The 71,611-nt window shown below is 47.9% G+C and overlaps 1 protein-coding gene across 1 annotated transcript; it reads left to right on the forward strand.

The window, feature by feature from the left end:
- The first annotated feature begins 2,509 nt into the window (after positions 1-2,509).
- Positions 2,510-15,215, forward strand: LOC100086332 (C-type lectin domain family 4 member F-like). The gene is made up of 6 exons (XM_029062295.2): positions 2,510-2,723; positions 7,223-7,339; positions 9,268-9,423; positions 12,296-12,447; positions 12,673-12,791; positions 14,915-15,215. Exons 1-6 carry the CDS (start codon positions 2,663-2,665, stop codon positions 15,078-15,080), a joined length of 771 nt encoding a protein of 256 aa, XP_028918128.1. The 5' UTR covers positions 2,510-2,662; the 3' UTR covers positions 15,081-15,215.
- Positions 15,216-71,611: the final 56,396 nt, after the last annotated feature.

The following is a 71,611-nucleotide window of genomic DNA, read 5'->3' on the forward strand; positions in this document are numbered from 1 at the left end:
CTTGTATCGTCCCCAGTGCTTAATTTGTTAAGTGCTTACTATGTGCAAAACACTGTTCTAAGCGCTGGGGGGATACAAGGTGATCAGGTTGTCCCACATGGGGCTCACAGTTTTCATTCCCATTTTACAGATGAGGTAACTGGGGCTCAGAGAAGTTAAGTGACTTGCCCAAAGTCACACAGCTGACAAGCGGCAGAGTCGGGATTCAAACCCATGACCTCCGACTCCCAAGCCCGCACTCTTTCCACTGAGCCACACTGAAAGTGTCTGGCACATAGTAAGTGCTTAATAGATACTAATAAAAATAAAAAATAAAAATAAGAGCAGAGTTTAATAATAGTAATAATAATAATGTTGGTATTTGTTAAGCGCTTACTTTGTGCAGAGCACTGTTCTAAGCGCTGGGGTAGATACACAGGAATGAGGTTGTCCCACATAAGGCTCACAGTCTTCTTCCCCAGTTTACAGATGAGGGAACTGAGGCACAGGGAAGTGAAGTGACTTGCCCACAGTCACACAGCTGACAAGGGGCAGAGTGGGATTCGAACCCATGACATCTGACTCCCAAGCCCGGGCTCTTTCCACTGAACCACGCTGCTTCTCTAGTACAGTGCCTGGCACATAGTAAATGCTTAACAAATTCCATCAAAAAATATTACTGATTTATTGATTGATTGAGAGCTGTTGGTGAAATACAAAATTTAAAGATATGCACCCCTGCCTCCCCTAGGTGGAAACTCATAGGAACAAAGTGCTTTTCCAAATAATAACTGAGACCCTCATTAAGCACTTACTCTGTGCCAAGCACTGTACTGAGAACTAGGATAGATGCAAGGTCATCAGGTTGGACACTCTCCCTGTCCTGTGGGGCAGGGCTAACAGTCTAAGCAGGAGGGAGAACAGGGATTGAATCCCCACTTTACAGATGAGGAAAACTGAGGCTCAGACAAAGTTAAATGAGTTGCCCAAGGTCACACAACAGACAAGCAACATCTCATATGTATGAGGAACATCTCATAGCAGCCCCCAGGAGCACATCAGATCTGCGCTACTCCTGCTGTCATGCCATGGAGCGCTAATGGGGGCAATCTGGGTACCAGGACCCCTCGACCCTTTCAACAGATTCCCAGTGCTTTTCCCGGCCTTGAGGACCATCCCTCTGCCACTGGGACCACTGAGATGGAGCCGCGGACTCAACTGCTACAAAGGGAAGATGTTGACTTTGTGCGTGTTATTGCCATTGTTCTTGTCTGTCCGTCTCCCCCGACTAGACTGTAAGCCTGTCAAACGGCAGGGACTGTCTCTATCTGTTGCTGACTTGTTCATCCCAAGCGCTTAGTACAGTGCTCTGCACATAGTAAGCGCTCAATAAATACTATTGAATGAATGAATGAATGAACAAGCGGCGGAGCCACCCTTTCCCCTATGGAGTTGAAATCTATGAGCCCTCGAGCTGGGCTGGAAGGGTATTGTACTCTCCCAAGGGCTTAGTAAAGTGCTCTACATACAGTAAGTGCTCAATCAACACCTTTGATTGATTGATTGATTGATTGATTGATTGGGGTATGGACAGTTCCTGTGACCTTCTGCTCTCCTGCGCTCCTTATATGTTGTTATACTCTCCCCAGTGCTTAGTACAGTGCTCTGCACATGATAAGCACTCAATAAATATGATTATAGTGATATTTGTTAAGCTCTTACTATGTGCCAAGCACTGTTCTAATCTCTGGGATAGACACAAGGTAATGAGGTTGTTCCACATGCGTTGTCCCACAGTCTTAATCCCCATTTTACAGATGAGGTAACGGAGGCACAGAGAAGTAAAGTGACTTGCCAAAAGTCACACAGCTGACAAGTGGCAGAGCCAATATTAGAACCCGCGACCTCTGAATCCCAAGCCCGTGCTCTTGCCAAAAAGCCATGCTGCTTCTCTCCTTCTCCATCCTATCAACAGGGAAGAAGCTTTAGCTTATTATGGGCAGGAAACATGTCTGCTAATTCTGCTGTATTGGATTCTCTTGAGCACTTAATATAGTGCTCAAGTCACTTCACTTCTCTGGGCCTCAGTTACCTCATCTGTAAAATGGGGATGAAGACTGTGAGCCTCTCGTGGGACAACCTGATGACCTTGTATCTACCTCAGCGCTTAGAACAGTGCTCTGCACATAGTAAGCGCTTAACAAATACCAACATTATTACTCATGGTAAGCATTCAATAAACACCATCTATTGATTGCTAAGAGAGGCACGTGCAGAGATGTACGATCCGGCAGGGAATGTGTCTGTTTATTGTTGTATCGTATTCTCTCAGGCAGTCAGTACAGTGCTCTGCATATGTTAAGTGCTCAATAAATACGAATGAATGAAAGAACGAACGAATGTGCGGCCAGACCACCTAGAGGTTGAAGCAGACAGTCGAGCCCCAGCTCCTCTGTGTGAACGCGGGTCTGTGTTTTGGGCAATCGGCTCCCACGGTCTACTGCTTTCTTGTTTATTTCTCGGGGTGACTCCAACGAAGCCACCCATCCTTTGCGGTGTGGCCTTTCTGTCAAAACCAAAGTCTCCACTTCTCCTTTCTACACCTGGGGCACAAGGCAAAAGGACAAGCCCAAAACCCCGTGAGTGAAGATTTGCAGTGCAGTGTGGCTTGGAAAGAGAGGAAATGGAAGCAGAAGGAATCTATGAGAATATCTACCAGGGAAAAATACCTCCTCAGATGCTGGGTAAGGATGCAGGCATCAAATCCTGTGCTTTATTTGCTTGGGCAAATCCTCTTTTTATTTTAACCATCTTCGTGAAATTCCCTGTTCTAAGTTGTGCACTTTTAAATGACCTAGTTTCTTTGGGGTGGTAAAGGTATTGTTATTATTATTAGTAGTAATAATAATAATAGTATTTTTAAGCGCTTACTATGTGCCAGGCATTGTACTGAGTGCTCGGGAGGGTTATTGATGAATCAGTGGCACCAGGAGGAGAACTAGGCATTATATAGGAATTGGTCCTGAATCCTGCAGTGGTTTTCATTATTAATGACTGAGATGAGAATATCATTTAAAAAATGCAACTTGAAAATTTTTTTTCAAATTATTCACCTAATCACTGGGATTTTTTTGAAGATCTACTTTATACAGAGCTATGTAATAATAATGTTGGTATTTGTTAAGCGCTTACTATGTGCCGAGCACTGTTCTAAGCGCTGGGGTAGACATAGGGGAATCAGGTTGTCCCACGTGGGGCTCACAGTCTTAATCCCCATTTTACAGATGAGGGAACTGAGGCACAGAGAAGTTAAGTGACTTACCCACAGTCACACAGCCGACAAGTGGCAGAGCTGGGATTCGAACTCATGAGCCCTGACTCATTCATTCAATAGTATTTATTGAGCGCTTAGTATGTGCAGAGCACTGTACTAAGCGCTTGGGATGAACAAGTCAGCAACAGATAGAGACAGTCCCTGCCGTTTGACAGGCTTACAGTCTAATCGGGGGAGACGGACAGACAAGAACAATGGCACTAAATGACTCCAAAGCCCGTGCTCTTTCCACTGAGCCACATAGGGGGAAGAGGGGAAAAGGGGTAGAGGAAAATAGAGGAAAGGGAGAGAGAAATTCCTTTGCACAGGAGCTCAGTCCTGGAGCCCTTGTTACCGGCCCAAAACACATCCCCCATTCACCAAAGGAGAGTCCATCATCAACAACAAGGTTAATTTTTAAGGTGGTTTGCCTACAAATTCAGTGCAGAATAAAGTCCTCAGTCTCCCAGAATTGAGTGTGTGTTTTTTGTTGGTTTGGACCCAAGTTAACCACCCGTTTGCATGAGGCTGGTTCTTCCATGTTCCCTCTGCATCCTGCTTTATAGGCAACGGTCAGCTTGGGACAAATATCGGCAGAATCGTACGGCCCATCTCTTTCTCAGGAAATAAGCTTCCACCCACCCTCAGAGATACCAAAACTCAATGGAAAGAGGAGTACACTGAAGAAGAAAGTACTATGGGCGAGCCTAATATAAGTAAAAGTCACAGTCTTGGACTTAAAGAGCAGGTAGTCTAATGGGGGAGACAGGAAGATGGAATCATTTACAAGGGAGAAAAGAGGAATCAATCTAGCCATCAGTGGTATTTATTGAGCACTTACTGTGTGCAGAGCACTGTACTAGGCATTTGGACAGCTCTAATGCAACAGAGTTGGTTGACACCTCCCCTGCCAACAACCAGTTTACAACCTAGGTTTGAGCAGGAGGATGTTAAAAGGATATGTGAATAAATGATGATAAACAGAGTAGGTAAAAATATGTATATATAATTAAGTTCTGTGGGTGGCTATTAATATTAATTACCCCCTTCTAGACTGTGAACCTATTGTTGGATAGGGATTGTCTCTATCTGTTGCCGAATTGTACTTTCCAAGCGCTTAGTACAGTGCTCTGCACACAGTTATCACTCAAAAAATACGACTGAATGAATAAATGAATATTATGTGTGGACAAAGGTGGCTGCTGAGATAATGTGATTTGGAGAGAAGAAAATTAATTGGGGAAATTACTTAAGGAAGGATCATTAATGTCTCATCTCCCCCCACTAATTTCCCCCACTACTGCCCCCCTTTTTAGTGTTATTTGTTAGGTGCTTACTGTGTGCCAGACATTGTGCTAAGTGCTGGGGCAGATACAAGCTAATCAAGTTGGACATCAGCTGATGTCTCAAAAGCGATTCACAGTCTTAATCCCCATTTTACTGATGAGGAAACTGAGCCCCAGAGAAGTGAAGTGACCGGCCCAAGATCACACAGCAGATGAGTGGCAGAACCGGGATTAGAACCCAAGTCCTTCTGACTCCCATGCCCAGGCTCTACCCATTAGGCCTCACTACTTCTGCACCTCCACACCACCTAAGCACTGGGGCACACTCACACTGTGATTCTTATGGTAAGTATTTTTACACTCTAGGGCTTCCTCCTACCTGTAATTTATTTTTGTGCCTGTCTCCCCTGCTAGATGAGAAGCAACGGGGCTCAATGGAAAGAGCACGGTCTTGGGATTCAGGGGTCATAGGTTCTAATCCCAGCTCCGCCACCCATCAGCTGTGTGACTTTGGGCAAGTCACTTAACCTCTCAATGCCTCAATTCCTTCATCTGTAAAATGGGGATTAAGACTGTGAGCCCTATGTGGGTCATCCTGATTACCTTGTATCTACCCCGGCGCTTAGAACAGTGCTTGGCAAATAGTAAGCGCTTAACAAATACCATCATTATTATTATCCTACTGAGAGCTCACCTCCTCCAAGAGGCTTTCCCAGACTGAGCTTCCCCATTTCCCTCTGCTCCCTCTCTGCCCCCGCTTCACCTCCCCTCAGCTAAGCCACCTTTCCCCCCTTTCCCTCTGCTCCTCCCCCTCTCCCTTCCCCTCCCCTCAGCACTGTGCTCATTTGTATAGATTTTCATTACCCTATTTATTTTGTTAATGAGGTGTACATCCCCTTGCTTCTATTTATTGCGATTAAGTTGTCTTGTTTTTGGCCGTCTGTCTTCCCCGATTAGTCTGTAAGCCCATCAGTGGGCAGGGATTGTCTTGCCGAATTGTACATTCCAAGTGCTTAGTACAGTGCTCTGCACATAGTAAGCGCTCAGTAAATACTTTTGAATGAATCAGTGAATAGATTGAAAGCTCTTTGCAGGCAGGGATCAGGTCTACTAACGTTTTTACATGTTCTGAATCAGTCCCTCCGACGTAGACTGTGACAACTTGTGGGTCACGGACTGTGTCCGAGACAATTATCTTGTATCAGTCCCGGCACTTAGAATGGTATTGAAAACACGGGCTTTTGACACATAGTAAGCGCCAGAGAAATACCATAAAAACAATTAATAAATGCCATCGATTGATTTTCTTATAGTTTTTTTAAGCACTTACTAGTCAGTCATATTTATTGAGTGCTTACCGTGTGCAGAGCACTGTACTAAGTGCTTGAGAGAGGACAATATAACAATAAACTGACAGATTCCCTGCCCACAATGAGCTTATGGTCTAGAGGACAAGCTGACAATCTAGAGAAGGAATGAGAAGGAGGTTTTCCTGGATGGGCTGGAGAACATAAACTGTGGACAGGGAACATATCTACCAACTCTGTTGTATTGTACTTTCCCAAGCATTTAGTACAATGCTCTGCATACAGGAAGCGCTCCATAAATGCAATTGATTTGTAACATGTCTACCAATTCTGATCTTTTGTCCTCTCCCAAATGCTTAGGATAGTGTTCAGCAAACAGTAAGCATTCTATAAATACGGTTGATTGATTGATTATTAAACTGGGAGGGGGTGACCCAAGAGCCAGATCTAGTTTTTGAAGGGGGAGTTCAGGGATTGCCTGGCCAAGGAGGCTTTTATCCTTTAGATCCGTTTATCATCATCAGTGCTATTTACTGCTGTTTACCATGTGCAGAGCACTGTACTAAAAACTTAGGATAGTACAAGAAGGTCATGGATTATATTGCAGCTCTGCCACTTGTCTGCTTTGTGATCTTGGGCAAGTCACTTCATTTCTATGTGCCTCAGTTACCTACTCTGTAAAATGGGGACCGAGACAGTGAGCACCACATGGGACAGGGACTGTGTCCAACCTGATTTGCTTGTTTCCACCCCAGTGCTTAGTACAGTGCCCGGCACAAAGTAAATGCTTAACAAATACCATCGTTATTATTGTTAGAATTATTATTACAACAGAGTTGGTAGACATGTTCCCTGCCCACAAGAAGCTGCCAGTCTACAGGGGGAAAACAGACATTAATATGAATCAATAATTTATAATATATAAATATAGAAAGAGCTGACAGTCTAGAGGGGGAGAAGGACATTAATATAAATCAATAATTTCTAATATATAAATATAGAGATGAGCAGTGTTGTCTGATGGTTAGAGCACAGGACTGGGAGTCAGAAGGACCTGGGTTATAATCCTGACTCTGCCACTTTTCTGCGGTGTGACCTTGGACAAGTCCCCTAACTTCTCTTGGCCTCAGTTCCCTCATCTGAAAATGGGGATTAAGATTGTGAGCCCCACCTGAGACATGGACTGTGTCCAACCTGATTAGCTTGTATTCACCCTAGCACCTGGCACAGAGTAAGCATTTAGCCAATACCATTATTATAGATAATAGTTGTAGAAAATTATTGTAGAAGAAAGTAGATATATAATTTATGGGTGCTTCCTTTTCTCCCCCCTCCAGGAGTACCCCCTAAGGACAAGGTCCCTCTGGCCCAGAGGACCCCCCGTATCGCCCAAGTTATCCTGACCCTCTTGGTGTTGGCCCTGACCTCCTCCCTCATCACCATGCTCATCCTGTGTAAGTTTCTTGGGAGCTCCGGACTCCCAATTCTTGGAATTATCTCTCTCTGCTGAGACGGCTGATTGAAACAGGGTGGGTGCCAGAATCAGCGTGGTCTGGTGGATAGACCCCAGTCCTAGGAGTCAGAGGACCTGGGTTATAATCCCGGCCCCGCCGCTCGTCTGCCGGGTGACCTCGGGCGAGTCGCTTTACTTGTCTGGGCCTCAGTTTCCTCATCTGTAAAACGGGGATTAAGACTGTGAGCCTAGGGCTAGACTGTGAGCCCGCTGTTGGGTAGGGATTGTCTCTACCTGTTGCCGAATTGTAATTTCCAAGCGCTCAGTACAGTGCTCTGCACACAGTAAGCGCTCAATAAATATGATTGAATGAATGAAAGAATACACTGCCTGGAACATAGTAAGTGCTTAACAAAAAAGAAAGAAAAGAAAATGGCTGTGAACCCCCTATGAGACAGGGACAATGTCCGACCTGAGTATGTTGTGTCTATAGAGAAGCCGCGTGGCTCAGTGAAAAGAGCCCAGGCTTGGGAGTCAGAGGTCATGGGTTCGACTCCCGCCTCCGCCACTTGTTAGCTGTGTGACTTTGGGCAAGTCACTTAACTTCTCTGTGCCTCAGTTCCCTCATCTGTAAAATGGGGATCAAGACTGTGAGCCTCATGTGGGACAACCTGATTACCCTGTATCTACCCCAGCGCTTAGAACAGTGCTCTGCACATAGTAAGCGCTTAACAAATATCAACATTATTATTATTATTATTATCACCTCAGCACTGGAGAGTTTCCAGTACTCTACCAGTCTAGGCTTTGGGAGGAGAGTCAAGCAGAGGCAGACCCATTCCATTCCTAGCCTGGACAGTGGCTAGCGAGTGGAAGGCAATCGGCTACAAGGCAAAACTCCCCTGTGCTGGGCAGCAGCGGCCTGGGAGAGAGTCGTGGGCGGACACTCGAGTTGACTGCGTGGAAGAAGGCAATGGAAAAACCACTTCCGGATTTTTCCTAAGAAAACTCTATGGATCTGCTACCAGAACGATTGCAGGTGGAGGAAGGTGTTCTGGGAGAGATGTGTCCAAGGAGTCGCTGTGGGTTGGAGATGAGTCGACAGCATAAGACAAGACAAGACCTCAGCACTTAGCGGAGTGCTTGGTGTAAATATTTAACACCATTCTTATTATTCTTTGATGTGACATAGCATAATGAAAACAGAATGAATACCATTCATTCATCCATTCAACCGTATTTATTGAGTGCTTACTGTGTGCAAAGCACTGAACTAAGTGCTTGGGAGAGTACAATACAACATTTAATGGACACATTCCCTGCCCATAACGAGCTATTCTTCTCATTATTCCCGTATGTTACAGAACTCAGTATGGAAACTGAGTTCCAGTTAATCTCCCTGATCTGACCCATAATCATACTTTCAAGTCTTTTTTTTTAAGGTATTTGCTAAGTGCTTACTAGGTTCCAGGCTCTGTACTAAGCACTGGAGTAGATACAAGCTAATTTGGTTGGACCCAGTCCCTGTCCCACGTGGGGCTCACAATCTTAATCCCCATTTTACAGATGAGGGAACCGAGGCATAGAAAAGTGAAGTGTGACTTCCCCAAGGCCACATAGACAAGCAGCAAAACTGGGATTAGAACCCAGGCCCTTCTGACTTCCAGGCCCGAGCTCTATTCATTAGGCCACCCTGCTTCTTAACATGGCGGATTCAACATAGCACTCGTGTATCTATTTACCATTAAATTTTCTACGTTTGTTTTTATCACTTGCATCTGTGCTCTGACTCACAGCTCCTGTATATTTGCTAGGCTATGCTGCTTCTCTAAATAAGTCTTCTTAGAGTTGGTTTCCCTATAATTCCTTATAGTTTGCTCTCCTGATATTTCCAATCTGTTTTCGCTTGGGTTTGGTTTTTTTTTTTAGATTTTCATGAAGGGAGATACCTACCACTAAACCAAGTGGGGGAGATTGGGAGAAAAGGCTGTTTGGAGAACAGTTCATCAGTTTGGGACATCGAGATGTTACAGAATCGTGTGGAGAATTTCAGCATCCTGTATGCAGCCGTCAGAGAGGAATACGGTAATTCCGCCAAACTCCACCACTCCTTTGGCCGAAGGGGATCATTAGCGTGGCTCAATAGAAAGAGCCCTGGCTTGGGAGTCAGAGGTCATGGCTTCTAATCCCGGCTCCGCTGCTTGTCAGCTGTGTGACTTTGGGCAAGTCACTTAACTTCTCTGTGCCTCAGTTACCTCATCTGTAAAACGGGGATTAAAACTGTGAACCCCAGGTGGGACAACTTGATCACCTTGTATCCCCCAGCACTTAGAACAGTGCTTTGCACATAGTTAACGCTTAACGATATACCATCATTAGTATTATTATTATTATTCTTGCCTCGCAATCAGTCAATAGTATTTATTGAACACTTACAGTGTGTGGAAGCTCTAGACTGTAAGCTCGTTGCAGTCAGGGAATGTGTCTGTTATCATTGTTATATTTTGTACTCTCCCAAGTGCTTAGTACAGTGCTCTGTACACAGTAAAAGCCTATAAATCCATTCATTAGTATTTATTGAGCGCTTACTATGTGCAAAGCACTGTACTAAGCGCCTGGAATGTACAATTTGGCAACAGATAGAGACAATCCCTGCCCATTGACGGGCTTACAGTCTAATCAGGGAGACAGACAGACAAAAACAACATAGACTGAATGATGGCGGAGTGCTGTTGTAAGCACTTTGGAGAGTTGTCATTCATGCAGTCATTTATTGAGAGCTTACTGTGTGCAAAGCACTGTACTTTGCACTAGGGAGAGTTCATTCATTCAATCATTGTCATTTATTGAGCGCTTACTGTGTGCAAAGCATTGCACTGAGCACTTGGGAGGGTACAGAAGAACAATAAACAGACACATTCCCTGCCCATAATGAGCTTACAGTCTAGAGTGCAATATAACAGAGTTGGTAGACATATTCCCTGTCCATGACGAGCTTACACACATCCACACATTTTACATCCATCTCTCTCTTGTGGGCTTTCTGATGTTTTTTCTCATAGGAGAAAAATGTCTCTTTCACTTCACAGCCAAGTCCCCACCCCCTCAACCCTTCAACTGGCAAGCTTCCTTTCACTAGACCTGAGTACGTGGGCAAGCAGCATGGTGGAGTGGATAGAGCCCGAGTCTGGGAGTCAGAAAGTCATGGGTTCAAATCCTGGCTCTGCCACTTGTCTGTTGTGTGACTTCACTTCATTTCTCTATGCTTCAGTTACCTCATCTATAAAATGGGGATTGAGAATATGAGCCCCATGTGGGACAGGGACTATGCCCAATTTGATTAGCTTGTATCCACCCCAGTGCCTAACATGTAGTAAGTGCTTAATAAATGCCATTATTATTATTATTATTATTCACTAAACTTGGGCAACTAGAGCTGATAGAGCCTTTTGGAGGAAACTTTTGCTGCCAAGGATGGGGTGAGGTGGCAATCATCACCAAACCTGCTGCCAGTTTACCTACCAAGACACACAATCTCTCTCTCACTCTCTCTCTCTCTCTATGCCGGTGAAGCCAGTGGAAGTGGTGGGGAAAAAATTCTTTGGACAAAACATCACTTTGTCTGTGATAGAGAAGCAACATGGCTCAGTGGAAAGATCACGGGCTTGGGAGTCAGAGGTCATGGATTCTAATCCCTGCTCCGCCACTTGTCAGCTAAGTGACCTTGGGCAAGTCACTTAACTTCTCTGTGCCTCAGTTCCCTTATCTGTAAAATGGGGATGAAGACTGTGAGTCCCACGTGGGACAACCTGATCACCTTGTTTCCCCCCACCGCTTAAAACAGTGCTTTGCACATAGTAAGACTTAACAAATGCCATCATTATTATTATTATCATTATTATTATTATTATTATTAAAGTGAGAGCCCTGGGGGATGGGAGAAAAGGGGCACCAGTTGTTTTGGCTTTTTTTTTTTGTATTTGTTGAGCCCTTACTATGTTCCAGGCACAGTAGTAAGCACTGGGTAGATACAACCTAATCAGGTTGGGTTTCATTCTTTCATTCAGTCGTATTTATTGGGCACTTACTGTGTGCAGAGCACGATACTAAGTGCTTGGGAGAGTACAGTACAATAAACAGACCCGTTCCCTGCCCGCAACGAGTTTATGGTCTAGAGGATTCAGCCCATGTCCTACATGGGGCTCAGTCTTAATCCGCTTTTTACAGATGAGGGAACTGAGGCCCATGAAAGTGAAGTGACTTACCCAAGGTCACACAGCAGATAAGTGGCAGAGCGGGATTAAACCCCAGGTCCTTGTCACTTCCGGGACTATGTTCTATCCACTAGGCCACGTTGCCGTGATCATGTACATCCCATTGGCCAGGGTTATGGTAGGAGAAAACTGCATCTACAGGGAGCGAGGAATGCAGAAAAAAGCAAGTCACCCCCTCCCCCCATCTTCTTCCCCATCTCCAACCCTTCAGCACCCAAGAGCAGATTGTATTTGAGAGTGCACTTGGGTGTCTGTAAAAGGCTACATAACCCTGTTACACCTCAAAATCTCAGAAAATCATAATTGCTTCTCCTCCTCTAAAAGTGAGTCAGATTTCTTTGAATTTTTCTACTTGTATTGAAGTGCTTACTATGTGTCAAGCACTGTACTAAGTGCTGGAGTAGATACAAGATAATCAGGTTGGACACAGACCCTGTCCCACGCGGGACTCCCTGTCTAAAATAGAGGGAGGAAGATTTAATCCCCATTTTACAGGTGAGGGAACGGAGGCCCAGAGAAGGTAAGCGACTGGTCCAAGGTCACTCAGCAGGCAAGTGGTGGGGCTGGGATTAGAACCCACATCCTCTGACTCCCAATCCCGTGTTCTATCCGCTAGGCCACACCGCTTCTTGTGGGAAGGGGGTCTGTTGTTCTGACTCGTCTCGTCTCTCCCCCCTTCCAAGGTACCTTTGTGAAGATGCTCTCCAAAGGCTGGGAATACTACGGAGGGCATCTCTACTACTTTTCCAAAGGGAAGAAGTCCTGGGATAATGCTGAGAAGTTCTGTGCCGCTCAGAATTCTCACCTGGCCTCCGTGACTTCAGTGGAAGAGCAGGTGGGTGCCAGCCACATTTTTTTTATGGTGGGATTTGTTAAGCGCTTCGATGTGCCAATCAATCAATAGTATTTTTTGAGCACTTACTGTGTTCAGGGCACTGTACTAAGCGCTTGGGCGTGTACAACACAATAAGAGATCAGTCACATTCCCTGCCTAGTAGACCATACAGTGTCTCAAGAAAGATAGGCTTTTTAAGTCTGTGACATCAACTGTATCCTGTAGGAGTTCCTCTTTAAGTACACATCCGGCATCTATCAGTGGATCGGTCTGACCGACAAGGGGAAAGAAGGCACCTGGCACTGGATCGACGGGACACGGTATAACGAGGCAGAGAACCGGCGGTGAGTTCAGGGAGTCGGCCGTCCCCCGTCCCTCCCAAGCCCCTCACCTTTGGGGTCCGGGAAGTCCTCTAGACTGTCAGCTAGTTGTGGGCAGGGATCGTTTCTGTTCCTTGTTATATTGTACTCTCCCCAGCACTTAGGACAGTGCTCTGCACCCAGTAAGTACTCAACAAATCAACAGCATGGTGTAGTAGATAAGAGCATAGGCCTGGGAGGCAGAAGGACAAGGGTTCTAATCCTGGCTCCGCCACTCGTCTGCCACTTCTCTGCCTCCGTTACCTCATCTGGAAAATGGAGATTGAGACTCTGAGCCCCATGTGGGACAGGGACTGTGTCCAACCCGGTTTGCTTGTGTTCACTCCAGCGCTTACTACAATGCCTGGCACATAGTAAGTGCGTAACATATACCGCAGTTATTATTATTATTGTTGTTAATAATAATATATGTGATTAAATGAATGAATGAATGGGGAAGGGCAGGCCTAGCTTTGGCTCCAAGGCCTGCGAGCTCCTTGGATATGGAGGAGCCAGGAAGATGACCATGCCTGAAGGGGTCATCCCTGTTCTTGGGGCTTTGGGGAGGGTGTCCCTGGGCATGCATTCCCAGAGGAGAGGAGAATGAGGGACTCCTCACCCACAGGAGGCAGAAACAACAGGGAGACACTGGGGCAAAAAGGGATTAAACAACACCCCAAAAAGGGTAGACAGAGCTCCGGGTTAAGGATAAGCAAGCTATATTTTCAGGTCCAAATAAAGTTACACAACTGTTTTCATTTTGGTTGAGCATCCTCTTGGAGTCTTATATACCCCAAAAGCTGAGCCATAGCATCTGCTAAAATAAATCTTCAGTGATGTCTCTTAGGGAATAATATTATTATTATGGTATTAAACATTTACTACGTGCCAGGCACTGTACTAAGCAGTGGGGCCGATACAAAATAATCAGGTCAGACACAGTGTGCCTCAGGAGATGTCTCAACCTATCAGGGTGGGGTGTCTGCCTGAAGAGGATGACAGGGCAGGGAGACCCTGGTTTTTATAGAACACTTCCTCCATGTCCCTGCTGAGAATGCTAGGAGAGGAGGAAAGGTTGACCCTGAAGTCACATTGTAGAACATTTGTCCCCTGGGTTTTCAGGAGGGAGGAGTTTTTTAGACTAAACTGTATAATCCTTGTGAGCAGGGAATAATAGTAATAATAATAATTTTGATATTAGTTAAGCGCTTACTATGTGTCGGGCACTGTTCAAGTGCTGGGGTGGCTACAAGCAAATTGGGCTGGACACATTTCCTGGCCCATATGGGGTTCAGAGTTTCAATCCTCATGTTACAGATGAGGGAACTGAGGCCCAGAGAAGTGAAGTGACTTGCCCGAGATCACACGGCAAACAAGCTGAAATTAGAAGCCAGTTCATTCTGATTCGTTCATTCATTCTTTCCCATTCAGTCGTACTTATTGAGCACTTACTGTGTGCAGAACACCGTATTAAGTGCTTGGAAAGTACAGTTCAGCAACAAGTAGAGACAATCCCTGGCCACAACAGGCTCACAGTCTAGAAGGAGGGAGACAGGCATCAAAACAAGTAAATAGGCATCAATAGCATCAATATAAATAAATAGAATTATAGAAATATGCACATCATCAATACAAATAAATAGAATTATAAATATGTACATAGATACACAAGCTCGTGCTCTGTCCACTAGGCCACACTGCTTCTCTCGGCTTCCCTCGGTGTCTTCTTTGTTCCACTGTCTCTGGAGCTAGATGGACAGAGCCTCTGGGCATCCAAGGGCCTTCCCCATTGCTCTACCCCTCTGGGTTGTAAGCTCATCATGGGCAGTGAATGTGTCTGTTATACAGCTCTACTGTACTATCCCAAGCTCTTAATACAGAGCTCGGCACACAGTAAGTGCTCAGTAAATACCTCTGATGGATTCCGGATCACTAAAAACGATTTTACCTCTTGGTATCACTCAATCATATTTACTGAGCTTACTCCGTGCAGAACCCTGAACTAAGCGCAAGGGAGAGTACGATACAACAATAAGCAGACACATTCCCTGCCCACAACGCGCTGGCAGTCTGGAGGGTCTGGAATTAAAGTCCTTGACATTTTCCAGGTTCTGGGTTGATGGACAGCCAGACAACTGGAATCAGGGACTGGACCTACAGGAAGATTGTGTCCATTTCCAGAGCGAACATACGAAGTCATGGAACGACGGGAACTGTAACCACAAGTATAACTGGATTTGTAAGAAGGTCCTTCGCCATCTTCTGGTTCAGTGACCAAGCCAGTATGCAGACCCTAGTTTACCTTGTGGAGCATCACTGACTTTAAGACTGTTTTGGGGCTTGGGCCGGGAGGGGTGGGCAGCTGATGGTATTTCTTAAGCATTTACTTTGTGCTAGGCACTGTACTAAACACTGGGGTAGGTACAAAATAATTAAGTTGGACACAGAATATGTCCAATGTAGGGCTCACAGTCTAATCCCCACTTTACAGATGAAGAAACTGAGGACCTGAGAAGTAAAGTGGCTCAGTGGAAAAAGCACGGGCTTTGGAGTCAGAGGTCATGGGTTCGAATCCCGGCTTGGCCACTTGCCAGTTGTGTGACTGTGGGAAAGTCACTTCACTTCTCGGTGCCTCAGTTACCTCATCTGTAAAATGGGGACGAAGAGTGTGAGCTCCATGTGGGACAACCTGATTCCCCTGTGTCTACCCCAGCACTTAGAACAGTGCTCGGCACATAGTAAGCGCTTAACAAATACCAACATTATTAAAGTGATTTGTTCAAGGTTACCCAGCTGAGCCAGAATTAGAGTCTAGGATTTTCTGACTCCCAGAGCTGAGTGTTCTCCACTAGGCCACGCTGCTTCTCACCTAGTACAGTGCCCATAGTCAGTGCTCAATAAATGCCACTGATTGATTGATTAATTGAATGAACGGGTTCTTTTGGGGTGTCTGTCTTCCTTTTGCTCTGGCTTTATTGGTGATTTTTATAGGGCTTGGGCAGACCTCCCCTTCTCCTCCTGCTCACCCCGGTCATCCTGGCAAGTACCCCATCTTCCCACCCTTAATTGCATAAATGAGCGGTAAAATGGAGAGAGAGTCCCGGGTATCACAACGCCCCTTGCTCCCTTGCCTCGGCCTTCAACGTCTAAGTGTAAACTCTAAGTTCATTACGAGCAGGGGATGTGTCTACTTTCTGTTGCATTGTACTCTCCCAAGAGCTTAGTACAGCAGTCTGCACATAGTAAGCACTCAATAAATATGATTGATGGATTGAGCAAATATTTGGTAGAAAGCTGGTGAAGCCCAATGGGTTGGGAGACGGGGAGTAATCTCCAGTCATAATTATAATAATAATTATGGTATTTGTTAAACCCCTGCTGTATGCCAAGCACTGTTCTGAGCGCTGGGGTAGGTAGAAGGTACTCAGGTTGGACACCATCTCTGTCCCACGGGAGGCTCACTTTTACATTTTACAGATGAGGGAACTGAGGCACAGAGAAGTAAGGCAATGTGGGGCAAAGGACTGTATCCGACCCGATTTGCTTGTAGCCGCCCCAGTGCCTATTACAGTGCCTGGCATATAGTAAGCGCTTAATAAATACCATACTTTTTATTATTTCCTCTTCTCCCAATCCCTTCTGTGACTCCTTTGCATGCTTCATTCACCCCTTAGCCCCACAGCACTTATGCCCATATCTGTAATGTATCAATATTAATGCCTCCCCCTCTAGACTGTAAGTGGTGGTGGTGGGCAACCCTTTCATTCATTCATCCATTTATTTATTTAGTCAATCACATTGAGAATTTATTGTGTGCAAACCCTGTACTCTAGGGGCTTAATATAAACCCAAAACTCACCTGTGCCGGGCAGCAGTGGCATCGGAGAGAGTGAAGGGCAGAGACTCATTTACTGCGTGGAAGGAGGCAGTGGTAAACCACTTGTGGGTTTTTACCAAGCAAACTGTAGGGATCCACTACCGGAACGATTGCAGATGGAGGTGGGGCGTTCTGGAAGAGATGTGTCCTTGGCATCACGATGGGTCGGACACGACCCGAAAGCATACGACGACAACAACTTTATATTGTTCTTTCCCCGGTTCTTAATACAGTGCTCTGCACACAGTAAGTACTCCATGGAAATGGTCAATGGATTTCTCCTGCAGAAAGTCATTGGCTCACTAACTCTAAGAGAACACCCTGTGGCTGCCAACACCTCTGGTTCGCCAGGGTTTGTGCTTCTGTTGCCTCAGCAGAGATGTGAGCCCTGGGGATGGGGGGGTGGGGGAGGAGGAGGAAGAGGAAGAGGAAAAGCAGCAGCAGTGGTCTGATGGTTCACATGGTGCCGTGCCGCTCCCCTGCCTCAGTCTCCCCTCTCATCCCGGTGGTGCCCCTTGCTGTCAGTCAGTCTCCTCCGAGGTTCTCACACTCTCAGCCACAGTTGAAAACCTGGTTTTTGCTAACGATCCTATCGGCTGCCTCAGACGTTTTTGATTAGATTGTTGGTTTCTGATATGGCTGGAAATTTTCACTGTCTGCTCCTTGTGGGCAGGGAACATGCCCATCAACTCAGTATCTACTCCCCCAGCACGTCCTACAGTGCTCTGCCCATGATAAATGTTCGGTAATCACCAATGTGTCTTCACCTCATTCCTCCCATCTACCCCCTCCGTGCTCAAACCCATCCACCGCATTTCTGTACACATAGGGTGTACTTTACAGATATGCCTATGAATGCTGCAGGGGAAGGTAGTTGTTGTCCAAAGGTCACCAATCCAGAGGTGTAGACGATGCAGAAGGGAAAAGGAGCCTGGGGGGAAGAGGACTTAATCTAAGAAGGCCTCTTGGCAGTTTTGCGACCTTAATAATGCTTTGAAGAAGGGTGGAGTGGTGGTTTGGCCTAAGTGGAGAGGGAGGGAGATCCAGGCCACTGGAGAGGCGGTGGGAAAGGAGTCGGAGGCGACCTAGAGGAGCTGGAGGCCCAGGGAGGAAGCCGGCGCAGTAAGAGCAAAGTGCCACCGGGTGGCGGTAGAGAGGCGCGGCCTCCATGTGGAAGAGAAGCAGCGCCGCCTGGTGGCGACAGCCCGGACCTGCGCGTCAGAAAAACCTGCCTCCTAATCCAATCCCCTCTGCTTCTCTGTTGGGTGACCTTGGATAAGTCACTTCACTTCCCTCAGCCTCAGTTACCTCATCTCTAAAATGGGGATGAAGACTGCGAGCCCCAGGTGGGATGTGGACTGCTGTCCAACCTGAGGAGTTTCTCTCGATCCCAGGGCTTAGCACAGTGCCCGGCACATAGTACGTTACTTCACAAACACCATGGAAGAGAAAAAGATTATTCATTCATTCAGCAGTATTTATTGAGCGCTTACTATGTGCAGAACACTGTATTAAGCGCTTGGAATGGACAAATCGGTAACAGATAGAGACAGTCCCCGCCCTTTGACGGGCTTACAGTCTAATGGGAGGAGACGGACAGACAAGAACAATGTCAATAAGTAGAATCATAGTGCCACCGAAGGATGTCAGAGAGGTGCAGCCTCACAGAACAATTCCTAATACCTCCATTCACTCAATAGCATTTATTAAGTACCTACTCTGTGTAGAGCACTGTACTAAGCGCTAAGGCAACCTCCCAGACCAACGACTGATGCCACCAAGGGGCAATAGAAAGGCACAGCTACCTAGACCGCTGCCTACTGCCACGGGGAGTGCTGGCCTAGTGGATAGAACACGAGCCTGGGAGTCAGAAGGTCATGGCTTCTAATTCCACCTCTATATGGTCCTGTCTGCAGGGTCCCTGCACAGCCTCAATCCCCAGAGAAGGGATCCTTATGGGCTCGACGCAGAAGCCTGTGGGGTCTCATGTCAGGAGGAGGTCTGGGTGTCTATCAGTGTCTCTATCCTATTTCTCTCTGAGAAGCAGAGTTGTGCAGACTCCTGAGATCTGAGACTTGACTGAGATCAAGTCAACAGGGGTGTGGGCCGGGAGCATAGAAGGCAGGTTTGTGCAGTTCTGCACCTTCGATCAATCGATCGGATCGATGGAGTGCCTCCTGTGTGTAGAACACTATACTAGGTGCTTGGGAGAGTACAATAGGACAGACATACTTCCTGCTCACAGTAAGCGTATAGTCTAAAGGGGACTGGAGTTTCTGGAGTAAAAGAATTGGGGGCCTGGAGGCAAGGAGGAGGGGGGCAAGTCTTAGTAATAATAATAATTATTATTACGGTATTTATGGAGCTTACTGTGTGCCAAGCACTGTTCTAAGTGCCGGGCAGTTTTCTAAGTGCTGCTGTCTGTACACATCCTTTCTTGGAATTAGGGTCAGTGTTTTAGGGGATGGGGAGACTAGTATTTGCCCCAAACTAGGCTGTCTCCAACCCCCTACCCAGACTGAAATGTCTGGTAACAAACACGGTTCTCAGCTTTTTCCAGAAGGTAGGATGGGAGAGTCTGAACTCCCATATCAGTAATCCACTCATCTCTCAAGATGGGGTTCCACAGTTCTAGATGAGGATTACAGAAGAATTTTGTCGGGTACAAAGTCAACTCTTCTAGTATCCATCTGGACAGTCCCAAGCTTGCAGGCCAGCTGCTGTAAGGGTTTGGGAGAGGGGAGAGGCAGTTCTGGCGGCCTACAGATCAAATTCTCCCAGCTGAAAGAAAACTACTTTCTGTGGAATTAGTTAAGCCACTTCAAAGAGATAGCAATCTAACCACAGATTACAAACATTCATACATACAATGAGGGGTGAGATAAATGGGGTGGCCTCTAATATATGAAGATCTTAGAAGACAATCACCTCAGACAGAGTTTCTGTCCCACTTGGGACCCAGAAACTGTTCCCCACCTTTGAGGTGTTTGTTGGCAGCATGAGAAAGCATCATGGGACATTGTCCAGGCTCCAGACTTTCAATCTAAGAGCCAATCAATCCATTAGTGGTATTTATCTAGTGCCTAATGTGTGCAGAGCACTGTACTAACTGCTTGGGAAGCAGCGTGGCTCAGTGGGAAGAGCCTGAGCTTCGGAGTCAGGGGTCATGGGTTCGACGCCCCGCTCTGCCACTTTTCATTCATTCATTCATTCATTCAATAGTATTTATTGAGCGCTTACTATGTGCAGAGCACTGTACTAAGCGCTTGGAATGAAGAAGTCAGCAACAGATAGAGACAGTCCCTGCCGTTTGACGGGCTTACAGTCTAATCGGGGGAGACGGACAGACGAGAACAATGGCAATAAATAGAGTCGAGGGGAAGAACATCTCGTAAAAACAATGGCAACTAAATAGAATCAAGGCGATGTACATTTCATTAACAAAATAAATAGGGTAATGAAAATATATACAGTTGAGTGGACGAGTATGGTGCTGAGGGGATGGGAAAGGAGAGGGGGAGGAGAAGAGGGAAATGGGAGAAAAATAGGGTTAAGCTGTGGAGAGGTGAAGGGGGGGTGGTAGAGGGAGTAGAGGGAGAAGAGGAGCTCAGTCTGGGAAGGCCTCTTGGAGGAGGTGAGTTTTAAGTAGGGTTTTGAAGAGGGGAAGAGAATCAGTTTGGTGGAGGTGAGGAGGGAGGGCGTTCCGGGACCGCGGGAGGACGTGGCCCGGGGGGTCGACGGCGGGATAGGCGAGACCGAGGGACGGTGAGGAGGTGGGCGGCAGAGGAGCGGAGCGTGCAAGGGTGGGCGGTAGAAAGAGAGAAGGGAGGAGAGGTAGGAAGGGGCAAGGTGATGTAGAGCCTTGAAGCCTAGAATGAGGAGTTTTTGTTTGGAGCAGAGGTTGATAAGCAACCGCTGGAGTTGTTTAAGAAGGGGAGTGACCCGCCCAGATCATTTCTGCAGGAAGATGAGCCGGGCAGCGGAGTGAAGAATAGACCGGAGCGGGGTGAGAGAGGAGGAAGGGAGATCAGAGAGAAGGCTGACACAGTAGTCTAGCCGGGATATAACGAGAGCCCGTAGCAGTAAGGTAGCCGTCTGGGTGGAGAGGAAAGGGCGGATCTTAGCGATATCGTAAAGGTGAAAACGGCAGGTCTTGGTAACAGATCGGATGCGTGGGGTGAATGAGAGAGACGAGTCAAGGATGACACCGAGATTGCGGGCCTGAGAGACGGGAAGGATGGTTGTGCCATCCACGGTGATAGGGAAGTCTGGGAGAGGACCGGGTTTGGGAGGGAAGATGAGGAGCCCAGTCTTGCTCATGTTGAGTTTTAGGTGGCGGACCGACATCCAGGTGGAGACATCCCGGAGGCAGGAGGAGATGCGAGCCTGAAGGGAGGGGGAGAGGACAGGGGCGGAGATGTAGATCTGCGTGTCATCTGCATAGAGATGTAGTCAAAACCGTGAGAGCGAATGAGTTCACCAACGGAGTGAGTGTAAATGGAGAACAGAAGAGGGCCAAGAACTGACCCTTGAGGAACTCCAACAGTTAAAGGATGGGAGGGGGAGGAGGCGCCAGCGAAGGAGACCGAGAATCACCGGCCAGAGAGGTAAGAGGAGAACCGGGAGAGGACAGAGTCCATGAAGCCAAGGTGAGATAAGGTATGGAGGAGGAGGGGATGGCCGACAGTGTGAAAGGCAGCAGAGAGGTCAAGGAGGATTAGAATGGAGTAGGAGCCATTGGATTTGGCAAGAAGGAGGTCACGGTTGACCTTAGAGAGAGCAGTCTCGGTAGAGTGGAGGGGACGGAAGCCAGATCGGAGGGGGTCTAGGAGAGAATGAGAGTTAAGGAATTCTAAGCATCGATTGTAGACGACTCGTTCTGGGATTTTGGAAAGGAAGGGTAGTAGGGAGATAGGGCGATAACTGGAGGGGGAAGTGGGGTCAAGAGTGGGTTTGTTTAGGATGGGGGAGACGTGGGCATGTTTGAAGGCAGAGGGGAAAGAGCCATTGGAGATTGAGTGGTTAAAAATAGAAGTTAAGGAAGGGAGGAGGGCAGGGGCGACGGTTTTAATAAGGTGAGAGGGAATGGGGTCCGAGGCGCAGGTGGAGGGGGTGGCACTTGCGAGGAGGGAGGAGATCTCCTCTGAGGATACTGCAGGGAAGGATGGAAAAGTAGGGGAGAGGGTTGGTGGAGGGGAGGGGAGAGGCGGAGGGGTGACTTTGGGGAGCTCAGACCTGATTGTGTTGATTTTTGTGATGAAATAGGTGGCCAGATCATTGGGGGTGAGAGATGGGGGAGGGAGAGGAACAGGGGGCCTAAGGAGAGAGTTAAAGGTTCGGAACAATCGGCGACACGTTGACACCCTGGGCAACAGGGCATAATGCAGTGCTTGCTACAAAGGAAGCTATTAACAGATACCATTATTATTAGCTGTCGGTCCAAGATCTGCAAGGGCCATCAGCGGCCACCCAAGTGGCCTGACCCATCCTTCTTTCCTGTCTTCTTCACCTTCCCTGCCTTGTCCCTCCACTTTCTCCATGTTCTTGGATGCAGAGGCCCCCAAACGTGGCCTCCTCTAATTACTTCTTTTACCAACAGTCTTTTCTCTGAGACTAAAAGGAACAGAAGCAGGGAGGAGAGAAGCAGCGTGGCCTAGCAGAAAGGGCCCCGGGCCTGGGAGTCAGAGGACCTGGGTTCCAACCTCTGCTCCACAATCCATCTGCTGTGTGACCCTGGGCAAGTAGCTTCACTTCTCTGGGCCTCGGTCACCTCTTCTGTAAAATAGGGGATCAAGAGGGTAAGCCCCACTTGGGACAATGATCGTGTCCAACCTCTCTTGTATCCACCGTGGTGCCCAGCACAGTGCCTGGTACACAGAAAGCGCTTAACAAATACCATTAAAAAGAAAACAAAAAGGAGAGCAGGAGTGAAGGGGACAGTGGGGCCTGGGGACTGGGGAGACCTCAGGGAAGAGCTTGAGTTTATTGACTGATTGATTCATTTATTCATTTGGTAATTCATTCCTATTTATTGAATATCCTCCTGGGTGCAAAGCACTGTACTAGGCGCTGGGATAGCCCTGGATGAGAATTAAACCCTATCCTCGAGGAGTATGTGATGGGGTTGCAGGTGTCTATAATTAAGGATGTTTTTCCAGATCCTTTTAACAATGAGCAGCTGCAAATCCCCTTCTCTTTAATAGCCTTCTGCCTCTTTTTCTTCCTTGCTCCTAGACCCCCCTCCCCAACACCCCCCACTCCCGTCCCCCCCCACCGACACCCCCCACTCCTGACACCCCCACAACACCCCCCACCCCCGCTCCCCCGCCCCCCGAGGCACCCCACTCCTGACACCCTGCAACACCCCCCCCCCTGGACTCCCGTCCTCCCTCCCCCGGGCAACCCAGTCTCTCCATTAGGTGCCCTACAATAGGGCATGGCACTGGCCCTTTAAAGCCCCAGAGGGCAGGTGAATCTTTTTCTACTTTAGATAAGGCTTGGGGGGCTTGACTTGCTGAAGGTTGTGGAGAGAAGACAGAGTGTGTTTTTCTAGGGTTTTGGTGAGCTAGGCTTGTGTTGTCTCCTTGGTTAGCAGGTCTTTTGTTTAACTGTGATTGTTTTTGGCTTGGTAGTTCAGCTGTGGTAGTTGATGTATTGGATTAAAAGCCCCCCCAAAGTTGGCTTTCTGTACCTGTTTCTTATGCCAGTGGTGCTGAGGTGGGTAGGGCAAATCGTTTGGTTTTGAGGGTTCAGCAGTGAGTTGGGGTGGATGCTTTGGGGGGGCAACTTAAGGCTGGGCTAAGTGATGTTGACTCCAGTGGTGATAGAGTGACTTATGAGGGAAGTTGGTTTTATATGGATGATTCAGCAGCGACTGGGATGTTTAGGCTTGAGATAGTAGTGATTTTATTGATTATGGTGATTGAGGGGACTGAAGAATAGGCTAGGCTGAAGGTATGAATTAAAGGGGGAGGGTAGGGAGACTTAGGTTTGGGATAATTGGCATAATCGAGGTGGCCTTTGGGGGAAAGGGCTGCAGTTAGAAGTTATCTGGTACTCACCCAAGTGCTTAAGTTAGTGTTCTGCCCTCAATAAGTATGCCACAAGTATGATTGACTTTGTATTACTGATAAAAATAATGGTACTTGCTAGATGCTTACTATATTCCAAGCAGTGTACTGAGTGCTGGACTGGATACAAGGTAAGTAGTTTATAGCAATGACTGGAGTGGATAATCCAGTTGGGGGCTGCAACTAAGGGGTGCATGGCGGTGCATGCTCACTGGCTCTGTATGTCTCTGTGTGTCTTGTGTATCTCTGTCATGGAGCTCTCTTCCTGGGCTTGAGTCACTCCCCAGTTAGCTAGTATTGCCCACTCAACCATAAAATCATCCAAGCCAGTAACCTTCCACAACCTCAACCCAGGACTTAGAGCCTGGAATGTGCTAGAAGGGGAGGGGCTGTTTTTGCAAGGCTTGTACACCTCCCCCTGACCCCAACCCCAACCCCATTATCCAAAAGGGGGTGCACCTCCGGCCCCCGTCCATTGGAAACCTTCCTCTCACCCACCCTCCACCCTCTTCAGTGAATTCAGCGCCGTGGGTCGGTCCTGGAAGCGACAGTATCGGAGTATCAGAATGTGAGCCCTTCTGGGGCAGGAAGTGAGATCCGCCAATGGGGAAGGGGTGGCCATACCGTCATGCGCTCCTTGAGTGTAGTATTGACCTCAGCTGGCTGGCTGGGGACTCTTTTTGTGATTCCCAATTCCTGTACCCTGAGGTATAATCTTTCATTCCGTCGCTGTGGGACTCCATAACAGCCCCACAAAAGCCCAGCAGTGAGTTGGGGTTCAGTAGCTTCACCCGTATGGAATAGACTGTAAACTCGTTGTGGGCGGGGAATGTCTGTTACATTATGCTCTCCAAAGTGCTTAATACAGTACTCTGCGCTCAATAAATACGCCGACCTTACCCAGATCGCCACCAACACAAGCCTGGTTGTAACAGCAGAAGCTGAGTTTCCGACAGTATTTGTTGAGTACTTGCTAGATGCGTGCCTGGGAGACTGAGTTACCAAGTGCAAATGTCTCAGTTGGAATCTAGTCTACAGAATATTTCCAGATGACTCTTCCCCCACTTGTCATGGCTCTGACTCAAATGGATGTAATTAAATCGTCCCTCTAGATGATAAGCGCACAGTGGGCAGAGAATCTGTTGATGGTTTTTTATAATCTGCGATAAGTGCTGGACAAATATTATTGAATGACTGAGGCCTCTCACCCCCATTGTGCTCTTAATAGGGTGCTCTTCTAGTGGCGTTCGATAAACACTATTTGGTGTCTTAATGCAACACTGCCACCCTTCACTGTACGTATTGATTTACTTTGTTTTTTATGCTGATTCAAGCTTATCGCGGGTTCAGGGTGTACAACTTCATCTACTGAACTTGTATGTGCCGTTCCACCTGTGTGTAACTCAGTTTTAATGTCTGTCATGTAGACGGGAGGCTTCTTGAGAACAGGGGCCGTGTGTACTATGTAACGCTCAAGTCCTTGAAATATTCTCACCATATTGTTCCAAAGTCAATGCTTCCCTTTCTAGGCTGTGAGCTTGTTGGGGCATGGCAGTTGCATGGTGCCAAAGGGGTGAGTACCGTGTTCTGCACATGGAAAGAGCTCCAGTGCAATGTACTGGCAGATTGACTTAAATTGTAAGCTCCCAGTGGGCAGGGCCCGTGTCTCCTACACCAAGTTTGCCAAAGAGGGTGCTTAAGAGGGTATGGTCTCGCTCCAGGCCAAACTTGGGGTCAGTTGCCCCAACCGGGTCTACTGTTGGTAGACAGGAAGAGGAGCAGGGGTGAAGGACCAGATTGGCATCAGGTAAGTGTTCAAGGCCTTGGCTGTGTGAGAGAAAGGGCAGCAGCCCAGCTTCTTTCTGTGCCCTGGAGAAGTGTCCTGGACAATCCTGCTCACAGGTAAGACACTGGGGAATTGAGGGGGTGGTGGGGAGAGGGTCTGCAGTAGTTGAATCTGTTGGGGAATCCCAGAGTGCCTGGGGTGTCCTGCCTTGGCGTGACAAAGCCAGTCAGGGCCTCCCCTGCAGGCTGTGCAAATGGCAGCTGCTCTCATGTCTCAGAGGGGTCGCCCCTCATCTCTAGTTCTCTCATTTCTCTGGTTCTCTCACTTTTCTTGCTCTCACTCTCTCACTCTTGCTTGCTCTCTCTCTCACTAGCTCTTTTTCTTTCGCTCTCTCACTCTCTCTCTCTTTCTCTGTGTCACTCTCTCATTTGCTCTTTTTCTCTGGTGCTCACTCTCAATTGCGGTGTGAGTGAGCCTGCAGGGGACAGTCCATCTACAGCATGGGGCACTGATGGGGCTGGGCCCTGTCTGTAGCACCCCCTGACCAGAGCAGGAGCGCCGAGCAAGATCACCCTGAGACCTGACCAGGTTTATCCTTAGGGCCAAGGAAGGAGCTTGAGCTCCAGTTGCATCATGGGAGACCCGGCCCCCTGTTCCAATCCTGCTTCCTCAAGGACATGATGGTGCAGACAAGACTGGAGAGGATGGTGAGTTCTTTATGCTTTAAGCTTGGGGCTCTCTGGGTTCTGTTGCAGGCAAGTGGAAGGAATCAATGGCCTTTATTGAGAACTAGGTGAAGCACCTGAGAGAGTATAGTGAAGGGAACCTTATCCCTCGCTACAGATAAATATACACACACAGTCCACTGCATCCATATAGTCCACAAACCAGAGCAGTGACTGAATCCCCCCACGCTCAGTAGTGACCCCTGACCAGGCTTCTACTTGACATCCAACTTCCTGCTCCCTGGGATCCCCATTGGAGACTGATCCAAGTCTTCCCCACCCGCAACTCTGGTAGGCTGGCACTCTGCCCATGGGGGGCCTGAGGTACACTTCATCAGTCAACCAACAGTCACTTCCATTCCCCAGGAAGCCATAGCACAGCCCCCAACCGGACCAGCGACCCCATGGCAGCGGAGGACTGACCAGCTACCCACTGGAAGCTATGGACATTGATGGATTGATTGCGCCGGCACCCCTGTCGGGCAATTGGTTGACACTGGGCTGCTGCCCCCTGGCCACCACCGCTGCCCCCAGGACACCCCCTCCCTCCCACCTCCAAGCCCACAGTTGTATCCCCTCCTTCCAGACCATGCCCTTTCCTTTGGGGGTCAAGGGTCAAGCACCGCATCAGGGGTGCCAAACCAGTCCCTTGCAACTCCAGGAGAGGATGGAGGTGTGTGCGTGTGTGTGTGCCTCATGCACGAAAGGGAGGGCGGGGACCAGAGCAGGGAGAGAGGGCCCGCCCCGCTTTGGGCTGGTAGAGGGTTATGGAAACAGGGGTCTAGAGCTTGGGGCAGGTGCTCAGTGGAAGGACCTGAGAGTGGGTGTGAAGTCGCCCCGGGGCCCTTAATTCTATAGTCGGTGCGACTTCCTCCTGCCCAGGCCCATCCCGCTGGGAGTTATCTGCCCAACTCTGGCTTCAAGAGTACAGACTCCCTCTATCGTCCGAGGGGGGTGCCCCTGGGGGAGGGGGATACAGGGACAGAAGTAATCAGGGGTGAGCCTGTCTTTGCATATGAGTGTGTGACTACCCTATATCCTCCATCTCTTCTGGATGAGCAGAATGAGGAGGGGAGAGGACTAGCAGCACCTGCTAGAGTGGGAAGATGCATAGTGATTTTCCCCCAACCTACCAACAGAAATGGCATGGTCTGGCCCCCTCCTCTTCTCCTCCCCTCTCTGTCTCCTTGGCGGCCTGGGCTCTGTAAACCCGAATGCATCTGTATGAAATTTAAATGGATACTATTTTCCTCTTTACCGAGTCCCTTGATCCAGTGGCAGCTGCCTCTACTCCCCAAAAGGATTATCATTGGGGGGGCATCCACTGTTACTTAAAGCAGGAGGATGTCACCAGCTTCTACTATGTAGATTGACAACCTAGCCTCCTCCCTCCCTCTACATTTCATTCCTTTAGTTTCAGCCAGTCAGGGTAAGGGGTCTGGGGACTTGGGAGTGCAAAAAGAGAGGGTGATGTCACCCTCTTTTTCTCCTTTCCTCTTCCCCGGACCCAGCCTTAGAGTCTACGGAAAAATAGAGCTCCCATGGGTGGGGGAATCTTAGATTATTTCTCCTTGCCCCTATCAGCTTCACCAGGCTGGGCTAGGCCTAAAGGCATGACCCTCTTAGGCCCAAGAGACAGAGAGTGGGCACCAGGAGTTAGGGGGGCAGTGTTTCAACCTGGAGGTTGTCCCAGGCTCCACTACGTGGTCAATCAGTGAATCAGTCATGTTGAAGAGATTTAAGTGACTTGCAGTGTGACTCTAGTGGTGTCCCTTGATCTGTCTGGGTCTCTGCTTTCCCCTCCCCCTTTTCTAATAATAAACACAATACTTGTGGTATTAAGCGCTTAAATGTTACAATATTTATATGCATGTATTCTCCTTGTCTAGTCTGTGAACTCCATGGGGGCAGGGAATGTGTCTACTCACTCTGCTGTAATAGTAGTAGTAATAATGATAATTGCGGTATTTAAGTATTTAACCTGTGTTAGGCACCACAGTGAGAGGTCGGGTAGACACAAGGCAATTAGACCGGACATAGTCCCGGTCCCAGTCAGGCACACAGTCTCCCTCCCCATTTTACACATGAGGCAAGTGAAGCCTGAAGAAGTCAAGTGACCTGCCCAAGGTCACACAGCAGACAAGGGGCAGAGCTGGAAGTTAACAACTGCGGTATTTATACTTGGAGCCTGGGAGAAGCGGTGTGGCTCAGTGAGAAGCAGCGTGGCTCAGTGAGAAGCGGCGTGGCTCAGTGGAAAGAGCCCGGGCTTTGGAGTCAGAGGTCATGAGTTCGAATCCCGGCTCCGCCACTTGTCAGCTGTGTGACTGTGGGCAAGTCACTTCACTTCTCTGGGCCTCAGTTACCTCATCTGTAAAATGGGGATGAAGACTGTGAGCCCCACGTGGGACAACCTGATTCCCCTGTGTCTACCCCAGCGCTTAGAACAGTGCTTGGCACATAGTAAGCGCTTAATAAATGCCAACATTATTGTATTTAAGCACCCAAAACTTGCTAGGTATGGTACCAAAAGCTGGGGTGGAACCAAGCAAATCAGGTTTGTCATGCTCCCTCTCCCACAGTGGGATGACTGTCTTAATCTCCATTTTACAGATGAGGTAAGTAAGGGACAGAGAAGGGAAGTGATTTGACCAAGGTCCCACAGAAGCCAAGGGTAGAGCTGGGATTAGAACCCATGACTGATTCTGAAGCCAATGACAGGGGATTGTAAATAAAGACACACAGAATGAAGACATCGAAGGTGGGGAAATGCATGAACCCCCAACCAGACAACTCCAATACGTTCACACACATGTATAGGTAGCCCACCTGCGCAGTGCAGATATGTGCATACCCACCCCCACAAATACACTTGTGCTCCAAATAGCCCACCTACCTGTAACTTTATTTTACTGTCTGCCTCCCCAGGTAGACTGTAAGATGCTTGAAGGCAGGAAGTGTGTCTACCAGCTCTGTTGAAAACTCCCAAGCACTTAGTAAAGTGGTCTGCATGAAATAAACCCTACTAATAATCTTCCTTGTTCCCTCTTCAACAACATCCAGGCTGCCGAGCCAAACCTTGATTCTGTAGTTAATATGGCAGGGGAAGGGAGAGAGATAGAGGATAGAAATCTGAAAAGAAGCCTGCTGGCCCCCACCTCTTCCTGCATAATAAGTACGGTGGCATTAAGTGCTCACTATGTGCCAAACACTGTTCCAAGCACTGGGTAGATTCAAGATGATCAGGTCAGACTCTGTCCGCATCCCTCAGGGAACTCATAGTATAAGAGGGAGGGGGAAGGGCTATTGAACCCCCATTTTATTATTGTTGTCATTACTAATAATGGTATTTGTTAAGCATTTACTATGTGCCAGCCCCTGTACCAGGAGCTGAGGAGGCCACAAGTAAATCAAGTTGGACACATTCCCTGGCCCTCCTGGAGCTAATACCGTCATTTCTGATTATTTCTGTTTTTCCAATTTCGAAGGGCAAAATCTCTCTCTTATAATCACTTTTTGGGTTGCTGGTATTTCTGGATGCTGCCGTGAGTCTATCTAAATATTTGTGGAAGTGGTATAATTGTTATATAATTGCGATGAGCTCATTAATGGCATCAAGCGCTTACTGTTTGCAGAGCATTGTACAGAGCACTTGGAGGAGTCCACTACATAGTTGGAAGGCACGTCCCCTGCCCACAATGAGCTTACAGTCTAGAGGGGGAGATGGGCATTGATATAAATTGCAGAGAGGGGAAATAGTTGAGTGGAAGCATAATTGATGACTTGATGACACTGTCCTGAAGAAACAGCTTTTCCCAACCTCACACGGCAGATGGGTGGAGAGATGGCTTTGGGAATCATTCATACTGATGTGACAGCTGAAGCCCTGTCATTAGTATTATTATAACATTTAAGCTCTAAACAGTGTGTCCTAGTGGAGAGAGCCTGGGCCTGGAAGTCAGAAAGACCTGAATTCTAATCCCTGCTCTGCCGCTTGTCTGATATGTGACCTGGACAAGTCACTTCACTTCCCTCTACTTCAGTTACCTCATCTGTAAAATGGGGATGAAGACTGGGACTTGGGACATGGACCGTGTCCAGCGTGAATAGCTTGTATCTTCCCCAGTGTTTAGAACAGTGCCTGGCACATAGTAAAGGGTTTAACAAAATACCATTAAAAAACAGGGGCATCCAGAAAGGTGGAATGAGAGGCTTACTCCTCACTGAAGAGAACTTCCAAGTAACGTCTCATCCTCTTCTCCGCTACAAATGTCCGCATAAGCTCGTTGTGGACGGGGAATGTGTCTACCAACTCTTTTGTCTAGTCCTTTCCCAAGCACTCAGTACAGTGCTCAGCACCCAGTAATGTTACATGTAAAATCATGCCTGTTTGTTGCTCTGCATGGTCGATGAGACCATTCATGGTTTCTATGGTCACCAAATTTTATTCTGCAGAATGATCAAACACCACGCCTCGGGAGTCACGCTTTTTCGGTTACCTTTATATCCCCACAATAGCCCCCCCACACTTAGATGTGCATTTCAGCCACTCCCATAGACATGTTGATTCCCAGATAAGGTCATCTTAGGCGGCGGAGCTTGTTGCCATAGTCTCAAATGTTCGGTAGTAAAATTTGGCAAGTTACAAAGGATTTTCTAAACCAGAAGATCATTTTCATACTGGCATTTTCAAAGTTCTCTTCCCTGTTGCACAAAATGGGGTCACCAGGGGTAAGGCTTTGTTTCCACCAAAGGTGGTGCCTCAATTATTGCAATTTCATTACCACGCTTTCCACAGTAAGGGTTCAATCAATACCTCTGATTAATTGACTCTAGACAGTCCTTCAATTCTGTAAGCTTGTTCTGGGCGGAGAACACTTTCATCCATTCATTCATTCCATCACATTTATTGAGTGCTCACTGTGTGCAGAGCACTGTACTAAGCACTTGGAAAATGCAATTCAGCCAGAGAGACAATCCCTGTCTACACTGGGCTTACAGTTTAGAAGAGGGGAGACAGACTTCAAAACAAGTAAGCAGGTATCAATATAAATCTACAGAATTGTAGATAAATATATCAAAATGACTAAACAGGCATCGATGTACATAAAGAGAATTATAGATATGTACATATATACCCAAGTGCTTTGGGGCAAGGAGAGAGGGGTGAAGCAAAGGGAGTGAGTCGGAGGCATGTGGAGGGAAGGGGGAGCTGAGAGAAGAGGGAGCTTAGTCCAGAAAGGCCTCTTGGAAGAGGTGAGGCTTCACGAGGGCTTTGAGGGGGGGAGGTGTGATTGTCTACCACGTATGACTGCGTATGTCTACGTGCCTACCAACTCTGTTCTCTTGGCCTCTCCCAAGCACAGTCCACTGCTCTACACACTGAAAGAGCTCATTAAATTCCATCGATTAATTTATCAAGTGGTTAAAGCCTGGGGGAACCGTGAGACCTTTGGTTTCCCTGAGTGGAGCTCATCCCTGATTAATTCACGGGAAGAGTCTCCGCGTCATCACCTGGTCACCTGCTCCGCGATCCTGATGCCAAAGGGCTTTCCTGATGCTCATGGCTGGTTCTCTGCAGAGTCAGGACCTGTCAGACTTTAGAAAATTGATGTTTCCCTACCGTCAGCGGGAGCGTCCACAGCAGCAGAATCGAATTACCCAGTGACCAGCTAAGTGCAGGGGGAAATGAAGTGGCATAACACATGAGCTGGGAGGATGGCTCCAGGGTCGCCTCTCTCCCATGAGACCAAAGATCCTCTTCTCCATCTCCAGAGGAGGCATTTATGGTACGTTCCAAGACCCCTAATTCTGGGTCCATTGGTTCTAAGCCCTGAGAGGAGGAAAGCCCCACAGGTCTTCTCCTCCAGAACTCTGCAGATGGGGGCTGGATGACCAAGGAGAGAATCCTACTGGCTACTGCTCTCTCTACAGTTGTGGCTCATCACAACTCCCCACCCTTGAAGTTTATCCCCCTGCACTTGGGCAGTCAGGTCAATTCCCAAATGCACCCCACCACTGAAAGATGGAGCTCTGTAGTGCAGTCCCACTCAAAGCAAAGGTGGGGTCTGTGTGCTTGCGTGCATGAAAGATGGGGTTAGCTCTGGGGAGACTAATGAGGAGGGGGCTGCCGCTGTTCACGCGAAGCCTAGTTCCAGATTCAGGAACTGGGGCTCGGGGAAGGGAGCTGACTTGGGCTTGACCAAATGAGCAGACCCAGAGCCCCACACACCCCTCTCTGCAAGTGGGGACCCTCACCATGTCTGCTAGTGGTAGCTCCTATGGAAGTGGGGACCCCCTCCATGTCCACAGCAGTGCATTTCCCAAGAGAAGCGGCCCAGTGTAGTGGACAGAGCACAGGCCTGGAATTCAGAAGGTCATGAGTTCTAATCCCTGCTCCACCGCTTGTCTGCTGAGTGGCTTGGGGTAAATCACTTTACTTCTCTGGGCCTTAGTTCCTTCATCTGGAAAATGGGGATTTAGACTGTGAGACCCAAGGGTCAGGGACTTTGTCAGAAGCAGCGTGGCTTAGTGGAAAGGACACGGATTTGGGAGTCAGAGGATGTGAGTTTTAATCCCATCTCTTCCACTGGCCTGCTGTGTGATCTTGGGCAAGGTGCTTAACTTCTCTGTGCTTCATTTACCTCATCTGTAAAATGGGGGTTAAGACTGTAAGCCCCACGTGGGACATCCTGATGACCTTGTATTTACTCCAGCAGTTACAACAGTGCTTGGCACATAGTAAGTGCTTAACTAATAAGAATTGAGAAGCAGCGTGGCTCAGTGGAAAGAGCACGGGCTTTGGAGTCAGGGCTCATGAGTTCGAATCCCAGCTCTGCCACTTGTCGGCTGTGTGACTGTGGGCAAGTCACTTAACTTCTCAGTGCCTCAGTTACCTCATCTGTAAAATGGGGATGAAGACTGTGAGCCCCACGTGGGACAACCTGATTCCCCTATGTCTACCCCAGCGCTTAGAACAGTGCTCGGCACATAGTAAGCGCTTAACAAATACCAACATTATTATTATTATTATTAACTAATACCACCATAATAATCCTTGGGGAGAGATGAAGTCAGGAGCTGTGCCACCACCTCTGAGGGAAAGTGGTGTTTGTGGTTGGTGAATATGTTTGTACTTGGATTTCCATTCTTCAGAGTTCATCTCTGGATGAGAAGAAAAGAGAGGAGGGGGCTGCCACCCCCAGCACAGAGGCTGGTGCTGGAAACGGAGATTGGGGCTCTGTGCAGGGAACCGGTTCGGCCTGATCCGGCTGTGGAACGGACAAGACCCGAGGCCCTTAATTCTCTAGATGGATCGAACCTCCCTTTGTCCCCAGTCCTGTCTGCAGGCTCATTTTGCACAGCTTCAGTCCTTGGAGAAGGGACGCCTGTGGCCTCAACAGTGGTGGCTTCTGGGGGGTAGAGGGAGGGTCTAGTATCAGGAGTAGGACGGGTTAGCATTAGCACGCCTATGCTGTTCCTCTTTGAGGAGCAGAGCCGTGCGGACTTCAGTTCTGGCGTAATTCAGCAGGAATGCGGGTCCTGAATTCGGCCCGGTCTGTAGTTGTTCTGGGCATCCAGTCCCTGGAGAACAACTAATGGACTGGGGAATATGAAGATGGGATTAGTTAAGGGTTTAGAGCTGCAAGATGTAGCAGTCTGCTTAGCTGTGACTGTCATATCTCATCTCTGCTGGGCAATCTGCGTTTTGGGCGAGGCGCACGTTTGCGAGGCGCACGTTTGTGAAACTGGATTATTTACGCTCCCACCCCAACCCCACCTCTCCCTTTCTATTAGACAAATGGTTCCCCTGGGGCCAGAAGTGTCCAACGCATGTCTTTTTTAGGTGGGGACGGAGGGCAGGGTGGAGAGACTTGTGCCTCGATAGTCGCTCATCCAGGCGTGTCTTCCGGGGCCAGATCTCCTGATGCCCGATCTCCCAACGCCAAACATGATGGAGCACTTCTGCATGCAGAGCATGGTATGAAGCACTTGGGAGAATACAATGGGACACATGCAAGCGTGGCTCAGTGGAAACAGCCTGGGCTTGGGAGCCAGGGGTCATGGGTTCGAATCCCGGCTCCGCCACCTGTCAGCTGTGTGACTGTGGGCAAGTCACTTAACTTCTTTACGCCTCAGATACCTCGTCTGTAAAACTGGGATTGAGACTGGGAGCCCCATGTGGGATAACCCGATTACCTCGTGTCTACCCTTGCGCTTAGAGCAGTGTTTGGCACATAGTAAGTACTTAACAAATGCCATAATAACTCAGTATCCTACTCCCCCTAGGACACCCTACAGTTCTTTGCGCAAAGTAAGTGCTCAATAATCACCAGTGTGTTTTCACTTCATTCTCTCCTTAGTGGCTAGAGAATGGGCCTGGGCATCAAAAGGTAATGGGTTCTAATCCTGGTTCCGCCCTTGTGCTGTGTGGCCTTGGGCAAGTCACTTCACTCCTCTAGGCCTCAGTTACCTAATCTATATAATGGGGATTGCGACTGTGAGCTCCACGTGGGACAATGACTGTGTCCAAACCGATTTTCTTGTATCTACCTCAACACTTAGTACATGGTCTGGCATATTTTAAGTGCTGAAGAAAAGCCACATTACTAATAATTATTAATATTGTTATTATTAACTACCCCCTCTGTGCTCACAGTCACTACATTTCTGTACACAAATGCATAGTTTACAGATATGCACATAAGAGCTGCAGGGAAAATAGGGAATGTCCACAGGTCACAGATCCAAGGCTATAGCGGATACAGAAGGGCGAAGAAGGTGGGGGGCGGGGGCGGGCAGGTAAAAGAGGGCTTAATCGAAAAAGCGTCTTGGCGGAGATGCGACCTTAATAATCTTAATAATGCTCTGAAGAGGTGGAGACTGGTGATCTGGCATATGGGGAAAGGGAGGCAGTTCCAGGCCAGGGGAGGGCCGGGGAAAGCAGTCAGAGGCGACCTAGAGGAGCTGGAGGCCCAGGGAGGAAGCCAGCGCAGTAGGAGCAAAGTGCCACCAGATGGCGATAGAGAAGCGCGGCCGCCCAGAATCACCGTCTGGAAGAGAAGCAGCGCCGTCTGGTGGCGACGGTTCGGAAGGACCTGGCTCCAAATCCAGCTCCGGCCACTTGTCTGCGAGATGACCTTGGTCGAGTCACTTCCCTTCTCCGAGCCTCAGTTATATCATCTCTCAAATGGGGATTAAGACTTGTGAGTCCCATTAGGGACGTGGACTGTGTCCAGACTGATGAGCCTCTCTCTATCCCAGCGCTTAGTACAGTGCCCGGCACACAGTGAGCGCTTCCCAAACCCCATAAAAAATGGTCAGTGTCACCCGGGGATGATACAGTAGGCGAAACCGCACAGAACAATAGGTAGTACCGCCTCGGGGCTATTGAAAAGGGCAGCCTCCCAGGCCAATGTCTGTTGCCACCAGGCGGCGATAGAGAGGCGCAGCCGCCCCGAATCCCTATTAGTGCCACCAGGGGGCAGGCTGCTGCTCTCAGACCCGAGGATGGTTCTGGTTCCAGAGCCCTGGGGCATCTCTCCAGAGCAGCTGCAGCTAAGTGCTTCGACCATCATCTCTTATGCTGTGGGCAGAGTCAACTCCCAGATTTTCCCCCTGACTGAGTGGGCTCCATTACTACCCCAAAGAGAAGGGGTGGTTGTGTGTGTGTGTGTCTGTGAGAATAATAGGGAGGAAGAAGATTCATGAGGTGGCTGCCACTCAGGGGAGGTCAGGCACTTGAGCTCTGTACAGGAAGCCAGTTCTGTCTGACTTGCCTGGCACTGAGAAGACCCAGGGCCTTTAATTCTATAGATTAAATAGTCAGGCCTCCCTAGGACTATTCTCATTCATTCCTTCAATCATATTTATTGGGTGCTTCCTGTGTGCAGAGCACTGTATTAAGCACTTGGAAAGTGCGATGCAGTTCTGTCTGCAGGTGCCCCCCTCTGCCTCGGTCCCCAGAGAAGGGACCCTTTTGGGCTTAATGTGGAAGCTTGTGGGATCTAATGTCAGGAGGAAGATGGGGTGTCTATCAGTGTGTCAGCCCTATTTCTCTCTGAGAAGTAGAGTTGTGCAGATTCCTGCCTGAGACCAAGTCAATGGGGCTGTGGGCCGGGAGGGCAGAAGGCAGGTATTGTACCAGAAACTGAATTCTATCTAGCTTGTACGCAGTTCTGCCCCTTCAATCAATCAATCGGATGGAAGGCGTGCCTCCTGCATGCCAAGCACTATACTAAGCGCTTGGGAAGGTATCCTTAGGACAGACACATGCCCTGCCCACAACAAGCATTCAGTCTAGAGGGCACTGGCGTTAGTGGAGTAATACAATGGGGATCTGGGGGCAAGGGGGATCTTGGGCAAGTCTTAATAGGACAATGCAGCAGTCAGCTTCTTGTCTCTGTGTATATCCTCTCTTGGCATTAGGGTCAGGGTTTTTAGGGGATAGGGAGACTAGTGTTTGCTCCAAACTAGGCTGTCTAAAACCCCCATACGAATCTCTTTCCTGCTCCGATACTGATGGTTTCCTCCTCCCAAACGCAAAATTTATATGTCTGGTAATAAACATGGTTCTCACCTTTTTTCCAGAGCGCAGGTTGGGAGGCCCAAGATCTCGAGATCGGTAATCCTGTCATCTCTCCAGATCAGTGCCACGGCTCTAGATGAGGATTCCTGCAGAAGCTGGGGGTGAGTCATGAGTCCTTCTCTTTCTCCCCTCTCATCCCCCAGCAGTGCCCGGGATGACCGAGCTTAGACCGTCCAACTATTACTCTCTCTAAAGACCCTGGTCAGTGTATCTCCCCGGCCTGGAGGACTGTCCCACTGAAGTGTGGGTTCCTGGAGGTCAATTCACACAATGTACAATGAGTTTTCTAGGCCTAGTGGACAATTTGAAGAAGTCTAAGAAAATTGTGCCCAATTCCCAATCACGATAAAAAAATGCCAACTCGATAGTCTGACTGGTAAAAACTTCACTTGTATAGAGGAAATGTTGGCACCTCTATTTTATTTAATACTCCTTTCTTTCTGCTCTGGATTTCTTGAAAATATGTGTGTCTGTGGGACCAGTGGCCTCCTCTTGGGGAGAGAAGAGGGAAGGGGAGAGGTGCAGTATCAGATGGACTGTGATTGTGCCCACCCCAACCCCTTTTCAGAGAGGCAGAACCATGGGGGTTTTAGAAGGAGGCAGGCAGCCGGCGGGGGAGGGGGGGTTGGGGAATCCAGGGAGCAGAGAAGGCAGGCGTTATATGGGAAACAGATTTCTGTCCAGTCTGCAGCCTTGCTGGGTATCTCAGGTCCCAGGAGTACTGATGGTCTCTCTGGGGGTCTTTTCTTTTCTCTCCTTCTTTCCTGCTTCTCAGCTCTGAGATCACTGGGGTGCCATGGATAACTAAAGGGAGAAGCTCACTGGCTGCTCAAGGCACCTCCATGATCTCAAGTCCTGTTGTCACGCCGAGAGGGCACATGTCACATTTTCAGTCAGCAGGGTTCGGGGGGTGTTGGGAGGAGCAGAGTAGTCAGGCTTGGTACTAGAAGTTGACTTGTGCGGTTGTGCTGGACCTTCAGGCTTTGGAGAATGAGTTCCTCCTGGAATAACAGAGCTGGGGTTTTGAGGAATGGGTCTCTCAGCATCAATAGGGCATTCATTCATTCATTTATTCAATCGTACTTATTGAGCACTTACTGTTTGCAAAACACTGTAGTAAGCGCTTGGGAGAGTACAATCTAACAACAAACAGACACATTCTCTCCCCAAAATGAGCTCACAGTGTAGAGGGGGAGGCAGACATGAATATACATATACTAATAATAAATAAATAAGGGTGGAGTGTTGCAGTCAGCTTAGCTGAAGTGGTCGGTCTATACATCTCACCTCTCCTGATGAGAGGTTCAGTGTTTGGTGGGGGAGAGGGAAAATGGTGTCTGCAAAAGAAACGTATGTTGTCTGCAGTCTCCTACCCCTCCTTCTCCAGCTATGAGACAACAGAGCCTGCTGGAGACTGAAGGGTTTGGTCTCAGAGGCAGATCTCAAAGGGCAGGATGAGGGAACCTGGTCCCTCAGGCTCACTGATCCACATGTGTCTCTTAAGGTCGGATTCCACAACTCCCGATGGGTTTCTGTCAGGACCGGTGGAGAAGGCCCAGCGACACCTTGCTTCCGTTAGACCCAGATGCTATGGCCTCCTACCCAGAGGGGGCTCTGCAGTGAGGCCTGTGTCTTGGAGGGGGTGGGCGGTGGGTGTGAGGGACAAGGGGAGAATGAGTCTGTCCCGTTGGCAAACAAGGGGAGAATGAGTCTGTGCCATTGGCTCAGAAATAGAAACAGTGTTTGCCCCCCACTCCTCCCTCAAAAAAACTAGGTAGTCTGCAGTCTTCTATGCCTCCTTCTCCAACTCTGAGAAAGACTAGAGACAGACGCATCAGGAGCCATGAAACAGTAAAACACAACACTCATGCACAAAATAAAAACAAACTCAGCTCTTTTCCTCTTCTCTCCCTCCCTTCTGTGCTTAGTACAGTTCCTGGCACACAGAGAAGCAGCGGGGCTTAGTGGAAAGAGCACAGGCTTGGGAGTCAGAAGATGTGGGTTCCAACCCCTGCTTTGCTACTTGTCTGCTGTGTGACCTTGGGCAAACCACTTCACTTCTTTGTGCCTCAGTCACCTCTTCTGTAAAATGGGGATTAAGACTGTGAGCCCCGTGTGGGGCAACCTGATTTTCTTGTATCTACCCCAGCACTTATTGTTTGGCAAATAAGTAAGTGCTTAACAAATACCATAAGTAGTAATTATTATTATTATAGTAAGTGCTTAAACACCATAATTATTATTATTAAATAGAGGAAATGAGGGCTTAGTGGGGGAAGACCTCTTGGTGGAGATGTGATTTTAGGAAGGCTCTGAAGGTGGGGAGAGTGATAGTCTGTCTGCTTTTAAGGTCCAGGCTGCCCTGACTGTTCCTTGGGTCCAGTGTCAGTGGCCCATGTGGAGGGAACTCAGACAGGACAGGAAGGTGGGGTGGGGGGTCAGGAAAGAGATGAGACCCCCTAGACATCTGCTTGTAATTTGTGTTTCCCTGGACAAACCCTTTCATGCTACAGATCCAATCTTATCCTATCCCCTACCCCCTTTCCTATCCTACCCTATCTTTCCCACAACCACCCCCTCCTCTATCAAAGCGGCTGGGGCTTTCACTCGGGACACCTGATCTCTAACCCAGTTGCTCCCAATCAGGTGGATTACTGACGTCAGGCCGGGCCCCGCCCTGACCTATATAAGCCTCCAGAGTGGGAGGCCATTTCAGAACTGAATCACTTTTCCCTTAATGTCTGTGCCTGTTGAGTTTGGGAGGAGGAAAGAGCTGTTGGGGGTCAATGAGGTGTTAAGTTTTGGGTAACTATGAATCTGCTTTTTGGCTTACTGGTGGGGGGAGGGGGATGCTTTTCTGGGACTGGTAATTTTTTTAAAGCCTTCCCTGCCATGTTGTTGTGAGGTGGTATCATCCTAACCTTTTTCCTGATCTCCTTCATGCCTGTGAGGAGGGTGGATAGTGGGGTGAAGGGCTTAACACTCCATTACAGAAGGCTTCCTGACTCCTCAAACTACTTTGTTCTCTAGCCTCTCTCTGTGGCTATGGAAATTCAGAGACACTTGCTTCCTGCAATCAGTGGTATTTATTGAATGCTTACTATGACAGACCACTGTACTACAAGGTTGGGAGAGTACAGTAGTGTAGAATTAAGACATGTTTCCTGCAGCCCTGACTCATCACCTTACTGTACCTGTCCCCACTTTTCTGTTCTCAATATGGTGTCTTTTTCTCCTACCCCTTCAGAAATGCTTGTTCTTCACATACTAACATAGTTTCCTTTCAATCTTATAGGTCCAGCATCAGTTGAATGAGGAGGACCCAAATAATGCAGGCTGGGTAAGGGAAGGGTCTGAGTAGAAGAATAATAATGATAATGATGGTATTTATGTGCTTACTATGTGCCAAGAACTGTTTTAAACACTGGGGTAGATATAAGGTAATGCGATTGTCCCATGGGGGGCTCACAGTTTTAATGCCTATTTTACAGATCAGATAACTGAGGCCCAGTGAAGTGACTTGTCCAAAGTCACATAACTGACAATAGTGAGTTGTGGGGTGAATATTTAAGTGCTTGGTGGGTGTACCAAAATGCATGGGTGAGCTCAAAGGGAAAATAAAGAATGTGTATGTGTGTGTGTGTTTGGTTGGGTTGGGCATGGGGAGCATGTGAGTTTTTAGTTAGGCACAGCTTATTGGAGAATAAATTATTTCAATAGCGGTCTTATAGTTTTGGGAGACCACTAACATGTCCACTATGTAGATGGGAGGCTGTGGTCCACGTGAGACAGAATGATGGGGCTGGGCTTTGCAGGGGCTTCCTAAACCCCACTCATGAGCCATCTGGGGGTGGATGTCCAAGGGTTCCAGGTGAAGGGAAGAGAGGGATCAGAAGCTTCTCACCACACTTTCTGGCCGTGAGGACTGCTCCCCCTGCAGTGAGAATGTAGAGCAGGTGATCCCATGGAGAGGTAAAATCAGGACCTGAGCTTTCATCTCTTTGCGAAGTTGATGGGGCCATGTGTGGATGATTAAGGGTTGTGGTAGGATGAGGAGGAAGTGAATGGAGGGGCCTGTCATTCTCATCCCTGAGCCTGGTTCTGCAAACAGCAGTTAAGGCCCTGTGGAAAGAAGAAACTGGTTTTGTCTCACTTGACTGTGAGACTGAGAACACCCAGGAGCCTTAATTTTACGGATGGGTCAATCCTCCCTGAACCCCCAGTCCTGTCCACAGGGTCACCCTGCTCATCTCTAGCTCCTCCAGAGCTGAAACCCCTTGGTCCCTGACAGTGACTACCTCTGAGGGAGTTGGGAGGGTACAAGGGGGTAGGGGTCACTCTAGTGTGAAGGATGAAGCTGGCCAGGTGCTTTCTGGTTTGCTAGTTGGTTTGCTTGTCCATCTCAGATGGCTCCCTCACTCTTCAAACTGCCTCTTTGTTCTCCAGCCTCTTTCTGTAGCTGTGGAAGTTCTCCAGGATGCTACCCTCTTGCAGTAAATCAGTGGCATTTACTGAAAGCTTACTATGTGCAGAGTACTTTTCTAAGTGCTTGGGAGAGGACAATTCAGCAGATTTAGCAGACAGGTTCCTTGCAGCCCTGACTCTCCACTTCCGTTTATCTGCCTCCACTTTTCTGCTCTCATTATGGTGTCTCCCTCCCTTACACCTTCAGATGTGCATGTGTTCTGGATTCTCCAAGAGTCCCCTTTCAATCTTATAGGTCTGGGATCATTTGAATGGAGTGGACCCAGACAATACGATACAGGCAAGAGAAGGATCTGAGTATAAGGATATGTACTTAATTGCTTTGGAGTGAATTTTTCAGTGCTTAGCGAGTGGGATAATGTTAATGGCTGAGCTGGAAGGGGAAATAAAATGTGTCTGGGTGTCAAGGTCAGGAAAGGAACCCTTTTGTGAGTGCTGGCGGCTTCTGGCAATGTAATGCGAGGTGGAGGATAGTGGCCATCAGTGTGTCCACCCCACTGCTCTCTGAGAAGAGTTGAGTGGGCTCCATTAAGTGTCATCGGGGTGTGGGTTGGGGCCCCAAGCAGGTATTGTATTAGAAAGTGGATTAGTCCATGCTTAGCTGCTGTACCTCCAGTCCCTTGAGGACAAGCCGTTTTTGGAGTGACACAGTTGGATCTGAGGTGCAGGTTGGCATTTTAGTGTAGAGTGAAGCATCTTGCTTAAGCATGGTCTGTCTCCACACCTCTCTGTTAGGGCCAGGGTCTTGGGAACGAGGGGGCTGGTGGAGGGCTAGGTGCTTGTAGGAAAACTAGGCTGCCTGGAATCCACATGTGTCTTAAGGCCAGGCTCCACAAGTCCCAATGGGTTTTAGCCAAGTCAGGTGGAGAAGCTCTTATGACACCTCACCTCCATCAGATCCATGCTCCAGGCTCTACTGCCCCTATCCAGAGGAGGCTTTGGTGGTGAGTCACAAGTTGTGGTGACTCACAAGTCTCCCGGCCCTCACCCCCTGCCCTGGATCTGTGTTCCATTGGCTCGGATGCAGACAGGAGTCCTGGAACACCAACCTCCTGCAGTACACAGCTCAGTGTAGGATGACTTGAGGGAGAATCTGACCGGCCATTAGTCTCCAAACAGAGACTGCTCAACAGCTTGCCCTGGACTTGAGGACCATCCCCTTGCAGTGTGGGTCCACTGAAATGAACTATCAGATTTTCCCACCCTGGAGAGATGGAGCTGTGGATCACATCACCACCACAAAGGGAAGGTTTATTTTTCTTTTGGTGTGTGTGTGTGTGAGAGAGAGAAAGATGGGGTTAGTTTTTTGGATAAGTTAGTGAGGTGGGGGCTAGTTCTGGATGCTGAGGCTCTGTGCAGGGAACTGGTTCTGTTGGATTTGACTGTGGGACTGAGGAGACCTGAGCACCTTAATTCAATAGACAGGTCCAATATCCCTGTGTCCACAGTCCTGCCTGCAGGGTCACTCTCCACATACTCAATCCCTGGAGAAGGAACCCTTCTGTGTCTTTGGTGGCTTCTGGGATTCTAATATCTGGAGTAGGAAAGGGTGGCATCAGTGTGTCCACTCCATTCAACTCTAAGAAGCAGAGCCTGGCAGACTCGCATCTGATACCATCTACAGGGGTGTGGTTTGGGAGGAGCCAAGTAGCCAGGCTTGGTAGTAGAGGTTGACTTGTGCAGTTGTGCTGGACCTCCAGTCTCTGGAGAATGAGGCCCTCCTGGAGTAACAGAGCTGGGGTTCTGAGAAGGAGGCCACTAAGGATCAATAGGGCAGAGTGTTGCAGTCAGCATAGCTGGGGTCATCTGTCTGTACAGCGCAGTTCTCCTGACGATAGGTTCAGTGTTGCACAGGGGAGAGGGTAATGGAGCCTGCAAGAAACTCCTAGTTAATCTGCAATCTCTGCCTCTCCCTCTCCAACTATGAACCAACTGAGTCTGCTGGAGACTGAACTGTTTGGCCACAGAGGCAGACTGCAGAGGCCAGAATGGGGGAACCCGGCCCCTCAGGCTCACAAGTCCACATGCGTCTTTAAAGACCAAGTTCCACAACTCCAGATGGGTTTCCATCAGGGCTAGTGGGGAAGCTCTAGTGACATCTTGCTTCCATTAGACCCAAATTCTACTGCCTCCTACCCAGAGGAGGGCTCTGCATTGAGCGCTGTGGCTTGGAGGGGGCAGGGGATGGGTGTGAGGGAGAAGGGGAGAGGGAGTCTGCCTTTGTGGTCTCAGCCACAGAAACAGTGTTTGTCCCACCAGCCACCCCCCAAAAGCTAGGTTCTCTGCAATCTTCTAGGCTTCCTTCTGCTCTGAGAGACTGGGGATGGACACATCAGGAATGATGACATAGTTAAAACACAACACCATGCACAAAATCAAGACAAAATCAGCTCTCTTCCTCTTCTCTCACTCTCTTCTGCACTTAGTACATTGCTTCCCATGCTTAGTAGTGTCTGGCCCATAGTAAGGGCTTAACAAAGACCATTATTATTCGATAGAGGAAATGAAGGCTTAGGGGAAGACCTTTTGGAGGACTTGTGATTTTAAGAAGGCTCTGAAGGTGAGGAGAGTGATGGCCTGTCTGCTTTGAAGGGCCAGGCTGCCCTGACTGTTCCTGGGGTCCAGTGTCAGCTGCCCGGATGTGGGGGCTGTGAGGAGGGAACTGAGTCAGGACAGGATGGTGGGGTGGGTGTCAAGAGATGAGACACCCTGGACAGCTGTCAGGAATTTGTGTTTCTCTGGACAAACCCTTTAGTAATGATAATAGTATTTGTTAAGCACTCACTGTGTGTCAGGGACTGTACTAAGCCCTGGTGGATTGAAGCCAGTTGGGTTAGACACAGTCCCTGTCTCACATGGATCTCACAGTCTCAATCCCCATTTTAGAGATGAGGTAACTGAGGCTCAGAGAAGAGAAGTGACTAGGCCCAGGGTTACACAGCAGACAAATGGCAGAGTTGGGATTAGAACCCCTGACCTCCAGGCTCTCTCCTCTCCCCTGCTCCCCTTTCCCGTCTACCCCCCACTTCCCCACAGCCATCCCCTCCTCCAGTGAAGCAGATCAGGCTTCTTCCTGGAATACCTGATCTCTATCCCAGCTGCTTCAGGGAACCATCCTGGCCCTATATAAGCCTCCAGGGCCTCACTTACTCTGCTCAGAGTGGTGTGTGTTTGTGTCACTGTGTTTTAGTGAGTTTAGGCAAAAAAAGGAGGAGGAGGGGTTGAGTTTTTGGTCACCTTGAGTCTGTTTTCTGGCTAATTGATAATAATGGTATTTATTAAGTGCTTAGTATGTGCCAATTACTGTTGGCACTGGCTTGCGAACTGGGAGCTCTTCTGGGCCGGGTAATATTTTGAAAGACTTCCTGGCAGGACTGTTCTGCTAGGGCTAGCCCTATCTCCCTACTACCCTTCCTTTCCAAAATCCTAGAACGAGTCGTCTACAATCGATGCTTAGAATTCCTTAACTCCCATTCTCTCCTTGACCCCCTCCAATCTGGCTTCCGTCCCCTCCACTCTACCGAGACTGCTCTCTCTAAGGTCACCCATGAGCTCCTTCTTGCCAAATCCAATGGCTCCTACTCCATTCTAATCCTCCTTGACCTCTCTGCTGCCTTTCACACTGTCGACCATCCCCTCCTCCTCCATACCTTATCTCACCTTGGCTTCACGGACTCCGTCCTCTCCCGGTTCTCCTCTTACCTCTCTGGCCGGTCATTCTCGGTCTCCTTCGCTGGCGCCTCCTCCCCCTCCCATCCTTTAACTGTTGGAGTTCCTCAAGGGTCAGTTCTTGGTCCTCTTCTGTTCTCCTTTTACACTCACTCCCTCGGTGAACTCATTCGCTCTCACGGCTTTGACTACCATCTCTACGCAGATGACACGCAGATCTACATCTCCGCCCCTGTCCTCTCCCCCTCCCTTCAGGCTCGCATCTCCTCCTGCCTCCGGGATGTGTCCACCTGGATGTCGGCCCGCCACCTAAAACTCAACATGAGCAAGACTGAGCTCCTCATCTTCCCTCCCAAACCCGGTCCTCTCCCAGACTTCTCTATCACCGTGGATGGCACGACCATCCTTCCCGTCTCTCAGGCCCGCAATCTCGGTGTCATCCTTGACGCGTCTCTCTCGTCCACCCCACACATCCTATCCGTTACCGAGATCTGCCGGTTTCACCTTTACAATATCGCCAAGATCTGCCCTTTCCTCTCCACCCAGATGGCTACCTTACTGCTACGGGCTCTCGTTATATCCCGGCTAGACTACCGTGTCAGCCTTCTCTCTGATCTCCCTTCCTCCTCTCTCGCCCCGCTCCAGTCTATTCTTCACTCCGCTGCCCGGCTCATCTTCCTGCAGAAACAATCTGGGCGTGTCACTCCCCTTCTTAAACAACTCCAGTGGTTGCCTATCAACCTCCGCTCCAAACAAAAACTCCTCACTCTAGGAGTTGCCCCTTCCTACCTCTCCTCCCTTCTCTCTTTCTACCGCCCACCCCGCACGCTCCGCTCCTCCGCCGCCCACCTCCTCACCGTCCCTCGGTCTCGCCCATCCCGCCGTCGATCCCTGGGCCACATCCTCCCGCGGTCCTGGAACGGCCTCCCTCCTCACCTCCACCAAACTGATTCTCTTCCCCGCTTCAAAACCCTACTTAAAACTCACCTCCTCCAAGAGGCCTTCCCAGACTGAGCTCCTCTTCTCCCTCTACTCCCTCTACCACCCCCCCTTCACCTCTCCGCAGCTTAACCCTCTTTTCCCCCCATTTCCCTCTTCTCCTCCCCCTCTCCTTTCCCATCCCCTCAGCACCGTACTCGTCCGCTCAACTGTATATATTTCCATTACCCTATTTATTTTGTTAATGAAATGTACATCGCCTTGATTCTATTTAGTTGCCATTGTTTTTATGAGATGTTCTTCCCCTCGACTCTATTTATTGCCATTGTTCTTGTCTGTCCATCTCCCCCGATTAGACTGTAAGCCCATCAAACGGCAGGGACTGTCTCTATCTGTTGCCGACTTGTTCATTCCAAGCGCTTAGTACAGTGCTCTGCACATAGCGCTCAGTAAATACTATTGAATGAATGAATAGGGCTATCATCATCATCATCCCTCACCTATCCTGACTTCATTAATGCCCGTGTTGGGAATGATGGGTGAATAGTGGGGTGAAGTGTCTAAAACTCCATTTCAGAAGGCTTCCTGGCCACTCAAACTGCCTTTTTGTTCTCCAGCATTTCTCTGAGGCTGTGTAAGTTCTGAGACACTTCCCTCCTGCAAAGAATGGTATTTGACTGCTTACTTTGTGTAGAGCACTGTACTCCATGCTTAGGAGGGTGCAATATAACCGAATGAGTGGATATCTTACCTGCAGGCCTGCTGCATCACCTCAGCACACCTGTCCCCCACGTCTCTGCTCTCCTTATGGTGTTTCCTTCCCTTATACCTTCAGTTACGCTTGTCGTCCACATTGTAATGTCATTCCTTTTGCATCTTATAGGTCCCGCATCAGACGAATGGGGAGGACACTGGTGATACAACATTAGTAAGGGAAGGATCTGAGTATAAAGATATGTGGTGAATACTTTATTGTTTGGTGGGTGAGCCTAATTGCATGGGTGAGCTGGAAGGGAAAATAAGGTTTGTGGTGGGTTGGGAGTGGCTGGTGAGGATGAGAGCTTTAGTCAGGGTAAATTTGTTGGAGAAGAATGAAAACTTCACTGAAATTCTAAGTTTTGGAAAACTGCGGGCATGTGGAGGATGTGTGGGGATGGGTTGAGGGTGGAGGTCGACCAAGTGAGACACAGTGAGCAGGCTGAAGCTTTCAGGTACTTCCTAAATCCAACTCAGAACCTCCAGATTGGGAGGTGGATGTCGAAGGGGTCCTGGTGAGGGGAAGAGAGGAACCAGTTTAATTCTCCTCCCAGAAGCTTCTCACCCCACAAAAGTAAAGTGTGGTAAAGTGTGATTTTGGGGCCTAGGGGATTAGGGTAGGGCAGGAGGGTGTGCACTTGTGTGTGTATGTGTGCGTCTGTGTGTGTCAAGATCACTCTTTGTGTCCTCTTCTCCCAGGGAAGGAACCGTTCTGTGAGGGCTGCTGGCTTCTGGCAGTGGAGTGCTAGGTGGAGGATAGTACCCATAATGGGGTCCACCCCATTCCTCGCTGAGAGTTGAGTGGGCTTGTGAGTCGTCATCCCCTTGATTCTATTTATTGTTATTGTTCTTGTCTGTCTCCCCCGATTAGACTGTGAGCCCGTCAAAGGGCAGGGACTGTCTCTATCTGTTACTGATTTGTCCATTCCAAGCGCTTAGTACAGTGCTCTGCATATAGTAAGCACTCAATAAATACTATTGAATCAATCGGGTGTGGGTGGGGAGGACAGAGTAGGCATTATATTAGAAAGTGAATGATCCCATGCATAGCTGCTGACCCTCCAGGCCCTTGAGGACCAGTCATTTCTGGAGGTACACAGTTGGATCTGAGGTGCAAGTTGGTATTGGTTTAGGGTACAGTAAGCATCTGGTTTAAAGGTGGCCTAGATCTACACCTGTCTCGGTTTGGGCCAGTGTCTTGGGAGTGGGGGGTGGAGGGCCAAGTGCTTGCAAGAGAACTAGGCTGCCTGTGACTCCCCACCCCCCCCCACCCCCTGCACACACACACACCCTCTCTTCCCCTTCTCCAGTTTAGACCACAGGCTGTTAATTGAGGGCAGGGCGAGGCATCCAAACCCCTCAACATTAGTTAGCAATTTAGGTGTGGCTTTCAAGACCAGGATCCACAGCTCCAGACACAGACCTGATTTCAAGTGCTCCATTGTGACACCCCACTCGATCGGGTAGGGGGTCTTCTGTGCCATCCCCCGAGAAGGCCTCGGTGGTGAGTCCAAAATCCCCCGGTGGCATGTCAGCTCAGTACTGGCAGCGCAGGGCGGTATGGTCACAGGGCAAATCTGACCCATCTGTTGTTCTTTCTATTCATTCATTCAATAGTATTTATTGAGTGCTTACTATGTGCAGAGCACTGTACTAAGCACTTGGAATGTACAAGTCGGCAACAGATAGAGACAGTCCCTGCCCTTTGACAGGCTTACAGTCTAATCGGACGAGACAGGCAGACAAGAACAATGGCAATAAATCGAGTCAAGAGGAATAACATCTCATAAAAATCATGGCAACTAAATAGAATCTGGGTGATGTACATCTCAAACAAAATAAACAAAATAGGGTGATGAAGATAAATGCAGTTGAGCAGACGAGTACAGTGCTGAGGGGGTGGGACAGGAGAGGGAAGGGGGGAGAAGAGGGTTTAGCTGCGGAGAGGTGAAGGGGGGGGTAGAGGGAGCAGAGGGAAAAAGGGGGAAGCTCAGTCTGGGAAGGCCTCTTGGAGGAGGTGAGCTTTAAGTAGGGATTTGAAGAGGGGAAGAGAATTAGATTGTCGGAGGTGAGGAGGGAGGGCATTCCAGGACCGCAGGAGGATGTGGCCCGGGAGTCGCCGGCAGGATAGGCGACACCGAGGGATGGTGAGGAGGTGGGCGGCAGAGGAGTGGAGCGTGCGGGGTGGGCGGTAGAAAGAAGGGAGGAGAGGTAGGAAGGGGCAAGGTGATGGAGAGCCATGAAGCCTAGAGTGAGGAGTTTTTGTTTGGAGCGGAGGTTGATAGGCAATCACTGGAGGTGTTTAAGAAGGGGAGTGACATGCCCAGATCATGCCCAGATCATTTCTGCAGGAAGATGAGCCAGGCAGCGGAGTGAAGAGTAGACCGGAGCGGGGCGAGAGAGGAGGAAGGGAGATCAGAGAGAAGGCTGACACAGTAGTCTAGCAGGGATATAGCAAAAGCCTGTAGCAGTAAGGTAGCTGTTTGGGTGGAGAGGAAAGGGCGGATCTTGGCGATACTGTAAAGGTGAGACCGGCAGGTTTTGGTGACAGATTGGATGTGTGGGGTGAACGAGAGAGACAAGTCAAAGCTTCCGCACTATCCCTCTTCCCCCTTCCCTCTCCTTCCCCTCCATCGAAGCCCATATCATTCGTCAATGGCTCCTTCCTCTCTGCCTTCAAACATGCCCACGTCGCCCCCATCCTTAAAAAAAAAAACCCGCTCTCGACCCCACTTCCCCCTCCAGTTTTCGCCCTATCTCCCTACAGCCCTTCTTTTCCAAAATCCTAGAAAGAGTCGTCTACAATCGCTGCTTAGAATTCCTTAACTCCCATTCTCTCCTTGACCCCCTCCAATCTGGCTTCCATCCCCTCCGCTCTACCAAGACTGCTCTCTCTAAGGTCACCCATGACCTCCTTCTTGCCAAATCCAATGGCTCCTACTCCATTCTAATCCTCCTTGTCCTCTCAGCTGCCTTTGACACTGTCGACCATCCACTCCTCCTCCACACCTTATTTCACCTTGGCTTCACGGACTCCGTCCTCTCCTGGTTCTCCTCGTATCTCTCTGGCCGGTCCTTCTCGGTCTCCTTCGCTGGTGCCTCCTCCCCCTCCCATCCTTTAACTGTTGGAGTTCCTCAAGGGTCAGTTCTTGGCCCTCTTCTGTTCTCCATTTACACTCACTCCCTTGGTGAACTCATTCGCTCTCACATTAGGGCAATAACTGGAAGGGGAAGTGGGGTTGAGAGTGGGTTTTTTTTAGGATGGGGGAGACGTGGGCATGCTTGAAGCCAGAGGGGAAGGAGCCATTGGAAATTGTGGTTAAAAATAGAAGCTGAGGAAGGGAGGAGGGCAGGGGCGATGGTTTTTATAAGGTGAGAGGGAATGGGGTCCGAGGCGCAGGTGGAGGGGGTGGCATTTGCGAGGAGGGAGGAGATCTCCTCTGAGGATACTGCAGGGAAGGATGGGAAAGTAGGGGAGAAGTTTGATGGGGGGGGAGGGGAGCGGGGGAGGGGTGATGTTGGGGAGCTCAGACCTGATTGTATTGATTTTTGTGATGAAGTAGGTGGCCAGATCATTGGGGGTGAGAGATGGGGGAGGGGGAGGAACAGGGGGCCTAAGAAGAGAGTTAAAGGTCTGGAACAATTGGCGGGGGTGGCGGGCATGGGTGTCTGAGGGAGGAGAAGTTTTGCCTGGCGGAGGAGAGGGCAGAGTTAAAGCAAGAAAGGATAAATTTGAAGTGTGTTAGGTCGGCTTGGTGCTTGGACTTTCGCCAGCAGCGCTCAGCAGCTCGAGCATAGGAGCGTAGGAGGCGAACAGAGGAGGTGATCCAGGGTTGTGGGTTAGTGGAGCGAGAGCGGTGGAGGGAAAGGGGCGTGAGAGAGTCGAGATGAGTAGAGAGGGTGGAGTTGAGAGCAGAGACCTGATCATCGAGAGTGGAAAGTGAGGACGGGGGCAAGGTGGGGAGAGATACTTTTGGAAAGACGGATGGGATCAAGAGAGCGGAGGTCTCTGTGGGGGAGGAACAAAGATTTGCAGGGGGAGGGAGTGTGAGAGATGAGGCAGGTGAGAAGGTTATGATCAGAGAGAGGGATTTCAGAGTTGATAAGGGAGGAGATAGTGCAGCGGTAGGAGATGACGAGATCGAGGGTGTGACCGAGTCGGTGAGTGGGTGCGGTATGGTGGAGCAGGAGGGCGGTAGAGTCGAGAAGGGATAGCAGGCGGGCGGCAGAGGAGTCATCGGGTACATCCATATGGATGTTGAAGTCTCCGAGGATCAGAGTGGGCAGAGAGAAGGAGAGAAGGAAGGTGAGAAAGGGGTCTAGGTGGTTGAAGAAGTCGGAGGTGGGACCGGGAGGGCGGTAGATGACAGCAACAAGTATCTGGAGGGGGTGGTAGAGGCGAATGATATGGGCTTCGAAGGAGGGGAAGGGGGAGGAGGGATAGTGCGGAAGCTTTGACTCGTCTCTCTCGTTCACCCCACACATCTGATCCGTTACCAAGACCTGCCGGTCTCACCTTTACAATATCGCCAAGATCCGCCCTTTCCTCTCCACCCAAATGGCTACCTTACTGCTACAGGCTCTTGTTATATCCCGGCTAGATGAGACACCCGGCTCCCGGCTCTGCCACTTGTCAGCTGTGTGACTGTGGGCAAGTCACTTAACTTCTCTGTGCCTGTTACCTCATCTGTAAAATGGGGATTAACTGATCCTCACGTGGGACAATCTGATTACCCTGTATCTACCCCAGCACTTAGAACAGTGCTCTGCACATAATGCTTAGCAAATACCAACATTATTATTATACAGAGCTTGTCCCACTGGCTAAGAGAGAAAACAGGTATTGAATTCCTTTTTACAGTTGAGGGAACAAAGGCTCTGCTAAATGAGGTGATCAGGATGGGATTTGTTAAGCACTGACTATGTGTCAAGCACAGTTGTCAGGGCCTGGGTAGGTCCAAGCTCATCGAGTTTGGCACTTCCCTGTGCTACATGGTTGTCTCGATCTTAATCCCCATTTTACAGATGAGGGCACTGAGGCACAGAGCGGTGACGTGACTTGCCCCCGGTCACCCAGCGGACGAGTGGAGCCGGGATGAAAACCCAGAAGCCCTGACTTGCAGCCCTCCATTCTCTCCACGGGGCCAACTGTCGGGTATCTTGCTAGGGATTTTATGAGTAGACCTGTAAGTCTTGACTTACGGTTCAGAGATTTTACGATACACCTAGATCACCCCAACCCTAATCAACCCCTGAATTACCCCAGCAAAATCATCCTAGAGGTTAAATTATAAATGGGCATTAATTTCTGATTGATCTCCATTTTACAGAGGCGATGACTGGGGCCCAGAGAAGGGAAGTGACTTCTCCAAGATTACCCAGCAGACCAGGGACAAAAATGGAATTAGAACTCAGGTCCTTCTGACTCCCAGGCCCAGACAATAGCCCCGAGACCTCCTTTGCTTCTCCTGGTAGAGTATTCCCCTTCCTCCCTCTAGCCCCAGGGTAGTTGTCCAGACTGGGCATAGAGCTCAGTTCCTTTTCAGCCTGGCTTCTCTCTTTTTTTCTTTTTCTTTGAAATGACATTTCTTATGTGCTTACTCTTTGTCAAGCACTGTTCTAAACCTGGGAGTAGCTACAAACTAATCAGGTAGGCCAGTCAGTCAGTTGTATTTATTGAGTGCTTATGGTGTACAGAGCACTGTACTGAGCACTTGGGAGGCCTTCCCCGACTAAGCCCTCCTTTCCTCTTCTCCCACTCCCTTCTGTGTCACCCTTACTTGCTCCCTTTATTCATCCCCCCAGCCCAGTCCCCCGGCACTTATGTCCATTGATTGATTTCTATTATTGTCCATGTCCCCCTCTAGACCATAAGCTCATTGTGGGCAGGGAATGTGTCCTTTTATTCTTCTATTGCACTTTCCCAAGCGTTTGGGCCACTGCTCTGCACACAGTAATCACTCGGTAAATAGGATTGACTGACTCTTCAGCCTGGCTCCCTCCTTTTTTTTTTTTCCTCCCTCTTAAATGAAATTCGTTAGATGCTTACTCAGTGTCGAGCACTGTTCTAAGCCCTGCAGTAGCTACAAGTTCATCAGTTCATCAACGTGGCTCAGTGGAAAGAGCATGGACTTTGGAGTCAGAGGTCATGGGTTCGAATCCCGGCTCGGCCAGTTGTGAGCTGTGTGACTTTGGGCAAGTCACTTAACTTCTCGGTGCCTCAGTTACCTCATCTGTAAAATGGGGATGAAGAGTGTGAGCCCCACGTGGGACAAACTGATTCCCCTGTGTCTACCCCAGCGCTTAGAACAGTGCTCGGTGCAAAGTAAGCGCTTAACAAATACCAACATTATTATTATCAGGGCGGGCACAGTCCCTGCCGTCCATGGGGCTTACAGTCCTCATGCCCATTTTACCGAAGAGACAACTGAGGGCCAGAGAAGTAAAGTGACTTGCCCAAGGTCCTACAGCAGGCAAGTGGCAGAGCTGAGATGAGAATCCAGGTCCTCTGACAGAGCCCCAGGCTCCAGTCACCAGGCTAGGTGACTTCTCCACAGCCTTTGGGAAGATGTCACAAAAGGCCAAGTCAAATGGGGTTCAAGTGCCCAGCACCCTATCTCACTGTGGGCAGAGAATGTATCTGCTTATTGTTCTCTTGTGCTCTCCCAAGCGCTTTGCACAGTACTTTGCACAGAATAAGCACTTGATAATACATAGGATCGAATGAATGGACGAATGAATAGCTCGGCCCAGCTCACCTCCACTCGGGCCTCTTGGGTAACCTGGCCTAGCTCAGGGCCCAGGATGATCAAATCCATGACTTGGACCAAGTGTGCAAATCTATTTGGAGAAATGCCCCGGGAAACCTAGGGGATACTGGAGGGAGGGAGTGGGTGTTCAGTATCACCTGAGACTCTTGATATGTCCCGTCACTAACCAAGTCGTCGATCAGTCCGACCACCATTCGTTACTCAGGATGGACAGCCGGTTGTATGTATTCAGCGCTTACTGTGTGCAGAGCACTGTATTAAGCGCTTGGGAGGCCTGCCCCGACTAAGCTCTCCTTTCCTTTTCTCCCACTCCCTTCTGCTTCACCCTGACTTGCTCCCTTTTTTCATCCCTCTTCCCGGCCCCAGGGCACTAATGTCCCTCCCTGGCATGTATTATATGAATGTCTGTCCCCCCCCGTAGAATGAACACTTCTTGGATGCAGAGCACTGTACTAAGCTCTTGGGAGAGTACACCATAACACCTAGACACATTCCCTGTCCACAGTGATCTTACGGTCAAGACGGGGAGACAGACATGAATAGAAATCACTATATTCTAGATACATACGTAAGTGCTATGGGACTGAGGGAGGGGTGAATAAAAGGGAGCCAATCCCAGTACTTCTTTTTTTTAATTGGTATTTAAGTCCTTGCTGAATGCCAGGTAGTATGCCAGTTTGGGAGTGATAGAAGCTAATCAGATTGGACACAGTCATGTCCAAAGTCCACCTGAGGTGCAGAGAAGTGGTTTGTCTGGTGTCACCTAGCAGGCAAATGGCAGAGCAGGGTCCTTCTGACTCCCAGGCCCATGCTCTAGCCACTAGGCAACAACGCTTTTCTACAAGTCATTGATTTTTTTTTTCTCTCCGAGCTTTCATTCAATCATATTTAATGCTTGTCTGCTTTCAGCCAGCACTTAAATACCATAATTATTATTCTAATAAGTTATTCATTCATTAAATTGTATTTCTTGAGCACTTGTTGAGTGCAGAGCACTGTCCTAAATCCTTGGACAAGTACAATCTAACAGTTGTATTCCTTGCCCTCAGTGTGCTGACCATCTAGAGGGGGAGAAAGGTAAATGACAGATCTGGAATTAAATGGTATGGGGCTGGAGCGGGGGATGAATGAAGGGAGCAAGTCAGGGCAACAGAGGAGAGAGTGGGAGAAGAGGAAAGGGGGACTTAGTCAAGGAAGGCTGTACAAGGAAGTAAACAAGGAAGTAAATTGTTTTCTCTAACTTCTTCATTGGCCATGTGAACTGTGTTGTGTCCTTCCTCTCTAGGGTTTTTATTTGTTTATCATCCTCATTTGAGAAAAGGGACTGGAAAATTCTTGTCTTTTAAGTAATTACTGTCCTGGAAGGGCTGAGCCCTGACACTGAACTTTTTGCTCATTTATATCGTCCTTTCTCCTCTACTTCAGTCTTGTGAGAAGCAGCATGGCTTAGCGGATAGAACCTGGGCCTGGGGCTCAGAAGGACCTGTGTTCTAATCCCCTTTCCGTTACCTGTAGGCTGTGTGACCTTGGACAAGTCAATGCACTTCTCTGGGCCTCAGTTACCTCATCTGCAAAATGGAGATAAGAGTGGGAGACCCATGTGAGATAGGAAATGTGTCCAACCTGATGAACTTGTAGCCCCTCCAGCACCTAGAACGGTGCTGGCACACACTAAGTGCTGAACAAGTAGTAGTAATGGTGGTATTTGTTAAACACTTAATATGTGCAAAGCACTGTTCTAAGCACTGGGGGGGATACAAGGTGATCAGGTTGTCCCACATGGGGCTTACAGTCTTCATCCCTATTTTATAGATGAGGTCACTGAGGCCCAGAGAAGTTAAGTGACTTGCCCAAAGTTACACAGCTGACAAGCAGTGGAGCCAGGATTAGAACTCATGACCTCTGACTCCCAAGCCTGGGCTCTTTCCACTGAGCCACGCTGCTTCTCAATACTATTCTTATCATTATTTCTCTCCCTCCAAAAATATCTGAGAAGGACCAGGTTAGAGCCTTCAAAAGGGAGAGCTAACAACTAGCAAAATGTGTTTAAGTTGTCTGTTTTCTTTTCATCCACCCCCTCCCAGTTTATTGCAGTGAATGAGACAGCTCCTAGCCGGGATGATAGCAGAGCTTGCTTTTCTTTCTGAGTTCACCACCTTTGCTCTGGATCCCTCCAAGCCACCTGAGCCCCTGAGTGATCGCAGCGCAGTGATTTTTCCCGTGCCTTTTGGCCATCTTTTCTTAAATGGGAGGGACCGTCCTAGTAGGACTCAAACTAGTACTGCTTGTCGCTCACCAATCTTCAGGCAGTTACTGCTAACCCTGCATGAAAACTCAGAGAGTAAGAGCCCAGCACCTGTGGCCAGAACACTGGATGGTGTGATTGTCTTTGAACACGAAACTTAACTCGTTCTTTGCACTGTACTGTGAACGTGAAAAGCAACCTGTCAGAGTGGAGGGAGCCTGGGCCTGGGAGTCAGAAGGTTATGGGTTCTAATCCTGGATCTGCCACTTGCCTCCTAGGTGACCCCGGGCAAGTCACTTCACTTCTCAGGGCCTCAGTAACCTCATCTATAAAAAGGGGATTGAGACTGTGAGCCCCATGTCGTACATGGATTGTGTCCAGCCTGATTTGCTTGTATCTACCCTAACTCCTAGTACAGTTCCTGGCTCATAGTAAGCTCTTAACAAGTATAACAATAATAATAATATAGCCTAAAATTAGTAGACACTGCTGGATGCCTTTTTGCTTAGGGCAGGGATAGCTAACAGACTTTTACTCAAAAGAGTAGCCTGCAGTAAAGGAAGAAAAGCAGCATGGGCCTGGGAGATAGAGGACCTGGGTTCTAAACCTGGCTCTATCACTTGTCTGCTGGGTGCCCTCGAGCAAGTGGCTTGACTTCTCTGGGCCTCAGTTCCCTCATCTGTAAATGAGCCCCATGTAATAATAATGCTGGTACTTGTTAAGCGCTTACTATGGGCAGAGCACTGTTCTAAGTGCTGAAGTAGATACAGGGTAATCAAGTTGTCCCATGTGAGGCTCACAGTTAATCCCCATTTTATAGATGAGGGAACTTAAGCCCAGAGAAGTGACTTGCCCACAGTCACACAGCTGACAAGTGGCAGAGCTGGGATGGGACATGGACTGCTTCCAACCTGATATGCTTGTATCTATCTATTCCAGCACTTGGTACAGTACTTGGGACATAGTAAGCAATTAACCAATGCCATTAAAAAAATATGCTGTACTGTTGCCAATCAGTACTCTGCACAGTCTTGAGTAGGTAGGTGAACCACTGTTCTAATAAATGGCTTCCAACAGCTTTATGGGTTTAATATGAAATATTTAAAGAGTAACCAATTAAAAAAGTGAAACTAAAAATTTCAAATTCTCATTTGATTGCATGCACACACATATAAATTACTTGTTTATGCCATTTTACTAGGGAAAACTTAATTTCTATGAATTAAGAGTAGCAAAATTCTGACTTCTGAACAGTGGGAGAGAGAACATTGGGTTTGATAGAACATCTTCTTTGTCAAATACTGACCCCTTTAAATACTTCAACTTGTAGTTTAATATGATGAGGATCTTAGAACCCTTTGTAATATTCCACTCCAGGAGGGATTGGCTCATTTACTTGATAATTGCTGATGTAACCAGCAAATTTCTATTTTTGAATCATTTTTATTGAGTAAAGGCTCTGTCTAGAACCCCTGGGATCAATGTCAACTGTAAAGTGCCGTGTAAACCAGATTTGAGAGAAGAGATCGAAGAACGTGGCCCTTTTTCAACTGTGAGATTTCTTACCACTGAACTCATTGCAAAAGAAAAGCTCTACCTGGGTGGGTATTATATATTGACAGCACCTATAAAGGCTCCCCTGGCAACGGGACAAGTGGTGGGGTTTTAGGTTAACTATTTGGTGAGCATTTATAATTCTTTAAATTTAGATTTGAAATGAAAACATTGGCATGTAGGTTTACTGAGTGATGTTTCCTGGGTTCTTCAATTACTTCCTGAACATCTTTAGAAGCTGTTGTAACTACATTCCAGTGACAGTATCTTCCAAAACTATTTTCCCCTTTACAAGATCCATTTGTTCTTCCCTCCCTCCCAGCCCTCCTCCTCCTCCTCCTCCTCCTCCTCCTCTCTCCTCCATCCGTACTCTCGGCTTTAAAGCACTCAATCGCCTTGCCCCCTACCTCACTTCCCTGATTTTCTGCTGCAACTCAGCCTGCACCCTTCTCCCCTTTACTGCCAACCTACTCAATGAACCTTGATTTCATCTATCTCACTGCTGACCTCTCGCCCACGTCCTGCCTCTAGTCAGGAACACCCTCCCTCCTCATATCTGAGATACAATAACTCTCCTCTCCTTCGAAGCCTTCCTGAAGGCACATTTCCTCCAAGAAGCCTTGCCTGACCAACCCCTCCTTCCTTCTCTCCCACTCTCTCTGTGTTGCCTTTGCACATGGATTTGCACCATTTATTCCCCCTTCCCTCAGGCTCACAGCACTTATGTCAATATGCATAATTTCTTTCTATTAATGTCTGTTTGCCTCTGTAGACTGTAAGCTTCTTCTGGGCAGGGAACGTGTTTGCCAACTCGACTATATTGTCCTCTCCCAAGGGCTTAGTACATTGCCCTGCACCATAGTAAGCGCTTAATCAGTGTGATTGATATCGAAACCAAATAGCTCAATTGCTGAATTGATGTATGTACTCTTGTAAGTGCTTAGTACAATGCTGTGCACACAGTAAATGATCAGTAAATACTGTGGATGATGATCTTGCACCACTTGGTAGAGGAGCTTTAAAATGTACATTATAAAAATAATAATGTTGATATTTGTTAAATGCTTACTATGTACAGAGCACTGTTCTAAGCCCTAGGGGAGATACGGGGTCATCAGGTTGTCCCACGTGAGGCTCACAGTCTTCATCCCCATTTTACAGATGAGGGAATTGAGGCACAGTGAAGTGACTTGCCCACAGTCACACTGCTGCCAAGTGGCAGAGCCGGGATTCGGACTCATGACCTCTGACTCCCAAGCCTGGGCTCTTCCCACTGAGCCACATTGCTTCTCATACATTATAAGAATTTAAATTGTCTGTTGTTAAAAATCAGTACATAATGGGGAAACCAGGCTCTCAGAATTCTATTTAGATTTCTTTTTTCCTCGCAGATTAGATAAGGTACTGTTGAGACCTAGCTCCTACATCTCCAGAGGGTTGACTAAGACCGTAAGGCCGCTGTAGGCAGGGAATGTGTTTGTTATACTGTTATTTGTACCTTCCCAAGGGCTTATTACAGAGCTCTGCACACAGTAAGTGCTCAATAAATACGATTGAGATTCAAAACGCAGGCACCGTGATGGGACAGAGAGAACCCGATGAGACGGATTCTCTAAAATGTACGGAAATTATGGTGTGTTTTTCTCTGCAGCCAACTGACATGCAGACCTTTGCCCGGAAACTCCAACTCCAGGTTCCATCACTGGAATCCCTGTTTGGAAGTCCAGTCTAACAGTCGCTTTTCCAGGCACCTTCAAAAGAGTTTCTGGCTCGAGCCTCTTCTAGAGATTCTTTAAACTAGCTGGTCTTTGGACGTTCCATTCTCCATCTGACATCGAGAGTGATGCGGAGGATACCATGGGGAACGTGGACAGCCTGACAGAAGGCCAGTTGCTTTGGCATTTGAATAAGAGCAAGGGCTGCATAAATACCTAAAGAAAAATATTCAGAGGTTGGAGCACGATTCTGTGCTTGTAGAGAACTGCTCCACGACAAATTAAATTGTCACCTCTTGGAATGGCCTGCTATTCCCATCCAGTCAGAGGTGCCCGTGGAAGAAATTGTAATTTGGAAATGATTGCCACTTTGGGTTGACTTTATTTGGAACCCAAAGGAACTTTAGAAAATTCATTTGTCCCCCAGGTTACTGGGGAAGTGTTGATAGTGCCTCTTGAGATGGAATAACTGATGCCTTTTGTTGTCTCAACACATATACATGATTGTATTTTATCATTACTATGGTATTTAAGTGCTTTGTGTGTGTCAAAGCACTGTTCTAAGCACTGGGGAAGTTCCCAAATTAATGGGCTTTGATACAGTCCCTGTCCCACATGGGGTTCACAGTCTAAGAGGGAGAGCAAGTATTTAATACCTGTTTTACAGATGAGGAAACTGAATCATAGTGGTTAGGTGACTTGTCCAAGGTCACACAGCTGGCAATTGGCAGAACTGGGATTAGAACCTAGGTCCTCTTCCTTCAAGGCCCCTGCTCTTTCCACTAGGTAACACTGCTTCTCTATTACATAATATATTGACCCTATGTAATATTTTGACCAATAATGAATGGTATTTATTGTGTACTTAATTTGTGCAAAGCATTGTACTAAGTGCTTGGGAGAGGACAATATAATAGTCAATAGACATGTTCCCTTCCCTTCTAGAGAAAAAAGCAGGATCTAGAATCCACTGCTTTTTATAGCTTTTATAGCTTTTTATTGCTGGGGGGCCAGCAGGATCTAGAATCCACTGCTTTTTATAGCTTTTATTGCTTTTTATAGCTGTTTCCTGTTGTGTCTCGCCTGGGGAGTAGAGGAAGATTTAGGGAGGAAATGATTGGAGCATGTACTGTGCCCTTCCAGCTTCTCAGTGATCAAAGTATCCTCAATTGCATGGGTTGGCAACTTTTCTTTTTTAATGGTATTGGTTAAGAGCTCAGTATGTGCCAGTCTCCGTCCCAAGTGCTGGGGAAGGCACAGGTTAATCAGGTTGGACACAGTCCCTGTCCTTCATGGGGCTCACAGTCTTAATCCCCATTTTACAGATGAGGCAACTGAGGCCCAGAGAAGTGAAGTGATTTGCCTAAGGTTACAAAGACATGTGGCAGAGGAGGGATTAGAACCCAGGTCCTCTGACTCCCAGGTCTGAGCTCTTTCCACTAGGCCAAGCTACTTCTCACTTTTTTGTGCAGAAGAGCCAAAATGAATGAAGCTTTTGAGCCACTGATGTGCAAACAACCATAATGATGATGATAATGCTGCTATTAAGCCCTTTCTGTTGGCTGAGCCATTGTGCTAAGTGCGGGGGTAGATAGGGACAAATGAATCAGTTCAGATACAGTCTCTGTCCCAAATAGGATGGTGGGAAAACTGACATTTTAATCTCCATTTTACAGATGAGGAAACAGGCCTAGTGACTTGCCCAAGTTGATACATAAAGCAGGCAAATGGCAGATTCGATTCCAGAACAGAGGGTCTCCCTGACTCTTGTGTCATACTCTCTCTACTAGACCATAAGCTAGTAGTACACATGGAGTGCTTTATTTCATTATGGAACTATTCACTTAATAGTATTTACTGAGCACTTACTATGTGCAGAGCACTGTACTAAGCGCTTAGAATGTACAAATCAGCAACACATAATGACAATCCCTGCCCATTGATGGGCTTACAGTCTAATCGGGGGAGACAGACAAAAATAGTAGCAATAAATAGAATCAAGGGGGTGTACATCTCATTAAAACAATAGCAATGAATAGAATCAAGGGGATGTACATCTTATTAACAAAATAAATAGGGTAATAAAAATATATACAAATGAGCGGACGAGCACAGTGCTGAGGGGAGGGGAAGGGAGAGGGGGAGGAGCAGAAGGAAGGGGGGGAAAGGGGGCTTAGCTGAGGGGAGGTGAAGGGGTGGCAGAGAGGCAGCAGAGGGAGCAGAGGGAATGGGGAAGCTCAGTCTGGGAAGGCCTCTTGGAGGAGGTGAGCTCTCAGTAGGGCTTTGAAGAGGGGAAGAGAATTAGTTTGGCAGAGGTGAGGAGGGAGGGCATTCCAGGACAGCAGGAGGACGTGGCCCAGGGGGTCGACGGTGGGATAGGCGAGAACGGGGTCGGTGAGGAGGTGGGCAGCAGAGGAGTGGAGCGTGCAGGGTGGGCAGTGGAAAGAGAGAAGGGAGGAGAGGTAGGAGGGGGCAAGGTGATGGAGCGCCTTGAAGCCTAGAGTGAGAAGTTTTTGTTTCATGCAGCGGTTGATAGGCAACCACTGGAGGTTTTTAAGAAGGGGAATGACATGCCCAGCGCGTTTCTGCAGGAAGATGAGCCGGGCAGTGGAATGAAGAATAGACTGGAGCGGGGAGAGACAGGAGGAAGGGAGATCAGAGTGAAGGCTGACACGATAATACAGCCGGGATATTATGAGAGCTTGTACCAGTAAGATAGCCGTTTGGGTGGAGAGGAAAGGGCAGATCTTGGCGATATTATAAAGGTGAGACCGGCAGGTTTTGGTGACGGATTGGATGTGTGGGGTGAACGAGAGAGCAGAGTCAAAGATCACACCGAGGTTGTGGGCCTGAGAGACGGGAAGGATGGTCATACCATCCACAGTGATAGGGGAGTCAGGAAGAGGACAGGGCTTGGGAGGGAATAATGTTGGCCTTTGTTAAGCACTTACTATGTGCAGAGCACTGTTCTAAGCACTGGGGGGAGATACAGGGTAATCAGGTTGTCCCACGTGAGGCTCACAGTTAATCCCCATTTTACAGATGAGGTAACTGAGGCACAGATAAGTTAAGTGACTTGCCCACAGTCACACAGCTGACAAGTGGCAGAGCTGGGAGTCAAACTCATGATCTCTGACTCCAAAGCCCAAGCTCTTTCCACTGAGCCACGCTGCATCCCACATGAGGCTCACAGTCTTCATCCCCATTTTACAGATGAGGCCACTGAGGCACGGAGAAGTTAAGTGACTTGCCCACAGTCACACAGCTGACAGGTGGCAGAGCCGGGATTCAAACACTTGACCTCTGGCTCCCAAGCCTGGGCTCTTTCCACTGAGCCTAAGGAGCTCAGTTTTGGACATGTAGGAGCTATAATTGTGAAACTATAATATACTATATAACTATAATTATGAAATCCTAATAATGAAGTTAAAAATGGGAAGGGAAGAGGAGGAGAGAGAGGGAGAAAGGAATCGAGAAGGAAAGTGAGAAAAACGTATTCCTTGATCAATTTTTAAATGGTATTTGTCAAGGCCTTATAATATGTCAAGTACTGTTTTAAGCGCTGGGGTAGATATAAATTTATCAGGTTAGACACGGTTCCTGACCCTCATGAGCCTCAAAGTCTAAATTGGAGGGAAGGGGATTTAATCCTCATTTTACCGGTGAGGTAAATGAGGCACTGAGAAGTTAAATGACTTGCCCAAGGTCACACAGCAGATGAATGGCAGAGCTGGGATTAGAACTCTGGTCCTCTGATTCCCAGGCCCGTGCTGTTTCCAGGAGACCACACTGTTTCTCTTGTTGGGAACTGGGAAGGTGGGTGCTGGACTTTTTAATTTTTTCATGGTATTAGGCACATACTATGGGCCAAGCACTGTACTAAGCACTGGGGTAGGTAAAAACTAATCAGTTTGGTCACAGTCCCTGTCCCATGCAGGACTCACAGTCTTCAACCCATTTTAACTGATGAGGTAACCTAGGCACAGAGAAAATAAGTGACTTGCCCAAGGTCAAACACAGCAGACAAGTGATGGAGCTGGGATTAGAACCCAGATCCTTGGACCCCGGGCCCAAAATGAACCCATTAAACCAATTTGGGTTTGTGACAGAGGTCTCAGGCTCAGTGGGGAAGGCTGTGTGATGGAGAGAACCACCTTGCCATTCTATGTTTAAAAATGGGAAGAGAAGAGGATATTTATTGGTATTTACTGAAGAGGTATTTATTGAGCATCTACTCTGTGCTGAGCTCTGTACTTGAAGCTTGGGAGAGTACAGCACAACAGAATGAGCAGCCAAGTTCCCTGCCCATAACAAACTAAAGCAGATGTGTTTGCCCATGAGGCAACTGATCTGAATTGAAGACCATGTCCTGTTCTCCGGGAGGAGAGAAAAGAACTTCACAGTTTCTGCAGTCATTCATTCATTCAAATTGTATTTATTGAGTGATTACTGTGTGCAGAGCACTGTACTAAGTACACAGAGCACTGTACTAAGTACTTGGGAGAGTACAATATAACAATAAACAAACATAGCCCCTGCCCACAATGTGCTTACAGTGTAGACAAACATTAATACATTAATATAAAGACATTCATATAAAGAAATAATTTACAGATATGTCCATAAATCAGAGGTCAGGGATTCTAATCCCGGCTCCACCACTTATCAGCTGTGTGACCTTGGGCAAGTCACTTAACTTCTCTATGCCTCAATTACCCTGTGTAAAGTGTGGATTAAGATTGTGAGCTCCACGTGGGACAACCTGATTATCTTATATCTTCTTCAGTGCTTAGAACAGTGCTTGACACATAGTAAGCACTTAACAAGTACCATCATCATTATTATCATTATTATTATTATTATTAAGTGCCATGGGGCTGGAAAGGGGGATGAGTAAAGGGAGCAAGTCAGGGCAACACAGAGGGAATGGGAGAAGAGGAAAAGGGTACTTAAAGGGAAAGTCTCTTGGAGATGTGCCTTCAATAAGGCTTTGATTGGGGGGAGAGTAATTGCTCCTTTGCTTCTGTGCCCTGCTCCCAACCTTTCCAAGCCTAGCGGCCTTGCAGGGATTTGGCAGCTCAAGCAGGAGGTCACATGAAGCAGATGAAAGTCTCCAAACAGCAAGATTTTCCCAAAGTTCTTTCACAGCCAGCATATGTGAGGATGGGGCTGTTGGGGAATGTGAAGCAAAAGACTGAGGAGTTTTGAATATAGAGGTGATACTGGGTGAGCTCACTGTAATTTTTGCACACCCCCCCTCCCCCCAGTTAAAATAGCCTAATTTCTTTCAAGCTTGGGTCTTTGGATCGTAGGTAATTTGAGTGGGTAATTTAATTTGTAGTTTAATGTTTGTATTGCCTTGAAATTCCCCCACTCAAGACCCTGAAATAAAATATTCAGTATGAAAAAATTTAACTTGAAAAGACCCTCTTAGTTTGGAGAGTTTGTACTTTCCTATAAAGACTGCAAACCTGTCACAGGTTATCTTTGTAAGAAGTTTGGGCCTCATCTCAAATATTTCTGTCAATCTTGCTGTTAAAGAAGGGTACATTTGGACTCCTAGTATGTTTCGGAAGGAGATCATAGAATAAGCAGAAATAATTTTATCATTTTCAATTGAATCACTCCTTACATGTATCTTCTGTATTTAGATGCCACAAAATTGATAATGGTTATGGTAACCCAGCATAGGAAATGAATTGAGATTGGTGTGTGTGATAGCTCATTTCATAAACTGGGGCTGTTTGTTTTCAATTCAAATTGATCTAACCCCAGATATCCCATTTTTACAAAAAAAAAAACCCTCTTTTTTTTTTTTCTGATTCTCATTTGAATTTCGAATCAATACAATGAACCTTCTAGAATCTGAAATGCCAGGGACCGAGTCTACTTCAGGAATTTAAACTGTCAGAGGAGGCAGGGATGGGTGAGGTGTGGTTTTGTTTTTGGTGTTTTGTATTAAGCTCTTATGATGCCAGGCACTGTACTAAGTGCTGGGGTAGGTACATGCCAGTCTGGTCCCAGTCCATGTCCCACGTGGGGCTCACAATCTTAACCCCCATTGTACAGATGAGGTACCTGAGGCACAGAGAAGTGAAGTGACTTGCCCAAGGTCACACAGCAGACCAATGGCAGACCTGAAATTAGAACTCAAGTTCTTCTGCATCCCAGGCCCTTGCTTTACCCGCAAGGTCACACTTCTACTACGAGTTTTCCAGAAAAGGGTCTCAAGAGTTACCTCTACCTCAGCACCTCAGATGTGGGGCAGGGATATAATAATTTTAATCAGAGAATGAGCACACACAAATGTTCCACACTATTTTACCTATTTCTTTGTTGTCTTTATAATCAATCTCAGTGAATTCTCAGGAAATGAATGTGAGGGATTGTACATCTGAATTAGTCAGTGGGATCAGAGTCACTTTGGGGTGTTTTAAGATGAGTTCTTATTTTGTTTGCTTTGTAATTGGCATAAGATATTATTGTTAGAACAAGGATTTTAAATGTTGTTCTGATTTTAAGAGCATTTTAAGCCAGAGCTTAAAGTGCTTCAGAGAATTGGAGAACTGTGGGAGGTAAGTTTCCGAGGCTGGTCCAAATTCTATAAACTAGAGCCCATCGGAGATCTATGCCAGTGTGTAGTACACTCCATTTGACCTGGTGACACTGAAACAAACAACAACTAACAAACTTGCTAGTTCCTCCATGGAATACAGGGTTAGTAAAATGGAATTAATTTAGCTTTCTTTCCCTGCTCATTTGTTAACTGCTGACTATACACCACTGGGATAGATAGATGCTAATCAGGATTTTTTTATGGTATCTGTTAGGCAATCACTTTGCCAAGCATCATACTAAGCGCTGGGATAGATAGCTTGTCAGACAGGGTTCCTGACTAACTCTGAGGGAGAAAGATTTAATTACCATTTTGCAATGAGGTAACTGAGGTGCAGTTCTGTCTCCTTAGTGGGATTTAGGGCAAAAACTAAATTTTCAAAACCCAATTTGTCACCCTTATATGATCCTTCCTGTCCCCAAATCTCTCTTGGTCTTGGGGGTAAAAGATGTCTCAAATAGTCCACATGTTATGGATGTTCCACTCTCTACCACCTGCTGATCACTTAGTGCAATATCACCAGGTTTTTTGCAAGTTCTATTTTTTGGTATTTAAGTACTTAGTATGTGTCAAGTACTGTTTTAAGTGCTGAAGTAGCTACCAGTTAATTAGGCCTGATACAGTGTAGGCCTCACAGGAGAAGGGATGGTAAGTTTTTGTGGAGGGGTAGGGGGTTTGTATGGGAAGTAGTGTGGCTCAGTGGAAAGAGCCCCGGCTTGGGAGTCAGAGGTGATGGGTTCGAATCCTAGCTCTGCCACTTGTCAGCTGTGTGACTGTGGGCAAGTCACTTCACTTCTCTGTGCCTCAGTGACTTCATCTGGAAAATGGGGATGAAGACAGTGAGCCTCACATGGGACAACCTAATTACCCTGTATCTACTCCAGCTCTTAGAACAGTGCTCGGCACATAATAAGCACTTACCAAATACCAACATTATTAATTAGTGCTTTTTTAAAAAATGGTATTTGTTAAGCGCTTACTAGGTGTCAAGCACTGCACTAAGTGCTGGGGTGGAGACAGGCTAATCAGGTGGAACACTGAGACACAGTGTGTGACCCATAGGGGGCTTTCAATGATGGGGGGGGGGGGGTTGCTGAGGAGAGGAGGAAAGGCAGGTCTCTTTCTCCCCAGCCTACAATCCTGGTCTCTGACCAGAAACCTCAGGGACAATGACTCTTGCCCATTTTAAAGCCTAATTGAAGGCACATCTCCTCTAAGAGGCCTTCCCTGACTAAGCCCTCCTTTCCTCTTCTCCCACTCCCTTCTGCGTCACCCTGACTTGCACTTTATTCATCCCCTTTTTCCAGCCCCAAGGCACATCTGTACATATCTGAATTAATTTACCTTAATATCTGTGACCCCCACGTGGGACAACCTGATTCCCCTGTGTCTACCAGCCCTTAGAACAGTACTCTGCAAATAGTGCTTAACAAATACCAATATTATTATTTAATATCTGTCTCCCCTGCTCCAGACTCTAAGCTCATTGTGGGCAGGGAATGTGTCCGTTACACTGTTCTATTGTCCTCTCCCAAGGGTATAGTACAGTGAATTGTACACAGTAAGCGCTCAATAAATACAATTGGCTGAATAAATGAAAATCCCTGGTGCACCCCCAAGCCGGTGACTTCTGATCCTTTCTGGGCCTGGAACTCTCCTAATCCAACAGTAAAGGCTGCCGGGGAAGGGATGGGAAGGAAAGGAGGGAGGGGTTTGCGCATACCAGAGGGCTATTTTTCTCTTTCGCCACATTTCCCAAAATCACACGATCCCACCCATTTTCTGCAGGGCGTGATAATAGCAGAGACTTTAGCAGAGAAAAAGAGAATTGTTACCCCAATGCTTAGTTCAGTGCTTGGTACATAAGTGATTTGTTTTCTTTAATATTTTTTTTCCTCAAAGTGAAGCAGGGAAGCAGTGCGGCCTTATGTACAGAGCACGGGCCTGAGAGTCTAATTCTGCCTCTTCCAGTTGTCTGCTGTGTGACCTTGGGCAAGTCACTTTTCTTCCCTGAGTCTACTCATCTAAAATGAGGATGAAGACTGAAAGTCCCAAAAGGAGCAGGGACTAGGTCCAACCTGTGAGCTTGGATCATCCCTAGCAGTTTGTACATTGCGTGGTGCCTAGTTAAGGGCTTCCCAAATGCTATATTTAAAAAAAAGTATGAGCCCTCCTGTAAAGAAGCAAATTCTAGCCCCCAGCTCTGGGACCCTCACAGCAAAATTGAACCACCATCCACCCCATTGGTAGGAATCTTTCCTTTTCTATTTCAGGGAAAGTATCTGCTAATTTTGTTGTATTGTGCCCTCCCAAACTCTTAGTCCAGTGCTCTGCACATAATGAGCGCTGAACAAATGCCATCAATCGACTGATTGATGTGTCTCTGCCGATGGGGGGAAGCCCTTTTTGAGGTTAACTGGGTTTTTCAACAAGCACTCAAATATCGATATATGTCCTTGTTTCATTTATTCACGATCATTATTATTATCAAGCACCGTGGAGTCATTTCCGATTCATGGCTACTCTATGGATATATTTCCTCCAGAATATCCTGTCTTCTGCTATAATCAGTGACCTTGCTAACAGTTCTTCCATTATTCATGATCTCCAGAGTATATTTGTGAATGACCAGTTTTTGTCTATGTTGTTCTTTTCCCTTGTCCTCTCTGGGATGTTTGCGCTTTTTGTCCACTGGCCTGACTCCCCTCTTAGACTGTGAGCTCCTGAGGGACTGTCTGTTCCTTTCATCGTGTGCCTCCTAAGAGCCCACAGAGTGCTCACTCCAAGACTGTCAGCTTGTTGTGGGCAGGGAATGTGTCTGCTTATTGTTCTGTTGTCCTCTTCCATGTGCCTAGTACAGAGTTCTGCCCCCAATAAGTGCTCAATACATACAGTTGAATGAACACACAGCCACTCTCCGGCTCCCCCCCCGGCAGAGGCACAAGGCAATGGACGGGTCACCCATAGGATCCAGATGAGACGTAACTCCAGTCCAAGATGATGAACTTCTCCTGCATTTGCCTGGACAATTTCCTGCTCAATTTTTCCCAGTACACCTCTCCTGCCTTGCTCTGGTTAGAAATGTTCTGACTCCAGGGAAGAGCGGGCAATGATGGAGAATCTTGTTTTCTTGCAGTTCAATCAATCAATAGTATTTAATGAGCACTTGCTGTGTGCAGAGCACTGTACTAAGCACTTGGGAGAGTCCACCAGAACAAAATCGATAGACATGTACCCTGCCCACAATGAAATTACAGTCTAGTAGGGGAGACAGACAGTAATATAAATTGATAAATTATGGATATGTACATAAGTGCCGTGGGGCTAAAGGGGGATGAATAATGGGAGCAAATCAGGGTGACACAGAAGGGAGTGGGAGAAGAGGAAATGAGAGCTTAGTTAAGGAAGGCCTCTTGGAGGAAGCTTCCTGAGTTTTCTCCTCAGGAGATACTCAGCCTCTGCAGAACAACATGTGGTATTTGTTAAGCTCTTACTATGTGCCAGGCACTGAACTAAGCACTGGAGTAGATACAAGCTAATCAGGTTCGACACAGTCCATGTCCCATGTGGGGCTCACAGTCTTCATTCCCATTTTACACAGTAAGCGCTTCATAAATATGATGGATCGATTTAATACAGATGAGGGAATTGAGGCACAGAGAAGTAAAATGATTTGCCCAAAGGCACAAAGCAGACAAGCGGCAGAGCTAGGACTAGAACTCAGGTCGGTGCTCTATCCACTAGGCCACACTGCTTCTCTTGAAGCCACCTACTTAAGAAGAATGAAACACGCAAACTGGGATGTAGGGAGAGAAGAATAAGGATAAGTTGGAGGGAGAAAGCTGTTAGAGCCCAGGCCCGGGAGTCAGAAGACCTGGGTTCTCATCCCCCCTCTGCTACTTGTCTGCTATGTGAGGTTGGGCAAGTCAGTTCACTTCTCTCGGCTTCAGTTACCTAATTTGTAGAATAGGAATGAAAACTGTTAGCTCCATGTGGGACAGGGACTGTGTCCAACCTGATGAGCTGTATCTTCCCCAGTGTGTAGAACAGTGTCTGGCACAAAGTAAGCGCTTAAATACTATAAAAATTAAAAGTGGAAGTGCCAGACTCAGAACTGGGGACGGGCCCCAGCAGCCTCAGGCTGCCCTGCCCACCTGGAGGTAGATGTCCAGGATCTGAGGCCTGTTGCACTAAACTACTTCACTCCACTTTGGTCAAGAAGGATGTAGACAAATACTTCCTGTTTATTGGCTGCCTCCAGCACATTACAGAAGATCTTGACATCCATGAACTCATCCATCAAGATGGCCAGCACCTGGAGCGAGACAAGACCGGCTGTTTATCTTTTTTCCTTTTTCGATTGTATTTGTTAAGCACCTACTGTGCATCAAGCACTGAACTAAGTGCTGGGAACAGGTTAATTTGGTCAGATAGTCCCTGTCCCACATGGGGCTCACAGTTTTGGTTTGAGGGAAAAAAGTTTCCATTTTCCAGCTGAGGAAATGGAAGCCCAGAGAAGTGAAGTGACCTGTTCAAGGTCACATGGCAAGCAGTTGGCAGAGCTGGGATTAGAACCCAGACCTTCTGATTCCCAGACCTAGACTCTGTCCAGTAGGCCACGTTGCTTCTCTTTATCAGAGACAAGGTAATATTTCACCCCCCGGCACTGACTCCCAGGAGCCGGGATTACAACCCGGGTCCTTCCGATTCCCGGGCCAGGTTCAGTCCCCTAGTCCATGCTGCTTCTAGTTATCAGAGGGGGAAACAGGCGCTGAGTACAGTGCTCTGCACACAGTAAGTACTCAGTAAATACAACTGAATGATGGGAAGAGGGCTGTTTCACCCAGATTTCAGAGAATCTCAATCTGGTTTCAATGTCCTTCGTGGAGGGTGAACCCTCAAATAATTGCACTAACCGAGGGCCCAAAAATTCAAATACCTGGACTTTAAAGGCAAGGAGGTTTTTTTTGTGCCCTTCGGTGTGTAGAATTTTCTAGTGTAGGCTTCATCTAAAATCCTCAAATTATTAGAGCCCACCCTTCATTCCCCTTTGATCTTGTACCTCATTGTGGGCCTTAGGATCTGCAATTTGTGGTTAAGTTGCTCTTTGTATAAGTGACGTAACTCATTCCACAGAAAATAGGTTTTGTTCACCTGGGAAGGTTTGAAAACATCAAGGAGCCAGCTGAAAAACCTATGTGCTCTTGGCACTAAACTGAAACCAATCCAGGAATTTCCAAACTGATAATTGATCACTGGGATGTCAGTCCCAGCTCAAGCCCATGAATATGCCTGGCCTGTCATTAATCAGTCTATCAGTCAATGGTTTTTACATAGCACTTATTATGTGAAGAGTGCTGTACTAAGAGCATGAGAGAGCATGAGAGCTCTAATTTATTTATATTAATATCGGTCTCCCCCTCTAGACTGTAAGCTCAGTGTGGGAAGGGAATGTCTCAACCAGTTCTGTTGTATTGTACTCTTACAGGTGGTTGGTACAGTGCTCTGCACACAATAGGCACTAAATAAATACCACTGATTGATTGACTGGCTTTAGATTGAAAACCCAGGGTCTGGACAAAGCTCCTTGATGCTTTCTCATGCAGCCAACCAAAAGCCCAGTGGAGGGGAGCAGATTCTGGAGCCTCAAGTGGGATAGAAAATTTGAGTTGATTGTCTTCGAAAGATCGATCTATGGTATTGACTGAGCGCTAACTGTATGCAGAACCCTGTACTGAGCGCTTGGAAGAGAATAGTAATACAGAGTTGGTAGACACATTTCAATCAGTAGTATTTATTAAGTGCTGACAGTGAACGGAGCACTTTTCTAAGCAATTGGGAGAGAACAATACAACGGAATTGCTAGACACGTTCCCTGGCCGCAAGGAGTTTACAGTTTAGAGTAGGAGACAGACATTAATAAAAAACAATTAATTACAGATTTATGCATAAGTACTGTGGGACTGAGGGAGGGGTAAATAAAAGGTGCAAATCCAAGTGCGAGGCAGAAGAA

This window comes from Ornithorhynchus anatinus, chromosome 4 (genome assembly GCF_004115215.2).
Source record: "Ornithorhynchus anatinus isolate Pmale09 chromosome 4, mOrnAna1.pri.v4, whole genome shotgun sequence".
Classification (NCBI taxonomy): Eukaryota; Metazoa; Chordata; class Mammalia; order Monotremata; family Ornithorhynchidae; genus Ornithorhynchus; species Ornithorhynchus anatinus.

Bases quoted from the DNA above. Each gene is read 5' to 3' on its own strand.
- LOC100086332 (XM_029062295.2), top strand. From the start codon at position 2,663: ATGGAAGCAGAAGGAATCTATGAGAATATCTACCAGGGAAAAATACCT. The intron at 9,424-12,295 runs GTAATTCCGCCA...CCCCCTTCCAAG, and splicing joins AGCCGTCAGAGAGGAATACG to GTACCTTTGTGAAGATGCTC. The intron at 12,448-12,672 runs GTGGGTGCCAGC...TGTATCCTGTAG, and splicing joins TGACTTCAGTGGAAGAGCAG to GAGTTCCTCTTTAAGTACAC.